This window comes from Eucalyptus grandis, chromosome 6 (genome assembly GCF_016545825.1).
Source record: "Eucalyptus grandis isolate ANBG69807.140 chromosome 6, ASM1654582v1, whole genome shotgun sequence".
In the NCBI taxonomy this organism is placed as follows: Eukaryota; Viridiplantae; Streptophyta; class Magnoliopsida; order Myrtales; family Myrtaceae; genus Eucalyptus; species Eucalyptus grandis.
This window is the reverse complement of record NC_052617.1, coordinates 38,043,619-38,113,478: the sequence shown is the minus strand read 5'-3', so window position 1 is coordinate 38,113,478 and position 69,860 is coordinate 38,043,619. Positions and strand designations below refer to the sequence as shown.

Genomic DNA, 69,860 nt, shown 5'->3' with positions numbered 1-69,860 from the left:
ATCCTACTTTTCTTTTAAGCCAGCGAGATCGTCATTCGCTAGTACCAGATTCTTGGAAGAGGGGAAACCCCGAGATTTTAGAGGATCTCGATGCGGCAGTTACGAATCATGTGCTGGGTCTCAAATGAACATACCGGCCCACATTTCCAATCGGATCGAACCAGCCCACTAGACCGACCACATTTCAAGTGATGAAATCGACTAATCTAGGATAATTTATTTAATCCGCAGATGCCATTCAGTGTTACTCGTGAAAGAAAACAACCGTCCTACACAAGATGTTGCAGCAGATGACAGCAAAAGTTGCTAAACATCAGAGCCATAGTCTATATATCCGTGAATAAAATGAAAGAACGATGGATCGCACATTCAAAAGCAACGTAAGCCAAAACTGTTACAAAGTGGGTGACAAAAGGTGAAAAACTGCCAGAGAAGTCGCGTGCATCTTGACAGATTTACGTGATTATTCTCAGCACTTGGGCGCCGCACAAGGGCACTCACTGTATATGGACTTTGGATTTCTCTCAAAATCACAAACTATATATGCTAAAGGAAAAAATAAATCGAGATGAACAAGGCTCAAGAACCAACACAAGTCGGTTGGATAACAGAGGGACTTCCTCATTGTAGAACGAACTGATGCTGAGCCCTCCCCCTTCCTCCCTCTTCACATAGGGTTCATTGATCAAGCTTTACCTCAAGAGTTCAACGGACTGAACAATATCCACTTCCCAATCCTCGATCAGAAGGGGCACATCGTACAAGCCCCTGATATGGAAAAGGGAGGTTCTCACAAACCCATCAATCTACTGGTCTCATTGTATTTTAAAAAGGTTCTTCAGCTTCACCACCAGCTTCCATTCGTCTATGGATAAGTCATCCTGCCCACAGGAACTAGAAGCTGAGCCACAGCTATCACTTAACATAGCTAATGAAATGTAAATTTAATCCAGATTTACCCTGTAATTCGATTTGAGAATATCAATTGACCTCCTTGTGATGTGACTGACAAGCTCATCTTCCATGTCGAAATGCCTGCCAAACATCTTCTGCTGCTCCTCGGGATTTGAGCCAACAATCTGAAATATAACCGCATGCATGTTTAATACACAGACTAGAATCCATATTCAGAAAGCCCAGATGTGCACAGACACTCAAGGATAATTCCAAAGTTGCAGCCTACAACACGATGCTTAAGTGTATCCTCAGAAGTCCCGTATCAAGATGAGTTAGGTTTGTTTCCAAGGCTCCTTCTCATGGCCCAAATCAGAAAACTGTTGTCTTCTCAAAATTAAACCACTCCTTAATACCACATTCAGTAGAAATAAACCCAGACTAGCAAAGGATTTCAAAATTAACAAGAACCTAAACTTAGAAAACTGTACCTTCATGGCAACCTTCTGGCCTTTCTTCGCAATATCAACAGGTTTATGATTGTTCTCAATTGAGGCAATGCGACCAATATCAATGAACTCTCTCTGTGGAATACAAACTGGAGTACCAACCTGTGGAAAGGAGCAATACCACATCAAAGAATGCTACATAGCAAATTACTTGAGGCTAAGCACTGAAATTTCCCCAAATAATCATCCCATGGTCAAGAGTAGCTAAATTTAGTTAAATGTGGAAAGGGGTTTATCTAAATGCAATCTACAAGCATATGCATAACATAAGGAACGGTATTCTTCTCAAAAACCTGCTCTTTGCAAAGATTAGGTCCAAAAGGGAAAAAAGGAGGTATTATAACATTATGAGTGGTTCACAAACGATTTGACAAACTCAATTGATTGCTTCATCTGTAGAAATTGATATCAACTTATGTCAACGATGCAATTCACAAATCTCAATACAGTCCTTTTTCATGGATCAAATAATGTCAAATCTAAGCTAACTCATGCCTATATGATAAATCAGAAGAGAGGGGAAAGGAGAAACGTTCCTTCCCTTGATCATGTCAAATCCTTGTGTAAATTCATATACTACATTCATGTCTTACACATGATTATTTCCTAATTCTCCAACAGCAATAGCTACTTACATAAACACAGACAGCATTGTTAAGAAGTTCGCAGATATAACTTAACAGTACCTTTGCAATCCCTTCGAGAACATCAACCCCCAAAACAATTGGGTCCTTCTTGTTGAAAACACAGTTGGGTAAAATTCTGAGAACACATGGGAAAACTGCCTCGTCAGCAGCTTCCTTCTTCTTCTCCTCTTTAATGTTGTCAATGTAAGCCTTAAATTGGTCAAAAAGGTGGTAAATGATATCTGCCGTAAAAATCTTCACTCCCAATTCATCTGCCAGTTCACGAGCTTCAGGAGTCACTTTGACATCAAAAGCCAAGATTGCGGCATATTCCTTCTTCTTTTCAAGCATTACGCTGGCTTTCATCACATCCTTTTTATGGACAGGACCGATGCTTATACTGCTGACAGGAATACCCACTGCTGGGGACTTCAAAAATTCCAGCAATGCTTCCAAAGAACCAAGTGTAGATGCTTGTACACATACCCCTTCACCACTTCTATCGGTCCTGCTCATAACAGATTTCATATCTTCCATAGCTAAATCCTTCACATCCTCCAAAAAGTCGTCAGGTCCCTTCACATATAAAGCAGTACCAGCAATAGCATGTTCCAGACCCTGCACCAGTGTAGTTGACAAGTCATTACTGATTGCAAGTTAGGATTATACCAACAAGATTGAAAAGTTTGGTTCAATGAAGGAACAAGAGCACAAATGTGACCCTGCTTGGTATTAGCCTTAATTTCCACAAAATGAGGAAATAATAACCTGAGCACTGATCTTGATACCCTGAGCAGCTCTGATTTCTTTATGGTGCAGATATGTTCCCTGAAATTAGACAAGCACCAGTATCAACCAATGCATAGTTGGACCTGTAACTAGCAGGAAACAGTAACAGTTCCAAAAGGACACGTACGACTGTCATCTTTGGTATATCAAAGCCAGAAAATACTTAGAAATCGCAAAGGATGAAATTAAAATAAAGGACACTAATAACAAAACACCTACTTAAGATATACAGTTGACACGATAAGGGGCACTCAAGCTCATGACTTAACCCAGTTGATCTAAGTCCTTTTTTTTTCCCCGTTCAGTGTTTTTTTTTTTTTTTTTTTGGAAGGGGGGTTTGTTCTGATCTAAATCCAGGTTTATTAAGAGAGTTTCTAGCCAATGGCATGGTTATGATTAGTACATAGCTCTCTTTCTTGGGATTCTTCTAAAAATGACCATCCACGGGATCCACTTCTCACTCCATTTAGTGTGATCTTAATGCATCCTCATCCATTTTGATTGATCGAATTTGCATTTTAAGCAACATCCGAACCGTAGACAGGACATCTATGCCTACTGTCTGCTATTAAATACGAGATCATCTAGCTCAATGGGGAATAGCATATACACAAGAACCTAACGACCAAACATCCCATCTCAGAATCCAAATTATTATTTCAACCTGAATTTCCAAGGTTGTAAAGAATATCTCAGGATTAAAAGAAATTTAGGCACCCCCTTCCCATTATCATTGACAAGCCATGCAAACTCAACATACAGCCAACAGTGAAATGTGACCACATCATCTTTCTGGGTACATGGGGTGAGGCCCATAATTTTGTACCCTTCAAAAGCAGTGCAACTTTACATAGCGAACACTCTTTTTTGCACCTTGACAACAATCTGAACCTGTCACATGTCACTCTAACGGTGGACAATGGACATTTTAAACACACAGGAAATCCCATTAAAAATTTCTTAATTGCACAATAAAATGTCAGCTCATCTATAACTCCAAAAATAGCCTCCATCATCTTTCATTTCATAAATTCCAACTCAAGAGTGCAACTGCCAGAATAAAGTGTTAATCAGACATATCAGTAAGACATTTGTTGAGATTTTCTTATGAGAGATACAAGATAATCACAAACTTATCATTTAGTATATCTTTTTTACTATTCCTATAAAAAAAACTCAACTCATCTTCACAAGTACGAGGCTCTCAGAGGTCCTTATCGCCCCTCCCTTGACTTTAATTAGCATATGAAGTCAAAAGCTAATATTAGCTCAAGAAGATTGACTTTTATCTTTTCACCCAAAACATCAGAGCATAATTATTAGAATTACGCAGTTTCCTACACATTCTATCTTCTTTAGACTCCTTGCCCCCTACTTTCTTAATATCAACCCTACGCTTTAGGGCAACTTTGCTATTTGTGTTTCATTGAGAAAAACTGATTATTATCACTGAGCATTACTCAACCCTGTGCTTTGACTGCACATGGTACACATGCTAAAATGGAGACTAATATTGCACACTCCTTAAAAGAAGAGGCCAAGCAAGAAGTTCACAAATTCATGGTCCTACATGAATTCTTATTGGTTAAATTTAGCAACAATGTTTCATTCTACAGAATTCACCTAAGAAGTTCAATTTAACGTTTTAAGTATGAATTATACTTATGTATAATGCAATGCAATACCTGCTATCCAATAAAGAGTCAAAATAGTAGCTCACCTTAACACGAAGTTCCTTCATCGGATGGGGGGTCAACAAAGCTCTAATATTAGTGACAATGGGCCCCTGGAAGGAGGTAACTTGTTAGAACTTCAAAGCTGTCAGAATCAACAAGAAGTACAACAAGAGGTCAACATATGGATGCATGCCTGCAAGCCGCAAACGACAATATCGTCTCCTTCATGCAGCACGCCATTAACTAGAACAACATCAATAGTTGTTCCGTGGCCTTCAACCACCTTGACCTCCAACACAGTACACTGGAAAGTAATTTGAACACAGGGTCAGGTTCTTCTGCTGAACTTTCCCCAAAAACTGAACAAGAGGATGAGGAAAATGAGACAGACCTGAATTTCATCTCTAAATGTTAATTTTTCAACCATTGTCTTCTGAGTCCAGAGAACCAGTAACAGCAACATATCTGGGACTCCTTCGCCACTGTACCATGTCAAGATGTTAGTCGACATAAAAGAAAGTAAAACATCACAAATGAATAATGGATGATCAGCAACTACGGTGAAAGTATAAAGGAAAATGACATACCTAATAGCACTTGTGGGCACAATACTGTAAACTTCACCCTTTTCTTTATTTTTGTAATACAATTCAGTATTTAGGCCCTGCTCCTTGAACTGAGTTATAATCTAGAATCCAAAGAAAGACATTCATTTAAAAATGTTAAGCATCTAACAGCCCCAGGATGGGAATCTAATTCATACTAACACAAGTAGGAAACAACTATAACCTGCGTGACCCTCATATTGAACTCATTCTGCACATCTCTGTTTTGTTCTTTCATTGCCTTCATAATTGGTGAATTTCGACATGTTTTCCAACCATACAGTCTGTCTACCTGCAGAATTTAAAAAGTAGTTGTATAGTGAATAAGATAAATTGACTTTCTGCATTGCAATTATATCTAGCTCAAAAGCTTTTAGTACAATCTCACCTTATTTAATGCCACGATGAACTCTGTATTTTTATTCCTCAGAAGATTTAACGATTCTATGGTCTGAGGCTCCAAGCCATGCATGATGTCAACCACCAGGATGGCAATGTCACATAAACCGGAACCTCGTGACCTTAAATTCGTGAATGACTCATGTCCTGGGGTATCAATAACCAGTAGTCCAGGCACATGCAGCTTTGCATCTCCCAGTTCCTTAGTTCTCTCTCTTATGTTCTCAGCTGGGAAGAATGTGGCACCAATTTGCTGTGTAATACCCCCAGCTTCACCTTCCTGCACATTAGTGCCTCGGATGCAGTCCAGAAGCTTGGTCTTACCTGTATCAACGTGCCCCATAATACAGCAAATTGGGGAACGGAGATTGTGGCCGCTTGGGTTAAATGTGGCATCAGAAACAGCTACTTCCGGTACAGCAGCAGCCCCTTTTCCCCTGTTCTTCTCCATAACTTCAGCTTCTGGCGGCTTTTCCTCGTTTCAACTACTTGGGACTTTTCAGGCTCAGAAACTATGGCCTTCTTGGGAGCAACAGCTGACTTTGCAGCAGCAGCAGCAGCTACAAAATTGAATTTCAATAGATAAGGTGGCACCAACAGAAGTAATGAAAAAGCGAATCATAACTCAACTCAAACAGCAAAATGAGTAAAATTACCTGCAGTACGAGACACAGGTCCCACACCCTTTAACCCCTTTTTCGTAACCGGTTCGGGGTCAGAGTCGGCCTCTTCATCAGCAAAGGAGCTTTTGACAGAGATATTAATATCATCCCAGCTCTTTGCATCCCATTCCTCATCATCCTCTTCCTCCATTCCATTCTCTTCAGCTGCATCAGTGACTTCTGACTTCTCTTCCACACTCATTGTCTCTACTTCTTCAACATTCTCCGATTCCACTGTATCTGCCACAATCACAGGTGGCTGCACAATTTCCTCTGATTCTACAGTCTGTGCTTCTTTAACAGGGGCAGCACCATTTGCCTGGTGCTGAGCTGGTTTTGATTTCTTGGTCTGATACTTGGGCCGTTTTGTTGGGGCACCGCCAGTTTCTCCAGTAGATATATGCGAACCTGCAGCATTAGCAAGTATCTGATTCCTCATGGCCTCCAACCGCCGAGCCTCCTCCTTCTGCTTTCCTGTTAAAAGCCTACCTTCCTGTTTCTTCTTAAGAAGCTTCTCTTTTTCCCTTTCCTTTTTCCTTCGCTTAGCCTCCTCTGCTTGCCTCTCAAGTTCTTCTTGTCTACGTCGCTCCTCTTCTTCCTTCTTTAGTCTCTCCTCCTCTTCTCTTTTTTTCCTCTCTTCAGCTTCCTTCCTTCTAGCAAGAGCCTCCTGCATCTCCCTAACATGTTTTGGCAATTTCTTGTCAGCAGCTTTACCCTTGGCATCAACCTTTTGGCACCGGCTGTTTCGGTCTTTACTTCTCCAAGTTTTTCTTCTTTAATGTCACCAACAGCAACAGTGGCAGCTGCCGCCGCAGCAGCTGCTTTCTTCTCCTTTTCCTTTTCCTTCTTTTTCTTCTTCTTCTTTGCTGCAGCAGATTCCAAACTTTCTTCTTCAGCTTCTTTTTCGGCGGCAGGTTCGGTAGGGGGAACTGCCTCAGGCTGGACAGAGGCTTTGTCCTCTTCAGGCAGTGGCTCACTAGGTTTTGATACAGAAGACGCTTCACCCAGCTCAGCAAGTATTTTATCCAAATCGTCTTCTTCCTGAGCAGTCCTTCCACTTTTCTTCTTCTTCTTCTTGTTCTTAGAAGTTTCTCGTGCATCTTCAGTTTTCTTACTCACTATAGAGGCAGTATGTACCACAGTCAGAAGTAGATTCTATTTTAAATCAAACTGTCGACACAATTAACTTTTATCCAAGAGAGAATAACATTGCTAAGCAGAACATCAAAAAAACTCCGAAAAAGCTAAAAGTGCCACGCGGTACAGTGGAAGAACAATAACATAACCATTTATGTGAGCAATATCCTATGGAGGCTACGTAAAGGATGTCATTAGGGGCTATACAATTATGCCAATCATAGGAGAAAAAATCTTTCATTATGTTTCCAAAAGCCCATCAAATCTCTGCCAAGGCACATGCCTCCTAGAAACAATCAAGTTTAGGAAGACGATATTCTTTGACTAGAATCAATTAAAACCTGGTAAACATCACATTGGAAATCATGTTCCTCTGTCAATGACAATGAGTAGGGAAAAGTAACCAAACTTCAGTAAATTTAATATAAAAGTACAGCTAACCTTTTCTCTCATGAAGTAGGAAGATTTTATACAACCTTTACCATTATATGCTATTTGATTCACTAAGTAAAACAAGTTGGCAGCAACTTCTTTAATTGACAGAATTTCAGCATATTCTTGTTTTAGTGATTTGTTTTCAAATATCAAAGTCATTGGAGAAAAAGAAAACTAAGTATTACAAGAACCAGTCTCTAAGCTTCAATGGGATATAGCTACACAAGCATATCTACTATGACAAGCGATAAGCAATGTAGATTTTGGAGTTTTTGCACATACCTGCCAAATCATTCGGTGGTACATCAGGTTTCTGTGGTTCTACAACATCAGGGACATTGCTACCCTTCTTCTTCGAAGGTTTCTTCTTCCCTGAAAAAGAGAGAGCTAGACTCTCATCTTCGTCGACAGAGTCATCAATGGCTTTAGGAGCTTCCACTACAGGGGAATCATCCTCATCAGCTTCAAAGGCAGCACTAAATAAATTCGCGCTCTTCTTTGAGGGCTTAGAAGACTTCTTCTTCTTGCCCGAAAAAGTGATAGCAGCAACATCTTCATCTTGATCTTCATCTTTCTTCCCTTCCTCGACTTGCTCACCTTCATCAAGAAAGGCTGTACTAAAAGAATTGCTTTGCATTTTTGAAGGCTTGGAAGACTTCTTCTTTTTACCAGAAAAGGTAATAGAAACAACGTCTTCCTCATCATCCTCATCTTTGTTGTCCTCATTTTCTTGCCCCTCATCCAAAGCCCCAAAAGTCGAGGCAGTAAATGCACTGCCACCTTTCTTGCTCCCTTTAGAGGGCTTCTTTTTCCCAGTAAAAGCAATAACAGGTGCTGCCTCATCATCACTGTGGATCACCTCCCCGTCATCTCCATCCTGATCATTTAAGGCATCGAAAGCTGAAGAAGAATATGAGCTGCCACCTTTACTATTCTTCTTAGAAGGCTTCTTCTTGCCCGAAAAGCTCACGACCGGTTCGTCCTCTGCATCATTACTATCGCCACCACCAGTCACACTAGATGCGACAGAGACATCCTCATTATCTTCACCCTCCTCACCAAGCAACCCGAAATTCGAGGCCAAGAATGCACTCTTTCCTCCCTTCTTCGATTTCGTTTTCTTTCTCCCTCCAAGTGCCATCGCCGGAACATCCTCGTCATCCTCTCCAACCCCCTTCTCTACATCATCCTCCTCCTCCTCCTCCTCCTCCTCCTCCTCCTCTTCGTCGCTCGAGCCGTCCCTCCCCCCTTTACACCCTTCTTTTTGCCAGCAGCAGGTAACTTCTCCTCCTCAACTTGAGCCGCCGGCTCTTCAGACAAATCAGCCCCAACCGAGTACTCGTCATCGTCGATGACGAGAGACTTCTTCTTCGACTTACCAGTGGCCGCAGGAGCCGGATTGTCCTCGTCCCGCGTGGCAGGCTTCTTCCGCCCCATCGAGATTTAGCCTCCAACGTCAATTCGACAAATACGTTCCGATGAACAGAAAAAATCGGTAACCGACTAGAAACGCCGCCTGCCGGGAGCAACCATCAACAACAAAAAATCACAATCGGAAAGAAAAAAAAAAAGAAGAAGAAGAAGAAGAACACCGTCGAGCTAGATCCATTCAATTCGGATCAACAAGCACAGAACCGAAACGCGAAGGGAAAAAGATCGAAAAAATCCAGACGACACAAAACCCCGACGAGGGACCGAAAGAAAGGAAAGGAAAGATTCTCTCGTCCGGTAACATACGAAGGCCCCGCGAATACCTGTACGCGGGCGCCGCGGCGGCGGCGGCGGCGGCGGCGGAAACGCGCGGCGCTCGTCGAGGGGAGAACTGTGCAGCGGAGAGCGCGGCGGCGCAGGAGCGGAGACGCGTAGGCCGTAGAGAGAATGCGCGAACGCCTTCGGAAGGTCGCGGAGAAAAGGAGCTGAGAAAGACAATCGAGAGAGACTGAAGAGAAGAGAGAGAGAGAGAGAGAGAGAGGAGAAATATATAGGGCTGCCGTGTGGGGCTAGGCGTCGCAGTGAATATAAATATTGTTTTTATGGTAAATAAAAAGAGTGGGGACGTATAATTTTGATAATTTATTTATTATGGTCGCAGAAATTAATTTCCGAAAATAATTATCCGTTCAATCTCTTATGGAAATAAATCCCCGAGTCATATGCATTTGCAATTGATACGTTCAAGTCCAAACTGAGGTAAATCAAACTTGAATTCATTTGAAAGATAACCTCCTAATTTTTTTTTCTCGCCATGTAAGAAAGATAAACGTATTATTAAAACTTAGTGTCCAAAATTCATTCCTAAATAAGAATACCCTAAGAAGGTGAAGATGCTATCGTTCTAATTATAATCCCTCACCATTTTTTTTTTTGGGTCTAATAATCCCTCACCAATTCGTATTAGAGTTTTGTTAGAGGAAAGGTATATAAGGCGACAGATTCATGTTTGTAATACTCAAACGTTATTTAAAAGAATTGATCTGTGGAGCGGTGTGTAAAATCTTTGTGAACAATTATATAGTCCACTTGTTTAGATGCTGGCCTTCAATTTATCACATCATTGATTTAAATTTAATAGGTCGATTCTAGTAAACCTAGCAAAATCGAAGAGATCTGCATATGATACATGCTAGAGAAAAAAAAAAGATAGTAAGCAAGAAATAAAAATAGGAAAATTGGTGCAACGTAGAGTGGTTGGCAAAAATTTAAAAGGTCGCCTTAGGTCGTAATGATGGATATTGCCGTAAGTATCCATTCCTCATGTCAATATTTTTTTGCCAATATATTACGCTACCATATTAAAGCATTTGTGTTAGAAACTAGAGCACAACTGCACTGACAATATATACTCAAACAAGTCATGCGAGTCTATTAGGGCCCGTTTGTTTGTATTCTTTTTTTTTGTTTTTAAACACTTTTTCTGTTTTTTTTTTGTTTCTTTTTTCCTTAACAAAAAAAAAACAGAAACAAATAAACAAAAATTTGTGTTTTTCTTTGTTTCAAACACTTTTGAAACACTTATTTTTTTTTCCTTTTTTCTCTTATTTTCTTGTTCTTTTCTCTTTTGGCTTGCCGCTGTCTCGCCATGGCCTGGCGACCGCCGACGAGGGCGGCGGCCTCCGCCCACCACGGCGAGGCTCGCCGGCCTGCGAGGCCGAGGCTCGCTGGTCCCCCTGGCGAGGCCGAGGCTCGCCGTAGCCGGGCGAGGGCTCGCCTCGCTGATCCGGGCGAGCTCGAGCTCGAGCCTCGGCCTCGCCGGGCGGTGGCCGACCGGCCAAAAGAAGAAAAAAAAATGAAAAAGAAAATAAGAAAAAAAAGGAAAAATAAGAAAAAAATAGAAAATAAAAGAAATAAAAAAATTATCCAAATTTATCAAACATGTTTTCGTTTATTTTTATTCCCTAAATGTTTTTACTAAACGCGTTGTTTTGTTCAAAATTATTCCCTGCACGTAAACATTTTTTTCTATTTCTGTTCCCTAACAATTTTTAAACAAAAAACACAACCAAACGCGCCCTTAGAGCCTATTAGGATTCATTTATTTCACGAAAAATGAATAATTTAGAAAATTATTTTTTCAAAAAATTGATCTCTCGCGTCCGTCATGCTCCTCTCGTTCCACGTAATCACTCAAAGCTTTTGAGAAAGGACCTTCGCATTATCATCGGGTGCATGAAAGGTAAATGAACCCTTTTCATGGGGAAATGTCCACATAGGATGTCCACTTTTCGAAACCTAGTTCCGTAATTTTCCCCAGTGTAGGGACACGGTGTGACACGGCAACAGCGTCAAAAGTTTCGGAACTCCGCTGGTGCGCCACGAAAAGTCAAGAAATCCCGCCGTGCTCGAACCTAATGCTTCAGCTGATTCTCTGCTACGGCGGAAAGCACACGGCATACAAAGACTACAGACAAGAATCATAACGATGTCAAAAAAAGATGAACCCATCAGCGCATCCTTAGTAAGTTCGATCTCGTCGACAATGATGGAGCGATCCTGGTTTCAAGAATGAGAAAATCCATTTCTCGCTTTATTCCAACTAGAAACTCAAAAGCGGCTACTCGCTCAAGGTAGAAGACGACTAAGAGCGTTCTTGCAAACATGAGCCCTAGTCCAGAGTTATAAAGACATCCCGGAATATAGATGACGAAAACAAGGGGGCCTCCTGGGTTACTTCAGTTTCGGGAACAACTTAGGAGCAACCTGCAATTTCGTAGTTGAATCAGTCATTGTTTGTCGACCACAAACGATTTTTAGGCGAGTTAACCATGAATTCTCCAAAAGGGTACTTACGCATTTATCCACACAAGACCAATAATCAAAGTACTGCCCGGTGCAGTGCTTGTGCCCTGATTCATCTCCTTGGACCCTCTTCATGCATGCCTATATAAGGTAGCACGATATTCATGTGCCAATGGGAAACAAGAAATGAGGAGAACAAAAGCTTACAACTCCTAATCCTAATTGAATGAGAATTAGCACCACAAGGCTTACAAGAGTCCTCCCGATATTAAGAAATGATAACAATGAAAAACTACGAATTAAGCTTTGTCCCACTGAGTAGAGTCAACCATTTCATTTCATGGAGATTCAGTGGTAGAAACTCAATAAGAAAATAAAACTAATCCTCATCAAGGCAAGGGACTGCAAAGGACTGGGACAGAAATCATAGAGGGGCATTTAGTACCGCTTTCCCTGGCTAAGTGATCAGGGGAAAAAAAATTCAATCATGTAAATCTAAGTGATTGAGGCAAGGGACTGCTAAGGACTGACACAGAAATCATAGAGGGCATTTAGTAACACTTTCCATGGCTAAATGATCAGGGGAAAAAAAAATTCAATCATGTAAATCTTATAGTCTCAGGCACATCTTGCAAAAAATGAATGTGACTGGGATAGATTTAGATCTGTGATCTAGATCATACCTCACGTAAGCATTAATATAACCTTTAGTGCTTCAATAACACATCCAAAGCATCTTACAATTGAAAAGAGTTGAGCCATTGCATTGCACAGGTCTGTGACAACTGACTAAACATCTTTGATGATCTTTGACAAGCATTTTCAATCTTGAAGACCAATTGTCAAATTAAACTGACATCCTACCCAATATTCATTCCATAAGGCATTATCCAAAGAATTAACTATTCAATTGAAAAAATAAAAGAGGCAGTCAGTACTAGATGACAGCAAAATAGCCACTAAAGCAAAGATAATTCAACTTTCATTGCACCCACACTTGGCAGCTAGATAGCAGACATACATCAAACTCTCACAGTGATTACAAAAGGAAAAGCACATAATCTGAAATGAATTAGACCAGCTTTTAGCAATGAATATCATACTCAAATATTTTCAATAAGTGAACATTACGTCCTCACTATATTTTAAGAACATTCAAGGCAGTAAGAATTCACCTCATACTCGAGCAAAGGTTTCACGCATTTCGGCTTGCAAGAGTCCTCAAAGTACTTCTTTTGATCAACAGGCTCCTCGTCCGCCCTAGATGTTGCGCAGATAGAAAAGGCATTAATATATATCTTAGATCAGATTGTTAATGAAATTAAACCCTGCCAAATTATCTGCATGGTGTGATTTCATTTAAGTGATCCCACAGCATCAGATATATGGAGGGAGGGAGGGAGGGAGGGAGGGAGGGAGGGGGGAGAGAGAGAGAGAGAGAGAGAGAGAGAGAGAGAGAGAGAGAGAGAGAGAGAGAGCATAAATGCTAGTTACTGTCTATCATGTATCTGAAAAACTGTTTAATGACTAATTCAATCAGGTATAAACGACTGACTAGCAGTCCCAATGCTAAATAGTTAACAACTCGAAGGAAGGATGACAGAAAAGATGGATGATACAACAGTCATGAAAAATCAGAGCTCCTGACCTATCATTTGAGACTGAGATAACTAAGGAGATATGCATTTGGCAAATTCATGAAGCATACAAACTGGAGAAACCTTGGCCATTTTGGAAGCATTATCCGATATTTGCTTTAGATGCACATTCTCAAGATCAAGAACCAACCTTCTTTCATCTGCTTCTATTGCCGAAATGCATTAGGCAGTTCTTCCCCAAATTAATCTCCACTAGACAAATTAAGTCTTATAAACTGTCTTAAAGTTATCAAAATAGCTAGTTAAAGTAAGAAACAACTAAACACCACTATCAAGTGTTTTAAAAATCATGCTTCTATGTCAAATGAATGTTTGCAAACAAAAAATTCTATACATTTAGTTTCGGACAAGTTTTCCTAGTACCATATAGGGGAATTTCTGTGTATCCATCCATACTCTGAGCACAAGGTCAAACATTCAGTGTGTACAAAGGAATCGGCACCAGGATTCTTTATTTGGGCTGGCAGACTAACACCTTGGTTAATAGAGTAGGCTCCAAATAAGAAAGAGATATATTAGACCTTGTAGTTTAAGATGTATAGCAACTATAATTGGCAGCCTAGTGTTGCAGAAACAAAAGTAGCAGGGAAGTTCCTCAATCAATCTTCAATTTTGCAACATTTATAAGTAGAAGGTCATTAGTGGGTCATTAAACTTGTACCAACCCATATACCTACATTCAGTGATTCCAAACCCCATCCAAAGCCCAAAGCTATTCAGACGAATAAGTAATGCTGTACGTGGCATAGGAACTGAATTTACAGACAATACACGGATTAAACAAGAAATGACTTTTCCAAGTGCAGAAGTAGTCACTGGCTAAAACCATAGAACAGCTTCAATCAAGGCTAATAAAATCCCCAGACGTCTGAAAACAATCTGCAAAAACCGAGTGCTCCATGCCACCATCTCGATAGAAAAAACGTCACAACAATTAACCTCTCGAACACCAACTACTGAACCATTTCCAGCTAACCTTCGAAGCAGGAGTTAAGTCTATCATTGCAATTCACTGAACAGAACCATCCCTCAGTCCTCTGCTGCTTTCTTTTTAACTCAGTCTCACGAGTTGCCTTGCCCACCTCACTCTCAACCAACCTTTACTTTCTACTTCCTGAATCCTGATCATAGCCCCAAGTGCAAGAGTAAATCACACCACCAAAACAAAACCCGAAATCGTCCATGTTTAAGTCTTCCTGCATTCTAAACCCTTTATCATGTACACAATAAATCCCGCTCCACCTCATCAAATTAGTCTAAAAACCATATTAAACTCGCATCATCACCGACTTCCACGAGAATTCTAACGCCCAGCCATCCATTTCAACACCCAAGACGGGGACTAGCAGAAGAACCCATAATAAATAACCAGAAAAATCCGACTTTAGCATGGCAGCGCCGTACCCAAACAAGTCCCAATTCACGACGACTGGAGACCCAATTCAAGAAAAAGCTCAGAGCATCAATGAGCCCTCTCAACGGAAAACGAAAAAAAAAAGAAAATCATACATTGGACAGAGCATCATAAACCAAAAGACAGAAAAAGGGAAAAACCCAACATACAGGAAGACTAATTGATACTCACATGGGGTAAGACCGATCTCGACGATTTCAAAAACCTTCCTGCGAAAACAGCGACGTCAGCGAAAAGGGGGACAAGGGGATGATGAGTTCAGTTCAGATCGAGTGAAGTGCGAGAGCGCGGACGAGATCGCTCGTCGTACGAATCGAAGGTTATCGCGCGAATGCCGAAACAGATGAGACCCGTGTTCGTACCCGTTTCCTTCTTCCTTCTTCGCGCACGCGAATGGGAAGCGACTTCTCTGCAGCGAGCTCCGGATTGTTGCGGTCTTCTCTTGAGTTTTGGAGAACTTTTCACACGGAAGAGAACGACAGGGAGATCTGGGCCTGGCCGATTTTCTTGGGCTGTTGCTGCCCTGTTTGTTGGATCCGAGTGCCCGGATATGCTCTTCGAGGAAATAGTACAAATAATCCATCAACTTTAACTTAATATATAATATGATATTTCAACTTTCAATTTATTCAATTTAATTCATAAACTTTAGCTCAATGTATAATATGGCCTTGAACTTTCAATTTATTCGATGTTATCCCAAATTTTTTTGTACATACTCAACTTAGTTTCTAAATTATATGAAAACATTCGATATTATCATTCCATTAATTCAATTTCAAAGATAACATGGAATATTTTCATATAATTTAGAGACTGAGTTTAACATGTATAAAAATTTAAGGGATCACATTAGAAGTTCAAAGATTATATTTCACATTAGATCAAAATTCATGGACCATTTGTATTATTATCTCATTTATAAATAGGGTTAATACCCTAAAAAACCCCAAACTAGTACACAAATTTACCCCAAACTATTTTTTTGACCACCAAAAATCCCAAACCGGTACATATGTGACAGATCTACCCTCCGTTAGCTTCCGTTCGATTTTTCCGTTAATTTTGCTAACGTGGTTGCTGACGTGGCAAGCCATGTGAAAATTCATAAGTTTAATACCATTAAAAACCCCAAACTAGTATATTTATGGCAAATTTACCCCAAACCGGTATATTTATGACAAATTTACCCCAAGCTAATATATTTACGACAAATTTAATTAATTTTTTTTATTATAAAAAACCTAAATTGGTACACGTGCGGCACATTTACCATCTTTCAATTTTCTCAAATTTGACTGAGTTGTGATGTCTAATCAATTTTATTTTCCAGATTACTCTAACATTGCCTCCATATCATTAATACTTAATTTTTTTCTTTTATTGGAATCATTATTAGAAAATATTCAAAGACTATCAAATGTGCACTTCATTCTTGTGCCGAGAGGATGCCCATTAACTAAAAGATGGACAGATCGCTTGCACACATATACAAAAGAAGTGCACATATTGTGATTGTTTCACTCGTTTTTGGTTTGTGACAAACTTGGCTTTATGTTTATATGTCTTAGCCCCACATGGTTTACTACTTGTCCGCAATCTGTTTGTACGCTTACATATTACTCTTACTTTGCTGGTCCTTATTAGCGTTACGTAGTCTTTCCTACCTTGAATTGTAAGTGTCAAACTTTTAACATTGAACTTGCATGTGAATGGTATGAGTGACTCGTATATCACATGCTCGTTGAAATGCCGGAACCAAAATCACTTATGTTTGTCGCTAATTTCAGGTGTGCTTTGAGTGTGATTCTTTTGTATATGTGCGCAAGCGATCTGTCCATCTTTTAGTTAATGGGCATCTTCCCGGCACAAGAATGAAGTGCACATTTGGTAGCCTTTGAATAGTTTTCTAATAATGATTCCAATAAAAAATCAAGTATTAATGATATGAAGGCAATGTTAGAGTAATTCGGAAAAAAAATTGATTGGACATCACAACTCAGTCAAATTTGGAAAAATTGAAAGATGGTAAATGTGCCGCACGTATACCAATCTAGGTTTTTTATAATCGAAAAAATTAATTAAATATATCAGCTTTGGGTAAATTTGTCATAAATATACCAGTTTTGGTAAATTTGTTATAAATATACCAGTTGGGTTTTTAATGGTATTAAACTTATGAATTTCCACATGTCTTGCCACGCGAACCACGTCAAGAAATTAACGGAAAAATCGAACGGAAGCTAACGGATGGTAGATCCGTCACATATGTATCGGTTTGGGGTTTTGATCAAAAATAGTTTTGGGTAAATTTGTCATGCGGGTTGGAGGTTTGGGGTTTTTTAACCTTATAAATATTGATGTGCTCTTCTTCTTTTTTTATTTAACCTCAAAATATCTCATGACAAAAAAAAAGAAAACTCAAAACACCTAAAATCTGTTCAAAGTATGCTGGTGTATGTACGTAGGTTTCTTTATAGATTTCTGGACACTCTAAAATTTGGAATATAAATCCATTAGCTCCCAGCTTTTAAAAAACCAAAAAAGAAAAGAAAAGAAAAAGCATCGATAAGACAAATAAAAAGATTCCGGCGAATTTTCAAACAGACCCTTTAACGAGGTGTAAAAGATTGACCAACCTCATTGAATATGGTAACATGCTCGTCACGTGGACATTACGCAATTAGCACTCTCGCGTGCGAAGTTGCATACGAAATTTACAAATGGTACCAACTCTAAACCTTTTTTATATTACGTTTGATCGTGCATAATTCTCGATGTTCATTCAGTAGAGTAGCGAGTCGAGGTGTGACGACTACGATGGTGGGCCATGGGCTCCACCGCCACTAAGGTGAATGGAGGATATGACCAATTGACCATGGCAACCCACAAGTTTCGTAATATCTTGTCTCTCACACAAGAAAAAGAACGAGATTGACGGGAGGGGACGTGCCGGCGACTCACGTGCACAGAATAAAGAGGTGAAAAACGAGACTAGCGTAGGTTTATGGCAGCCGGATCCGGAGTATGCACCGACCGTCTTTGCCCGCAACTTCATTGGTTGGGACTGGTGCGGGATCGGATGTCAGACATTTGTGGGATTTGAATCGAGCACAGGGGTGTTCGAGTTGAACGGACATGCATTGCAATTTAGTTAAAAAGACTAGCTCCATTGATTTTGCTATTATATAAAGGCACAAATAATAATTATTTTAATCAGAAATTAATTTATGGAACAAATATGTATTTGATAACGATATAAAATTTTTGTTTCTAGAATAGAAATTTCTCCCTCTTGGATGTTGGCGGACGACTGGCAACAAGTGGGTGAGTGACGAACAATGGGAAGAGGGTAGTGGGCAACTAAGTAATACCGACACGCGACACGACACGACATGACGCGCCGACATGTCATTTTTCAAAAATAAAAAATTTCAACACATTGAGACACATTATATATTAAATTAGTATTTTTATTTTTTGTTAATTTGATTTAAATTCATAAATAAATAAATAAGAACTTACAATGAATTTACACTAATAATATTAATAAATCTATTCATAGGAAATTTGAAAGATATATTCATAATTAATGCGTATCCATATTTGGGAACATGTTTCTAACTTTAACAAAAATTATTGATGAAACTAATAACTAACAAAATATTAGAATTAACTTATTTAAAAAACTATGATATTTTATAATGATCAAAATTTATCATTATTTAACATTCAATTTTTTTATTTTTCGAAACCACTTTTTAGCCCTTTTTATTATTATTTTTCTAACAAAAATAGCCTGGCCGCTCAAAAATTATTTCCTCCCTCATTTTTCCCCTCAAACCCTTATCACCCAAAAAAATTTCCCTCCCTTCCCCACCTTGCCCACCCTAACCCCACTTCCCCATCGGTTTATTTCCCTCGTTTCTCCCCCATCACCCGTCATATCCCTCGTTTTTTCTAACCCACCCCACCCCAACCCCCGCGGCCCCCCTCTTCACCCCCGGTTTCTTTCCTTGTTTCTTTCCCCCATCACCTGTCTTCCTTTCTCGAAAATTAAACTCATCCCCCGTCCCTCTCTCTCTTCTTGCTAAAATCCTAATTACGGCCTCCTCCTCCTTGCATGATCCTTTTTGCTCCTTCTCGGTCACCTCATCGCAATTGCTTGCCACCTTGCCTTCGACCCTTCCTCCTTCGCAGCTGCAACCTTGCTGCCAGCCCTCCATTGTAGCATCGCAATCGTGGCCCTCGGGATTGCCTCGGTCTCTTCTCTTCCTCTAGCCCTCCCTCGTTGTCACTCGCATTCTCACCTCTGCTCCCTTGCCCGCACCTCCACCTTCCATCATCTTATTGAACGATCCTCTCTCTTGAAGATGCATGTTGGAACGTGTCAAAAATAGTTGACCACATGTTGGAAACTTCCATACGTGTTGACCGTGTGTTCGAGCAAATCGGATGCATCAACATGTGTCGGACATGACATAGATGCTCCGGCAACATGTCCGTGCTTCATAGGTGGACGATGGTAAGTGGGTAGCTGGCTAATAGTGAGGGAGAGCGATGAGAATAGTTTTTATTTCTCATTTTTATTTCAAATAGATTTTGACGTCAAACTTATTTATGGAATAGAAAATAGTTTTGGAACATAAATAAAATTACTATCGTGCATGTGTCACGGCCCGAAAGTTAGCATGTCCAAGAGGTTTCCCTGGCACGGGCGTGACACGTGATGACCCTCGACCTATGTTCCCGAGATGTACAGTATTCTCCTAGGGGCGGGTGATACCGTATTTGTACGCATACGTTATAAATGCGAGTAGCTGGTAGTTGACATAAATGCATATAGCTGGTAGTTGGCTATGAATGCAGGTGGTTGGTAGATGGGGAGGTGCAATCTCCACCGTTAGATCTAAGGAAGATCTACGGGTAGGGTTTGCCTTATACTTGTATATAAAGAGGTGTCCTCCCTCATTGTAACTCATTCACAACATATATGAAAATCTAGAGTTCTCTCTCATCAAGTGTTTATCTCTCTAGAAGTTCGTTGTGAGTTGAGTGTAAGAAAGGCTGCTTAGGGGTAAAACCTTAAGGCCGCACGGGTGAATCAAGAGTTGATCGAGAGTTGATCAATCGGCCCGTGACACATGCATCCTAAATGATTTGAAAACACATTTTCCTTAACAAAAAAAAATTATCCACATCATTTGAAAATTAAACAATAAAAACATATTTGTATTATCCATAATGATCTATGTTTAGATATTTCTATAAATGATGAAGATGTTGTTGGTTACTTCATTGCTTTTTAACCGGACAAACAATTTATCTCTTGTGAGATAAGCGCGCCCTAAAATAAGTACCAGCCAATATGAAATCCCATGTCAGCTGCTTAATCGCGAAATAAAAGAGACATCCTTCGATCGGAAGCAGATGCTTCCAAGCCCGAATTGGAAAAAGTAGAAAAGGACAACAGCCCACAAAATTTCATCCGTTGCTGTCCATCGTGGAAAACAACTGTAGAGATGGAACAACTCCTCCACCCCCCACACGCCCCCTCGTCATCATCTTCTTCTTCCTCCCCTCGCCTGTAGCAAGTGAGGCCAATCGGCCTAGCATGGCTGGAGGTCAACCACTGGCAAGAAGAATAAGCAAAAAAGAGTTAAAAGAGAAAAAAATATTAAAATACTATTAAAATTTGTTAATGTGCCGGCAATCCTTCATGGCACAGTTGGCTTCCAAGTTAATGATTTTCACTTAAAATTGGTTGAATAGACTCAATTGGCAAAAATTAAAAGATTTGTGACTCAATTGGCAAAATTGAAAAATTTGAAATTGGATTAGACAATTTTCCCTAGATTTAAGTGCTCATATATGTTTTTTTTATGGATAATGATATAAATGGCCCATCAACTTTAACCCAATATACAATGTGATTTTCGAATTCTTAATTTGTTCAATACGGTCCTTGAACTATAGCCTAATATACTATAACGATTCGGTCCGACGAGGGTGAAGAGTGATGGTTGAGGCTAGAGGACCTGGATAAAGAACGGCTTTGTTAAGCTTGTAGAATGGGAAAGGGGCATGAATGAACCTGACTATGCACCAAATAGGAGAATAAGGATTCCAATATATATATATGAAATCTTGAATTAACTCACGGAGACACCTTTTGATATAATGACAAGTTTTTCTTTGGAAATTCAAAGTTAAGCGAGCATGGGCTAGAGTACTACCGGGATGGATGACTTCCCAAGAAAGTGAAGATAAAACCATGAGCCTCGGAATTGGATAAGCTAAAGCGAATGATATATCGAGCGAGTTAATCTAAAGATGTCACATGTGCAATGGGGTTCTTGAAATTTAAATTTGTTCAATGTGGTCCCTAGGTTTTTTATACATATTCAATTTAGTTTATAAACTATATAAAAATGTTCAATGTTGTCATTCCATTAATTCAAGTTCAAGGGTAACATTAAACATTTTCATATAATTCAATAACTAATTTGAAAGTGTACCTAAAGTCCAGCAATTATATTGAATAAATTAAAAGTTCATGAATTACATTGTATATCATATTAAAGTTCAAGAATCACATTAAATAAATTAAGAGTTTGAGGATCACATTGCACATTGAGTTAAAATTGAAGAACTCTTTGCGCCATTATCCCTTTATAAACGTTGTTGTGAAACGTTAAAATACCATCCGGTCAAAGATAAAATAAATGCTTCAGACACCTAAAATCTTTTCAAAATATGCTGGTGTTCGTATGTAGGTTTATTTATAGATTTTATGACACTATAAAATTTGAAATATAAATCCATTTGTTTCCAGCTTTAAAAAAAAAAAAAATTCATCAATGAGATAAATAAAAAGATTTTAGTTGATTTCGACATGGACTTTTAACGAACTGGAAGAATTATCGACCAACCTCATCGGACATGATAACATTCTCATCTAGTGGACATTATACGATTAGCACTCTCATGTGCCTACCGAACGTGCGAAGTTGCATACTATGTTTAAAGATGATACCAACTATGAACCTTTTTATATCATGTCTGATCATGCCTAATTCTCGGCTTTCATTCAGTAGAGTAGCGAGTCAAGGTGTGACGACTAGTGTGGCAGGCCTGGGCTCCACCATTACTCAGGTGAACGGAGGATTTGACTTTGGCAACCCACAAATTTCGCCACGTCTTTATCTCTCGGGCAAGAAAAAGGATGAGGTCGACACGATGGACCGGCAACTCGGACGCACAAAATAGAGAAATGAAAAACGAGACGATAGTCGGCGATGGCGGCTGGATTTGGAGCATGCACCGACCGCTTTTGCCCGCAACTTCGGTGATAGGTTGGGCTTGGTGCGGGATTGGATGTTAGAGATTCGTGGGATTTGAATCGAGCCGTACAGGTGCTCGAGTTGAATGGGCATGTGCTGACTTTGCAATAAAATAAGAGCGTGAATAATAACTATTATGATTAGAAATTGATTTTTAAAACATAAATAGATCTTTTTATTTATATTCTTAAATGAGTTTTCGAGCAAAAATATGCGTTTGATAATGACATAAAATTTTTATTTCCAAAATTTAACGACACGAAATTTGCCCTCCTAAACATCGGCGAATGTCAAATGGCAGGCGCTAGGCAGCCAATTAGCAGTAAGCGAGCAATAGAAAGAGTTTTTATTTCTCATTTTTATTATAAAAATAGAAAAATATAAAATTTTACTTTTCAATTCTATTTCAAACTTATTTATGGACAAAAAAATCGTTCAAGAAATAGGAAAATGATATTACATTATCAAATGAATTTTCGTTTTAAACTTTTTCTAAAATGAAAAATAGTCCTCAAACAAAAATAGAATAGTTATCATGCGTGTCTTGAACGATTTGAAAATATATTTTCCCAAACAATTACCAGCATCATTTGAAAATTAATCAATGAAACATATTTGTATTATCCATAATAATACATTTAAATATTTTTTATAAATAATTGAAGATATTTTTCGTTATCTCATTTTTTTAAGCGAGTCAAACAATTTATCACTTTGCGAGAGAAGAGCGCCCTAAAACGAGCAAACGGCCAGTATGAAATCCCACGTCAGCAGCGTAATCGCGAAATGGAAGAGAGACATCCTTGGACGGGGAGCAGAGGCTGGCAGCACCGGTAGGCCCTCCTAAGCTCGAATTAGGAAAAGCGGAAGAGGACAGCAGCCCACAAAATCTCGTCCGTCGCTGTTCGCCGAGGAAAACGACGACGGCGATCGAGCAACTGCTCCACCCCCCGCGCCCCCTCCTCGTCGTCGTCTTCTTCCTCCTCGCCTCTTCCTCGATTCTCATTCGTCGCAGAAGCTGGCCCCGTCCGAACCTTCTCCCCTCTCTCTCTCTCTCTAGGAGCTCGGTCAGGACAAGAAGCGTTATCTCGGGGGGACGGCCGGGAACCACGAGCCTTGCCCCCTCGCGGGCGCTGTCGCCACGTGTCGTTGGAAACTTCCGCTGCCACCAGATAGACCCATCCTCTCCCTCTTTCACACAACCAATTCGATTTATCCCCATTAGTATTCTATATTCGTCATCGTTATCATCTCTCCTCGAATAAAGCGCATTCTGAGCTCGGCCTTACCTTGCACGAGGGGTTCTTATATACAGAGAATACGTGTCCCAGTGATTTCACAGAGAGAGAGAGAGAGATGGACCACGCAGGCGATGCGCACCGGACCGATTTGATGACCATAACCCGGTTCGTGCTCAACGAGCAGTCCCGGCACCCGGAGTCCCGCGGCGATTTCACCATCCTCCTCAGTCACATTGTTCTCGGATGCAAGTTCGTCTGCTCTTGCGTTAACAAGGTCTCCCCTCTCTCCCTATCTGCCCCTGATGATCTGTACGTTCGTTTTGGGATATCATTCGGATTGGCTTCCGTCGAATCTCAATCTATTCCTCGCGAGATTTTCCTTCACTGATTCATTCAAATTGAATCGAGCGCAATGAAGGGAATTGGGTTCTTGGAAGAACATATTCCTGGGGGAAAAGTGGAGCTTAAGTCGTTCGAGGGAATTAAATGATTTATGAGCCCACTGTGGTCGGACTAATTCATGGTTTTTGTCGCTTCTTCATAGTTCCTCGTTAAAAAAAATTGTGCTTGCTGTGTTGTCGGAAAGTAAGAGGCCTCTCATTATCGATGATGCCTGTTTCGAAAGCATCTCCTGTAATTGAAACTCGTTTGTCTAGCGAAAGGTCTGATTATAAAAGCTCAATATTCGGGGCGCTCTAGATCTTTCTTTTCTTTTGGTGGGTAGTATTGCGACATGTCCAACTTTTGTAAAAGGCGAATCCCATTTTCCCTTTGTGGGTACTTCTCGGAAGTTGTTCTTCAATTTCATTACATCACCTTACACGCGAGTGAACCTGGTGAGATACACTTGTGCAGGCAGGCCTTGCCAAATTGATCGGGCTTGCTGGAGAGACCAATGTCCAGGTAACTCCCCTCTATATTCGCTTAATCGATTCATAATAAATCTGGGTTGGTCTTTCTGGCAAGTTGGGTAGTTATGTAAGGTGCTCCTAGTTCTTTACTATGAAGACTCTTTTCTTTCTTTAAAAAGGGTGAAGAGCAGAAGAAGCTGGATGTGCTTTCGAATGAAGTATTTGTAAAGGCATTAGTCAGCAGTGGCCGCACAGTGAGTTAGTCCTAATGTGTTTCGAGCATGGTCCCATACAGAATATTTTCTTCATCAAATCTGTTGGTTTCTGCAGAGCATTCTTGTGTCAGAGGAGGATGAAGAGGCCACGTTTGTGGAGTCAGCCAAGCGTGGAAAGTAAGCGCTGACTCTCTTTGATATGCCATTTGTTTCTCCGAGAAACATGTAGTCTTCCAAAGTTGTGGTTTCTTTTTTCAGTAAATGATGAATCCATTCTCAAAGTGCAGGTATTGTGTTGTTTTTGATCCGCTGGATGGATCCTCTAACATCGACTGTGGTGTTTCCATTGGAACCGTAATTCTTCTTTCTCTTAATCGTACTGTTTTCATTAAATTCAGTTCTTGAAGTTGTTCAGCTGCGACATTTATTATCTGGTGACCTTTTTTCGTTGATAGCTTGATATGTAGTAATCAATTGAACATCTATATTTTCATGTAGATCTTTGGGATCTATATGATCAAGCATGCCAATGATCCAACTTTAGAGGATGTGTTGCAACCTGGGAAAAACATGCTGGCAGCTGGCTATTGCATGTATGGCAGCTCTTGCACGGTAATTACCTATTGATTATGCACTATCTCTATAAAGTTTATCGGTTGGTTGTACAGATGTTATTCTCTTCCAGAATAACTAGTTACATCTAGACATACAAAGTGCTGCTAGCATTGTTATGCTGATTATGATGTATGGAACTAAACTTTAATCGAGGACTAGTTCTTCTACGAAGTATATACTTCACGAATTGTTTGAAGTTTGAAGTATGAATCTGCTTCGAGTTATCTTATGGAGCTGGGCCTGGTACAACTTGGCAGCTTGTGCTAAGCACTGGATGTGGTGTTAATGGTTTTACCCTGGACCCATCATTGGGCGAATTCATCCTCACCCATCCAGACATCAAGGTAAGATTTTACTGCATAATATTAATTCAGGAACCTCCACATGTGCATAAATTGTCGTTGCTTCTTTTTTTTTCTTTTTTTTTTTGTTGGGGCTACTTCAGCATGATCAGTTGTGACCCTTCTGGTTGTGGCTGAATAGAGCCTGCTGATTACAAAACAAACCTTGTGATTTAATCCAAATAGCATGTAACTGCACTACACATCTTTTTCCAGCAATTGTTGCTTTGCATTATTTTCCTTTTGTTCTGTTTACAGATTCCAAAGAAAGGGAAGATCTACTCAGTGAATGAGGGAAATGCTAAAAACTGGGATGGTCCAACTGCTAAGTGAGTTCAATTGGAGTTGGAATAAGAATATCCATTCTAGGTTAAATGCATGTTGCTTGATAGTGATGTCATATTTGAATTTGTTTTTTCAGTGAAAATATCATATTTAAAGTTCACGAATCAGGTTTTCTTCCTTGACTTCAGGTATGTTGAGAAATGCAAGTTCCCAAAAGATGGGTCATCCTCAAAATCTTTAAGATATATTGGAAGGTATCAAAACTGTTCAGAATACCTATTTCATGTGTTTTGATCTGATATCTTGCTTTGCCCTTCACTAATAATCTGATTTTCTAATTGTTGGATTTAGTAACTGGTTGTCTGTTAGAAACAGTCTCTCGTGACAGTCAGATATCTGTCATGCTACTATCATGTTACATGACTAGGGTCTAAATTTGTACTAAGTTGTAGGTTGGGTTGAACTAATAGCTGACTTTATCAATGTTCTGTATAATCAGAAATTACTAGATGCAGCAATCCGTAGTCTGCAACCTACCATTCAGTGAAGCTCGTTCAAGCAGGATTTTTCAGTCTCTTCTAAATTAAACTTGAAATCATATTCTCAGCTACATCCCATTGGCTGAGCAATTGTGCCTGCATGTTGTGAGTCCATTCATAGATCATATTTTGATAACCCTTATCTGATATGTCAAGCTTTAATGACTGAAACTTTATCCAAATAGTAGATATATGGATTCGTCGAACATAAAGTGTGACATCTTTAGGATAGCTTTTACCTTTCAAATGTCAATCTTTTTGGCTTTTAATTTCTCGTACTCAGATAACCAGTATATGTCTACACGTATTGACATCATTCTGTTTGACAGCATGGTAGCTGATGTTCATCGTACCTTACTATATGGAGGTGTCTTTTTGTACCCTGCTGATAAGAAGAGTCCCAGTGGAAAACTGCGGTATGATTAATGCTCTCTTTTTGCCTGAATCAACTTGGCTAGAGTTTATTGTCACTTCCGCTTGCAATTGAATTGATAAAAATAGGGAATCTCGTGACAACTTTTTTCTTCCTTTGCTTTAAATAGCGTTCTTTATGAAGTCTTCCCGATGTCCTTCTTGATGGAACAAGCAGGAGGTCAGGCCTTTACTGGAAAGCAACGGGTATGAACTCTCGACCTTTCTCTGGTTGTTTTTCTGTTATTAAGCTAACTCAGCTTAGTAATTAGCTCTGTTTTTCTTTTCTTTGTTTGCCCCAAGCCATAGTCTTCCTGCATCACTTTTCCTTTTTGCGACCTTTGAGCTTTTAAACTCTTTTTTGATAAACGAACCAGCTGACCCCAATTCTGGGTCATATTGATCTATCTTTGCTGCTTCCCTTTCCCTTCTTTTCCGCATTTTGGAATCAAACCTGGCGAACTACAGAGACAGCACTAGATTAAGAGAGTCCGGCCCCATTTAAATATTTGATGATTCTGCAGGCACTTGACTTGATCCCAACCAAGATACATGAGCGGTCTCCCATATTCCTCGGCAGCTACGACGACGTGGAGGAAATCAAGGCACTCTACGCTGCTGAAGAGGACAAAAAATAAAGCTGTAGTTTGCTCTTTTCTTGTGTTCGCATCAGACAAGACCTTGTCCAACTACCAGGCTTGATTGATCGTGGGTTCACAAGATTAGAACCCTCTATATTGTTTACTTTTAACCAGATATTGGAATAAATACTTTGTCAGCAACCTTTGTTGATCTTTGATAGGTAGAAAGTCTAAATTACAGTGATTTTCAAGCATAAGCATATACTCTAATATGTGCTCACCGGTTACTAGGATACCTTTCTGGTAAGAGGATAACGGCTAAGTCGTAACTTCAAACTACCAGAATTGATGAAGCGGACATACGCAATTTGCATGAAGCATGAGTTTTCTGGTCTGCCTTCTTCACGTTGATGCCAATGAAACCTGTAGTTTGTCTTGGGAGATGACCTGTGATGTCGACTTTGTCTCCACATACATAAAGTTCTGCTTGCTTTTGGCAAATTTCCTATGCACACGGCATACGAGGATGCTGAACTTGATGATTTAGGCATAGATGGCACAACATGTGCTCATCTCTTTCGTTATGTATCAAGAAGCTTAGGGTATGCAGCTGTCCAACAAAAGAAGGAATAAAACACGTGCCTTGAAACCCCAACTTCATTTTTTTCCTCTTTCATTATTCCACCATCGTTATTTACTTCATTTTGTTCGTCTATGCTACGTGAGTAATTCTCTCGTGAATTACGAAATGATTGAGAAATAGAAAAATCAATAAAAAAGAGCTAGGATGGCGACATATCGCTCAAACTGTTTAGGCTCGGCACCATACATGATCATGAAACTTCACTCGCACCATCACGAGAAAACTACATTGAGAGCGATGTGAATCGGATATACCTTTGAAAGCTTTTGTAGAAAGTTAAGCTCTTTTATTGGCCAAACAAAGAACTGTTTAGCGTTGACATGAACGGCATCAATCGATGACAGATGACGAGTAGTTGGACCCACGCAAATTGTGAATGAATGGTTGAAATGCATATATAAACTTCATGGCATGATCTCAATAGAGGTTTATCTCTGTTACCTTGAAAGATCAAACATAGGAAATAACATGATAATTTCGAATAGACCAAAAGTGTCGAAATCTTGTCGTTTGCAATTTTGAATAGACCAAAAGTGTCACTTATTAACTCCCACTGCTGTTTTCATTAACTCTCACTGCTGTTTTCCCCAACCGCAAAGATGCAGGTGGTTATTGCATAGACGCTTTAAATTTCAAACATTACGGTAGACATTTTTGTTCAATATAAATTCAACCGTCATGTGTTCGCATTGCACACTTCAAATGCTTAATGTTACCGAACTATGCATGAAAACAACCCTCCAAAACTGTAAAACTAAAAGTTGCAACAATGCCAAAAACAATCATCAATCGTTAGATGGCGGATCAAATTAAGTATCAAATCATGTCATTATATTGACCACCGTTCTGCCATAGCATGATCAGTTTAAAACCAAAACAATAACCACGAAGGCCATCTAAGGACTACAATAGAGAAACATAAAGACGAACCATCACAGTTGGGTTGCCGCTTAAAAAGGTGCCCGAGATTTTCCCTTCAGAATCATGCCGTCCTTAGAGGAGGAGATACCAAAATGACACCATCTCCTCTAACAAAGAGAAATGGAACCGTGCGTTTTGTAGTCTGAGAGTCAAGCATAGACAAAGAACAAATTAAACAGTATCTTAAAACAGGGAAACAACTAGTGTATAGATGGTTAAACAATATCTGGAAACAGAGAAGATGTTCTCATTGACTTCTACTTTGTAATCACTATTCCTTGAAGTGTACCCGAAGATTCAACTGATTGCCCACCTTTGAAATAAATTGTTTGCCGTTTATTGCAGAGAATTAAGTAATGATCTCTGACTTTCCAATTACTGCAAACGAAACTATGAAAATGTTCAGAGCTATTGGAGACTCGTCATATTTTACACATCGTCGGCAGACTCCAGTTTGTACCACATTTATATCAATCCTAAACTTTCCAACTGTGTGGAGAAATCAAATCCTATACACTTTCTTCTTCCTTTTTTTTTTTAACATAAAGATTCACACTGGCCTAACAATCATCAGGAAAGGATATGGTGAAATTAGAGGACAATAACATACCCGTACAATCTCTTCATAAGTTTCATCATCAATTTCTACAGTTGTAACAACTTCCTCAACATCCCCAAGTATCATGTTCAAATGCTGATCATATGCCTGAAACAGTTGAAATTTTCACCCGCAAAGATTAGTATGGGAGAATACTAGAGATGCTAAATTCCAGGACTCCGCACAGTCAGTTCAAAGTTACAAAGGAAAAAGACAGAATTCAGCTGTGCAAGATTTTTGCGCACATCTATCCACCACACATAAGGTGTAATTCAAAAATCTGACATTTCATCACGGTGATGCCGACAGTCGCTTCAAAAATGACGATGTTGACCTGATTTGTACTATTAAGCGGACAGACTCTACTTCCAGATAACATCTTATCAGCAGCTCTTCTACCAGGTAATTTCTCGAAACACCCCATCTTGGCGACGAAAGATCAACAGAATACCCATTTCACTTCAGCATGCCAAGAACTCAAATCTATAAAAAATTGACTACTCATCGTCGCCCCGAAAAGACGCGCTTCCCGCTCACCTTAATACGATGAGCAAACACCCATGTCGTGAAATTTCCCCCTTAAAAATCGGTCCATCTACGATCACCCTCCCAAAAATCCTACACCCGAATTCCAGCAAATTCATCAAAAAGCAAAAAGAGGGGGGCAAAAAGGGCAAAAAAAGCCAAAGCAATCAGACCCCCGATAAACCCTAGTCCTCGATAACTCGATTATCCCCAAAACCCCAAATTTACAAACACGCCTAGGGAAGAACCCCATTACGAAGCGAACCCAGAAGAGGAGGTCAAGAACGAGCGCGCGCGAAAGGGAAGCAATCAGAGAGTGAGGTCGGACGTGCACGTACATGGAGCTTGCCGCGGAGCTCGCGGTCGGAGCGGAGCTTGACGTAGATGCGCTCGTCGAGGCTGAGCCTGATCAGATCCAGGGGCTCCTTCACCGCGCTCTCTTCCTCGCTCGCCATCTCCTCTCCTCTCCTCTCCTTCCTTCCCTTCCTTCCCTTCCTTCTTCGCGCCTCTCTGTCCTCTGCAACTTGAGAGCGGCTACGACCGGGACCGTACAAAAAAAAATTTCAGCTTTGGAAAATACAAAGAAGTTTCGCTTCGATTTATAGGGTCGGTTTAAACGAACAAACCCGAAGAAAAGAAAGAGGAGCTTTTTGAATTTCGTGATTCGTAGCACCAAATAATTTTTTTCCCCACCTAATTCATACTTTCATAAAATCGGAAATTTGAATATTTTGCTAGTTGCGCCGATTTTCTTTTCTTTTAACTAAATAAATAGAGAAATGAGAATTGCAATTGCCAATATACTTTTCAATAATTTTCTCACTTTTTCGATTTGCCAAATTTGTTTTTTAGATGAGGCAATTTTGGAGTTATCTATGACTAAATTCCAGCATTTTTAATGGGAAAATTTCAAATAAAAACCCAAAGTGGCCTCATTTTCTTAAAAAATGATTTGAAGTGGAGTATGTTTTAAATAAAAATAAAAAATAATTACTTAGTCTCAAATAAGGACCCGAAGTGGGTGAACTGATGCATCTCTAATGCGTATTTCAATGACTTGGTCAAGGAGATTTTCGTCAAAAAAACATTCTCTTTTGGTTTTCCTTTCCTCCTGTTTATCTTCTTCTCGATCCGCCCATAGTTATCCTTGTTCTTTGTCTTCTTCATCAATGTTGAAGATAGACATTGACCAGGTCAAGAAGACCGAAATTGGGGAAGGGTCAACAAGGTTGCGAGGCTAGGAACGCCACCAACGAGGCTCAACGCCCATTGCCGACAATGGGCGAGGGCCATTGAGCCTTTGTTGGCCACGGGCAAGGCCTCTCGCCCGCCCTTACCAATGGCTAGCAAGGTTGGCAAGCCCTTATTGGTCATGGGCAAGGCCACCCTCGCTAGATTTAGGAGGGTAGCCTCGTCAACCTTGTCGAAGACGAAACGCGCTACAATGGTGTCTTCTTCTTCTTCCTCCTCTTTGTCTTGGCTTCCCTCACACGGAGCGACTTGGACGTGCTCCTAAAGCTCAAAACTGCCATCGTTGGGCCTCCCTCCACTGCCCTCAACAAATGGGTCGACTCCTCCTCCTCCTCATTGCCGCTATCCTTTCCACATTGCTGCTTCACTAGAGTCACGTACAACGCTAACTTGCGGGTCGTCTCTCTCAACATCACCTCCGTCGACCTCTTGGGCTACATCCCACTTGAAATTGGCCTTCTCCGTGTCATCGTCAACCTCACACTCACTACCGACAACCTCACCGAGACCCTCCCTTTGAAGCTTGGCAACCTCACCTCCTCTCCAAGGTCTTCCCCGGCGGAGTCCGGCGGGCGATGACCCAGCTCGAGGAATTTAACTTGGGCAACAACACCTTCACAGGACTGTTGTTGTCGGAGGTGGCGAGTTTGAAGAAGCTTAAGAAACTCAACCTTGCCGACAATTACTTCACCGCGCGAGATATTGGACATTTACTTAGAGATGGAGAAGATGAACAAGAGAAAAAGGAAAACAAAAAGAGAATATTTTTTGGACAAAAATATCCCTCACCAGGCCACTAGTTCAAGACTCAAGTAGACTAAGGGCCTATTTGTTTGTGTTCATTTTTTTTCCCCATATCATAATTTCTATTCTTTTGTTATGGGGAATAAAAAAAGAATAATAGACTTTTTGTTCCCCATAACAAAATAATAGAAATACGTTTGTTTACATTTTTGTTCCTGGAATAAAATAATAGACTTTTTGTTCTCGGGAACAAAAACAAAAAACAAAAAAATTTGTTTCTTATTCCCGAACACTTTTGAGAAACAAATTTTCTTTTCCTACTTCTTCCTTCTCTTTCTTTTCTTCTTCTTTTTTCTTTGGCCGATTGCTGGCCTCGGCCATGGTTGGCGACCGGTCGTCGAGGGTCGCGACCTCGTCGGAGCGTCGCCGACCCCAACGAGGCTCGACCTTGCCTTGGCCGGGCGAGCTCGACGACCCGCGGAGGCCGGGCGAGGCCAAGCTTGGTCGATGGTCAGGTGAGGCCGTCGGCCCTTGTCGGCCGATCGCCAACCATGGCCGAGGTCAACAACCTACCAAAAGGAAAAAAAAAAAAAGGAAAAAGGAAAAAAAAAAGAAAATAAAAATAAAAATATTAAAAAATTAAAAGAAAAAAATTATACAAGTTTACCAAACGCGTTTTTTGTTCTTTTTCTATTCTAGGAATAGAAATTATACAAGTTTACCAAACGCGTTATTCTATTAAAAAATTATTCCCCGAGACAGAAATAGTTTTTTCTATTTATGTTCCCTAGAACAATCTTTTAATAGAAACGTTACCAAACGTACGATAAATGACTACTTTTAATCTTTATTTGAAAAAAACACCACTTCAAATCATTTTAACAAGGCCACTTCGGGTCTCTATTTGATATTTACTCTTTTTTAGTAAATAGATGAAGTGGGCCTTAATTCTTTTGACTTCAATTTTTGTCAAATCTAAACTTGTCTTTTAGAAAATGAAATCTATTATCTTCTTCATTTATGCTCCAATGATAATTTATCTATTTTTCGTCCTTCCTATTTCAAAGCTCTCTTTAATCGAAAAATTTGTTTACTATATGAAAGATTTTGTTTTTTCTGTTACTATTGAGAAACGCTTCTATTTGAAATTTGTGAGATGTTATAGTAATATTTACAAATACATTAAAGACATCGACATGAAAAAAGTTATACAAATTAATGAATGTAATTTGACCGACATAGTAAGCAACTTATTTAATGCGAAAAGGTTATACCCATTAACATAAATATGAACGTTGATTTCAATTATTGAACTATGATTTTGTTTGATTTGACTGTTGTATTTTTTGAGTCCAATTAGTTCAATCAGTCCCATGTTTTTTTTTTTTGTCAGTCCTACTCTATGCTTATTCTTAGACTTTTGCCCTGCCTCTTGTAAGGCATGAGAGTCGAAACCCACTCCTAAAACTTACGCGTCCTCACCCCATCCCATTCGAGGGGATTTGAACCCCTCACCCCATTCCATGTTGAAAGGATGGCGACTGGGGCGAATCCTAGTGGTTTAGTCCCATGTTAACATTCGACGATTTAACTTGGTCGTGAACCTATAGTTGCTGGCGTTGCTATCAGTGGAGATGACATGTCAGCAAAATCGAGAGAGAGAGAGGAAGGGGGTGCTGCCCCTATTTCACCGGCTCTTAGCAAAGGTGACCGGCCCTCCTTAGTGGCCTCGAGAGGTCGACCACCCTCGCGAGCGGCCCTCGCCGACCAAGGAGTGGCAGTGGCGCCCCCTCCAATCTCTCTCTCCTGTTTTTTTGGTTATTTTTTCAAAAATCCCGGGCTCCCTTGAGAGCTCGAGCCTCTTCATTTCCCCGTACTCGGCCGAGATGGTTGCAGGAAAGGCATCGCGGGGATCTAAGGGGGTTACCCACCTCCCGATTGGGAGGTGTGGCAGGAATATTTTTCGAGCTCCGATTCCTGGGTTCTACCCGTTCTTCACTCCCAAGAGTTTCCTCCCGGTCCCGTCTCATGGGCTTGATGGGAGCCTTTTAAAGACCTGCTCATATCTTTCCAACATGGATGTACATAATAGCGAGCACCCATGGTTTCTCATGTGGACTATCGTGCCGGATGCCAACTATTAAACTAGCTAGAAGTTGGTTCCCAACCCCCCCCAACCCAAAAAAAGAGAAAAGACTACCTAGAAGGGACAAATCGTTAGATAGAAAAAAGTAAGGACTAATTTGAACAAAATTTCGATTAAAGGGACTACTTTTGCGATCTCCCGAAAATATAGTGACCCACGTACGCTCGTTCGTCGTACCGTTATTGCAGAGCTTTCTCTGGTGTGGTGTAGTTGCCGCTCCCGTCTTGCTCTCGGCGACGCCCTCTCGACATTTCAGGAGCTCGGCGGCAGTCCGGTCGGGTCGGGTCGGGTCGCGAAGGCTCCGTCTCTGCATCCACCACCGCCACCGCCTTACAATCGCTCGGGCGAAGTGCGGAAATCGAGGTGCATCCGCTATCCTCCGCTTGTCGATCGCTGCAATCGGTGCGCGATAGGAAGTGATCGAGATTGCCCCGTCGAGTCGAGCGAACGCGAACGCCGCCGGGCATGGGCTCCGACAAGCAGCCCCTCGGGCTGCTGGACACGCTGAAGATGGAGCGGATGCGGACCATCCTGACGCACCGGTACCCGTATCCTCACCAGCACTCGCGCCACGCCGTGATCGCCGTCGCCGTCGGGTGCCTGTTCTTCATATCCTCCGACAACATGCACACGCTCGTCGAGAAGCTGGAGGGCAACATCAAGTGGTGGTCCATGTACGCCTGCTTGCTGGGGTTCTTCTATTTCTTCTCGTCCCCGTTCATCGGCAAGACCATCAAGCCCAGTTATTCGAATTTCAGCAGATGGTGAGCGCCCGGTTCCGTCGCGAGGTTAAAAATGAGTGTTTTTGTGCAATTGGGGAGAGGGGGGTTGGGGAGCTTGCTTTCATGATGTCGAATGCGTATGAGATTGACAATGGCTGTGAGTGGTTCTTGAGGACGTCGCTTGCTTGCGCAGGTACATAGCGTGGATTTTAGTGGCAGCACTGTATCATCTTCCCAGTTTTCAGTCAATGGGAGTGGATTTGAGGATGAACTTGTCTTTATTTTTCACGATTTATGTCTCCTCTGTTTTGTTCCTTTTCGTCTTCCATATTTTGTTTCTTGGCCTTTGGTATATCGGGCTCGTATCTCGTGTGGCTGGAAGAAGGCCCGTGATTTCGACCATTCTCCAGAATTGTACAGTGAGTTATGAGGATCCATTACTGTTGGCTTCGAGATTCCATAATGTTTTCCTTTTCTCGGTCATTTGTAATATGATGCATTCTGTGCTTGCTATCTACAGGTGCTAAGCATTGCCTGCTGTGTATTTTATAGTCACTGTGGCAATCGTGCCATTTTCGAGGAGAGGCCACTAGAGCAAAAATGTTGCGGTTGGCTCTCTCTTTGGAAGAAAGACGAGAGGAACACATTGATCTCAAAATTCCTGCGTATGAATGAGCTAAAGGACCAGTTCTGTTCATCTTGGTTGGCTCCTGTTGGATCTGCTAGGGATTATCCACTCTTGTCGAAGTGGGTTATATACGGGGAGGTATGTAAGCGAACTGTTAAAGATTATTCGTTTTTTGTCTGCATCAACTATCACTTCATCCTTGCTGTGTCTCTTTGTTGTGTTGAAGGGTGCAGGCTCGTCTGATGAAATTTCTCCTATATATTCACTATGGGCAACTTTTATAGGCCTTTATATTGCCAATTACGTTGTGGAAAGGTCAACAGGGTGAGTGGCATTGTGCTCGTTTTTCTTTTTCTCTCACCACAGGATTTGATCCCATGATCTAATCCTAAGTGCCCTCAGCCCCCTCCCCCTTTACCACCTGGAGGAACAGCTGGTGGCGACATTGGTAATGAACAAAAGTACAACCTTTCCCCCCGCGTGGAGACGGTTGCGATGGATGCTATTCAAACTTCTTAACATATTTCGTGGTTTTTGCTGATGTGTTTGAATAGCCAGTCAAGGCCTTACTAGGAAATAATGTAGCCTGGTTATGATGGACGATGCTGACCATCTGTTAGATTTTATCTCTGCGATAATCAAAGTGAACAGTAGGGAAGTTGAAAATTACAGTGGTTTCATACTCATACTAGCCTTTCTACCTGTATATCCAAAAAAAGGCCTATCCTGATAGTCATCTTTAGTATTGTTGATGTTGCTGTAGCCTGTACTTGTTATTGTTTAACAAACTTTTTCATTCTAAAAATGAGCAGGTGGGCTCTTACTCACCCTTTGTCAGTTGAAGAATATGAAAGGTTGAAGAAGAAGCAAATGAAACCTAACTTTCTGGACATGGTTCCTTGGTATTCAGGGTACACAGTTGCACTTCTTCTTTTTATTTTTCAACGTGTCTTGTTCTTTGTCGCTGAATAGACGGGTTTCAAGAGGATCTCCTAGTGATTTTGTCCTCACACTGTCGATAGTTGTATACTGCAGAACTTCAGCTGATTTATTTAAGACAGCGTTTGACCTCCTAGTTTCAGTAACTGTCTTTGTTGGCCGCTTTGACATGCGCATGATGCAGGTAAATGTCCATTTTCCAACTTATAGGGTCTAATTCATAGCGCATATATCTTCTTGAAAATCCCTAGTCGATAGCCTCTTCAATCTCTTTCATCACTCTCTCACAAGATAGATGGCCTGTTAAATAGTATCACAAGATTTTTCTTTATTCTCTTGTATTTCTAAATTACAAAAGGAAAATTATTCAACTCGTGTATTCTCCCGTTCTTAAGACCATCAAAACGGGCTTGAGTTGTCAAAACAGTTTTCATTCTAATCCTGCTTAGGGGGACTATTGAAGAAGATTTAGGAGCATCAGATATATACGGCCAGTCAATATGTTAGGTTTTTGAATAATGCCATTAAGGACTTAGATCCTAAGTAGAGTATCTCTTTGCTCTATTTATAAATTGAGCATCTATATAATCTTTTAACTCAAGTCAAGATATAGCATTTTATGTTTTCTCTATTCCTCTTTTTTGTGATACTGAAAATCTAATTCGATCGATCTTTTTTTTATCTCGTCTGGGTACCAAAGCATCTGTATCTGGCTAATGCGGTGGCTGCACCATTTCATCTTCTTCTTTCTAAATTTATCAGGCAGCAATGAACAAGGTTGAAGATGGAGTCGAGCAGGATCTTCTGTATGATCACTTCAGCCAAAGAGATGATTTTTGGTTTGATTTCATGGCTGATACTGGTGATGGTGGGAACTCTTCTTACAGCGTTGCTCGCTTACTGGCTCAGCCTTCTCTTTGCGTGCCTACGAGCGAATCCGTGCTTTCGTTACCACGAGGGAATTTGCTTCTTATTGGAGGTGATCTTGCGTAAGTGAATCATATGTTTTTTCTGTTCCACAACATGGCACTTTTATATCAGATTAGGTTACTTTGTTGCCTGCATTACATCCTATATCCTGCATCAATCATTGCATCTTTCTTTCAAAAGTATATCATAATTGATAGACTCGACGGTTCTTAAATACTATAAGGCATCAAAAATAAAATTTTTAGCTTTTTAAACCACTCTGATAGATTCAAATTTGTGCCTTATTCTCAGAGTAAGTAGCATATTCTTCTCAGTATTCATGCAGATGTGGTTGACAGTTATAATGATGCAGGTAATTTAACTGAGCAAATTCTAAAATACAGGTTCTCACAAAATTTAGATTTTTATGCTCTGTTGATCACTAATTTAAGGATCTACCTTGAATTTGATTTGTTTGTGTTGTGAGTTTGAACCAGCCCTGCTTTTGCTTTTGTCCTCAACTCTCAACCATTAATCGAGTTGGACAAGAATATTGTTTCTTCAGTCATAATAAATCAGAAACCTTTTCCAACTTTTTCATCAACCAAATGTGGCATATAAACTTTTCTGTGTCGCTTTTATTTGTCATTACATTGAGACTGACCTCTCTCATTTGCTTTTCTTTTGGTGGATCTTAGTGATGCTCAAATTGCATATACTGTTACTTTTTTGAGTATAGGATCGTGCAACTTTCAAGTAGAGATCAGATCAACATTTTCAGTCACATGCTAATTTAGTTTTTGATGAAGTTACTGAGGACCAAAGTTTTTTTTTTTGGTAATATACTGAGGACCAAAGTTGACGCCTGAAATAATTGTAAAACTGAACCTGGACGTGGAGAACCTTAAAATTTACCTATATTCTTGAATTTTATCCTGTTTTCTTATAATCTTGATAACCTTATTCATTGCTTCTTGCCGTTGTGAGATGATATTGTGTGATGTGTGAGGAAACTTGTTAATAAATTTGGTAATCTTATTCTTGCAGCCCCCATAAGTAGAGTTGAATGGCACAATTTTAGTGATAGTGGATCTTGAGGACCTTGTATCACCTTCATTAATGCGTTGAGTCGTTGACTATTTGCTTTCTGGGCTGTGGTGCTGATCATGCCTCTATTAGCTGCTGTTAAATTAAAGTTCAGCTAATCTTTGAGCTATTTTACTTCTAGTCTTTGGGTTTTTATTGTTTGGGGAGAAACTCTGCATCTTTATTTGCATAGCAGTTGCTGAAAATGAAACAAAAGGCTAGATTTTTAACATCATGCATGATGTAGAAGTAGGTAAATATGGGCACCAACTGTATGTCTATGCTCATGCTTTCTACAGATTTAATTTTTTAGACTTAAAGCAAAACTTATGGTTCTTTTTTAGATATCCAAATCCATCCGCGTTCAATTATGAAAGGCGATTCTTTTGTCCTTTTGAGTATGCTCTTCAGCCTCCTCCTTGGTACAAACCTGAGCAGATAGCTGTGAACAAGCCTGAACTTCCATTTGGGTTGTTGGAACTAAAGCGATATGATGGGCCCCAGGCTTTTATTATTCCTGGAAATCATGGTCAGTTTTAGAATCCTCAACCTCACCTAAGTTATTAGTTTGGATACAGAATAGCTCCTTGCATCCTTTTCTAATGTTGAAACTAATATCACTAGCTGTGTTTGCCCTCAGTTGTTGTTGCTCTTCAGAAGTTTCTTATATGCAGTGCTATGAGAATGAAACTATTGTTTCATAATTTCATGTTTATGTGGTTTACAGATTGGTTCGACGGACTTCATACTTTCATGAGGTATATATGTCATAAGAGCTGGTTAGGTGGGTGGTTTATGCCTCAAAGAAAGAGTTATTTTGCTTTGCAACTTCCCAAAGGATGGTGGATATTTGGCCTTGATATGGCGCTGCATTGTGATATTGATGTATACCAATTCAATTTCTTCTCAGAGCTGGTAAAGAATAAGGTACTTCCCTAAAATTTTTTCAGTGTTTGGACATTTTATGCTAAATGAGCAGATATGGTGAAAGCTTCTTGAATTGACTTATCCTGCATAAATATTAGAAAGCTCTCATTAGGTATATTTCTGCTACCTGTCAGCATTCTGGTTACCATTCTATAAGATGTCTCAGCAGTTTATTATTCGCTAATTGCCTGCAGTGTGATACCTTTAGCTCTTCTATACTTTTTCAGCAGACTCTGTGTGAAGATCTGTTGTATTTTTGGTCTTGGTGCAAGTGTTAAGCACCCGTTTTGCTGCAGCAGCTGATTTAGGAATGAGAAGTCCTTGATCAACATTTTAATTCGGCATTTTTCTTCCTCAGTAACATATATGTGCTACTACTTAATTTAAGCAGTTCATTTGCAATAGAATAATGCACACTTGTATTCTGTAATGTGGTTATTATTTAGGTGCTCTGATGGTTGCTCTGCATTTGTAGCTATTCCATGCAAACATGAACAACAGTGTGCATTGAACCACGAAAATGATTTTCTTTTCCATCATCTCATCGAATCAACTTAATCTGAGCTTATATACTACAGAATTTGTTTCCAGCATTTTGTATTATGGGATTGCTTATTTATGGTGTTTACATAATCATTTCTGGTAAGTCTATTCACAGCCTTTAGTGATGGGATTATAACTGCAACTTTCAATGAGGGACTAGAACCAGTCTATGACTCCTACATTATGCACGAATGTTACCAGCTCTCAGTGCCATTCTGTCTCTTGATACAATTATTATCTTATTCCACCTTGATTGCAGGTGGCAGATGATGACTCTGTAATCATAATGACGCATGAACCTAACTGGCTTCTTGATTGGCACTGCAATGAAGTTTCTGGAAAGAATGTCTCTCACTTGATATGTGACTATTTGAAGGGAAGGTGTAAACTTCGAATTGCTGGGGATTTGCACTATTATATGCGTCATTCGTATGTACCTTCAGGTAGTCCAGTTTATGTGCAACATCTACTTGTCAATGGATGTGGTGGGGCATTTTTACATCCAACACATGCATTTGGCGACTTTAAGCAATTTTGTGGAGCTAGATATGAGACCAAGGCGGCTTATCCTTCTTTTGAAGATTCAAGCAGGGTAATGCGGTGAAGTATCTAGCCCCACTTTCCAATTTGTCTCAAAGTTACAAGGCAATGTCTTGTTTTTACTTGGTTACTTTGCAGATTGCCTTAGGGAACATTTTGAAATTCAGAAAGAAAAACTGGCAGTTCGATATTATCGGTGGTATCATCTACTTCGTACTGACTTTTTCAATGTTTCCACAAGTGAGCATTCCTTTAGTTCAGTGAAATATTTTCCATTCAAATTTTGCTAGACTGCCAGTATGATATAATTTCTGGTATGCTTTGTATATTCATCCAGCACCTCGGAAGTAGACCTTTTAGACTTATCTAGCTTCTCTTTATTTTGAACCACTTTTAACTAATCGAAGTTCTATGAAAAGAAAATTTCCAGTTCCTTTGCCTGTGCTAGGTTGTTGCTCAATCAAATAGCGTTGAGCTGCAGTGCTCATTCAGCTAGCCACAATTTTTTATATGACGTTGAGTTATTCACTTATTCTTTCATTTTCTCTGCAGTGTAAGCTCAATCACATTTTTAAAGATGACTCGTTTTCTGGTCATTTGAGGAGCTTCTTTTTTACTGTATGGGCTGCTTTCAAGTACATGCTAGTACACTCTTATGTGTCCCTAGCAGGTGCTTTGCTATTGCTAATTGCAGCAATCACGTTTGTGCCGTCGAAAGTCTCCCGAAAGAAACGAATAGTGATTGGTGTACTTCATGTATCTGTGCACTTGACTGCTGCACTAATTCTTATGCTGCTGATGGAAGTAAGTGTAGAGACATGCATCAGGCATAAGCTACTGGCAACTTCAGGTCAGCCCTCTTATTTTCTGCTGTCTGTGTGTTTCTTTGACTTTCTTGCTGCTATACACACCTCCAAAGTGGAATGGCTCAGACATAGACTCGGATCAGCGTGTGCTTTTAAATATGGAAGTTTGTTGACTATGATGGAAATTTTTATTCCTTTGATAAATTTACATCAATTAAGCCTCTTTAAGCACATATCATACATTGCCTTTAATTCTTGTGGAGCTTGGCTATCTTATCTATGGGACAGCAAGATACGTACTCAAGTGTTTAAGATGCTGATATTGATTTGCGTCTTAGGTTATCATACACTGTACCAGTGGTACCGGGAAGTAGAGAGTGAGCACTTTCCAGATCCGACAGGCCTCCGAGCTCGTTTAGAACGATGGACATTGGGACTTTATCCGGCTTGCATCAAGTATCTTATGTCTGCCTTTGATGTCTTGGAGGTTCAATTCTCGATCTAGTCTTCAAGCTGGTGTTTTTCAAATGCTAATATATCATCTCTAATTGTTCTTCCACAACATGCACTTTCTTTGGATTGACTTGCTAGGTTATGGCTGTTACCCGGACGAACATCTGCAAGATGGGATTGGCATCCTTATCTCGTGGTGGTGCTGCAATATATTATGCTTCCGTTTTCCTCTATTTCTGGGTCTTGTCCACTCCTGTTGTCTCTCTAATTTTTGGAAGCTATTTATACATATGCATCAACTGGCTTCATATACACTTTGATGAGGCCTTTTCCTCACTTCGAATTGCGAATTACAAGGCATTTACACGATTCCACATAAACTCTGATGGTGATCTTGAAGTCTATACCCTTGCAGTGGATAAGGTAACTGGTTAGAACTCTCTGCTGCTTTATTTATGTAGATGGTAAGCTCTTCGGTTGATTATGAAGAATGACAAGTATTTGTCTTTTTCTTTATGAATTGTTTCCATCTAAAGGGGAGGGTCATGTCACTGTGTTCCATCAAAACAAATGTAAAAAAGTGAAACAGAACAGTTTACGGGGGCTTGCGTTACATCATAATTGGGTTGAAAACAATTCTCGACTTTATTCTACCTAATGACTTTCCTACATGGCACTCTTATATTGAACACTTTTGAAGTGCCTGAGTAGGGAGAATTGGAAGCTGTTTTCTTTGCTTAACAACAGTGAGAAAGAACAGGGTTCAAGAATTTTTAGGTAAGTGCATTGTCTTGCGAATTGGTCAATTGTTGTATTGGGATGGTCATGTCTGCACTTTGATGTGGATTCAGTGCTATGATCTATCAAATATTACAAGCTAAATTATGGAATTTTTGGAAATTAAGATGTGATTAGATGCGCTGGATACCTCTTTATCCAATTAAAGGCGGGACTCTAAGAAATGTGGAGTTTTCTGTTCATTTCGACAACTGGCAATTTTTATTATACTTTGGAATATCATGATATGACCAGAAATTTGTTGCAAGTGTTGGTAATATAATTCCTTTGGATGATTATCTCTCAGTGACTCATGTTTGATGGTTGTTGGTGTATCCTGTTACTTATTGCAACTAAGACATAGCACTGATCATTGTGAGACCATGTTACTAGCTTTAAGGAGACTTTAGAAATTCTATGTTGCGTCAAGTTAAGCTTTCTGATAGGTAACAAAAGTTAAAGGAGAGTTTTGTGTTTCATTCTCTGTTACTTTGATTGGCATTGCGGTTGGTTTTTTCATGCTTCAATGCAAATTTTTCGTAGACTGTTCTCGGTTGGTTTTTTTAATGCTTCAATGCAAATTTGTTGTAGACTGTTCTCTCTCTCTCTCTCCCTCCCTGGATGTTGACAACCACTTGACATGTACGATAGTTCTGATCCAACTATCACTTTTGCCTGTTGAGTGTATCCTCTGTTTCAAAGTCTCACGATGCTTTTGCACTCATTGTGGAACTATGAACCACCAAAGAGCACAGCATGTGTCAGAAGTTAAGTGTAGTACTTCATTTTCCCTTGTAATGCAGGTTCCAAAGGAATGGAAGCTGGATCCTGATTGGGATGGTGAGCCAAAACAACCGCAGCAATTAAGCCACCTCAAGAAGTTCCCTAGTAAATGGAGTTCAGCTGCTCCCTTACAGGATCCTGTAAATACAGTAAGAATTGTTGACCACTTTGTCATAAAGCAAGCAGAAAAACCACATTTGGAATGTGCGGTGGGTCAGTAATTCACTGAGCATTATCACTCAGGTGGGTAGTCATCGCAATGTCATCAGGGATGGGCAAAGAAAAGGGTTTATGAGGGGTCATTCATAGACGTGTATTTGTCTCATTGCTTACCTGTATGTCCTGAGCATTTTTCAGCTATAGATCTGTACGACGTCTCTGAAAGCTGGGCTGTGTTCTCCACATTTTTTGTCTGCCTTTTATGAGCCAAGAATATGAGTAAGGCACCACATCCTGAAAGCTCCTACTTTTCTTGTTGGACCTAATGGATCTAATTGTTCAAAACACTTGGACGATGTTCTGCCGCTTCGCTTCTGTCATCTCGTCAGACTATGAGCTGGTAATTCAGGAACCGAATGGACAACATACTGGTGATTTAACGTGGGTGTTATTTAGCTCTCACTATGAGTACAATTCAGTAAAATCGTAGATATATGAACCATCAAAATCGTGAGTATGTGGCTAGAGAGGAGCTTTGCTAATCTTTTACTTCTTGTTATATTGCTGTCTAAATTTGTGTAAAGTACGAGGAATGATGCCTTATTAACTCTTTGCCGAAAACGGAGCTGTGATGCACTTTATTGGATGGAGGAATAATATCAATGTACCATTGGATTCAAGCTTAAACTGAAGTTGGCTTTTTCTTTGTTGGTTCCGCAAGTGAAAAGGGCCAAGGGTGAAGCTATTGAATCTTATTGCCATAAGAGGAAAATACGGTAGGAGAGAGTAATTTATGTCTTTTCATGGCTCATCAGGTGTCGGCAAGTCAAGTCACTTCCTATCACAAACTCGAAAGGTCATATCTAGCGACAAGCACATGGAGCAAAACGCGAAACGAACAAAACAATACCCATCAATATACCAATTACCGATTGAGGTAAGGCCGTGAATGCCTAACGTGGGAGATTATGAAAAGATTTGAACCGAATGATGCAGATGGACTCATCATTCTAAGCGCCAACACTCTCTATAGAATGCTATTCTAAAGGAATTGCTGGGCACTTTCGACAAAATCCTGTTCATGCTCTAAGGCTACTCTTTCTATGTATTCCTTCAAGGGATTGTGATTTACCGAGGGTAAATTATGGCTACGACATCCGACATTCACTTTGCTCAAGACGTGAAGAACACATGCTGTTTCTGCAACTAAGTGTCGAAACTTGAAGAAATGTGCGGAACGCTACGGTCCTTTGCCAGGATCGTCGTTTCAAGAGTCACATGAACACGAAAATCTCTTGTTCTCCTAACCGAGGCTCCATCAGAGAAAAAGAAGCACCGAAACTAAAATGCGAAGGGACACAGAGGAATAGTTCTGCTGCCCACTTGCGAGGCGCTGCAGACAAAGTGCAAAGGAGCAACGACAACTTTAAAAAGCCAAAAGGCTTATCCTGTTATCTAATTCTGGTCTCTCCCCATCACCAGATGCGGACACATGACAAGTAACGGGAGTGACGAAAGTTGAGACATTGACGTTAGAGGATGCAGTTCTTCAGCTTATAAATTTTCAGTAGGGACCTCTTTCTCTCTCTCTCTCTCTCTCTCTCTCTCTCTCTCTCTTCATATATATGCCTTGGCCTTTTTTGTGTTCTTTGCTTTATGAGGGAGTTACTGCTTTTCTTGGGCCACGGTTGGGTCCATCCTTAGAAAGAGATGCATAAACCAATCCTAACAGATCAATTACACGTTGGAAAGATCTGCTCAAGTGGCGTCTCGTGTTTAATCTTCCATGTCAATGTTGCACTGCCCCTTATCGGGATCAACATTGGGAACTCGACCGGTGCGCCACGCGCTTTCCATATTGTTGTTCACTGCATCCAGACGGTTCAGCTTGCGCCCATGGCGGTTTGAATCTACTGATGCGAGGTGGTTCATCATTGTGTCATGAAAGGAGCCGTCAAAGTAGAATGTCATCCACAAAATTTTCAGCTGCTCATAGTGTTTGATGATGTTGACTAGGTCGCTATATTGCTTTTTCTCCTGTTCAGTACTTGGCAATGTACATTGCAGCATGAAATATTTCTCACTCATTCCGATGCACTCGAGAAAGTTCTTTAATGATTTTAACTTGACATAACTTATCAATTTCAATTTTCATAACTTGCTAACATTTTGAATTACTGCCTCTTATATGGAAATACCGACCCTAAATCAAAGTGGCTTATCAACTTTTATCTTATCAAAGTACTAACTAGTTTGGTTTATCAACTGCCGTTCAAGTTACTTATAAACATTTAATTTTTATTTTTCTTTTGAAACTTACCACCTTTTCTATTGAGTGACCAACTTTTATTTGTCTTGAATAGCTACCCCTTTAATTACTTTTCTAAAAAATTAGCAACATTAACTAGCATGACTCGCCAACCTTTATCCCATTAAATTACCAAATAATATGAGACTGCGATTACCAACTCTCTTTTTAGTTACTTACCGATATTTATTTATTTGTTTTAATTTGCCAACTTTCTTATCACCTCCGAAATTTTATTTGATTTTCTTCGCAACACTTTATTTTACCAACTCTTTTCAGAAATAATTCAGTAAAATTCTTTTTATAAATTTCCAACTTTGGTGATAATTTGTAGAAAGAGTAGCCACATTTAAAGATTTGGTAAGTAAGCAAAGTTGGTAACTTACAAAAAAAATTGGAAATTAAAAAATAAAATAAAAAAAATATTTTAAAACGAGAGTTTGTAAGCTAAGAGTAGTTGGTAGGTCAATCGTAAAAAGTTAATAAGTCACTAGAAAATAGTTGGTAATTTTCTATGAGAGTTGTTAGCCTATTAGAAACATTGTAAGTAAGACATAAAAGTTGATAACTTCAGATAAAATTTTGTACTTTAAAATAATCATATAAAAATTGATAAGTAACTTCAAGAAAAAAATGACTATTAGCTAGTAAGTCCATCATAGAGATATTGGTAAGTGGCTCAAAAAAAACGGTCGTCAAATTTTCTAGGATAGTTGATAACTTATTAAAAGTGCTGGTAAGTGAAACAAATAAAATTTGATAACTACGAGAAAATTTGGTAATTTAATAATAATAATAATAATAAAAGGTTACAATTGATAAAAGTTTGTAACCTAAAAGTAGTTGGCTTGTTGATCATAGAAAAGTCACCGGTAAGTCATTATAAAAAGTCAGCAATATTCTATAAGAGTTGATAATTTATTAGAAAAGCCGTTAAGTAAGGCAAATAGAGGTTGGCAATTTAAAGTAAAATTTGATATTTTAAAATAATCAAATGAAAATTGGTAAGTAAGTGAAAGGTGATTTGGTAACTTAAAAAAAGTCAATAAGTTAAATATGGAAAAGTTGATGAGGCACTGAAATAAAAATTGGTATATTGTTTTGAAAGTATGTAACATATTAAGACATTGATAAGAAAAGTGAATGAAAGTTGGTAACTTATAAGAGAAGTTAAAATTTTTAAAAATCACATGGAAGTTTGCAAGCGGCCCAAATGAAAGTTGGGAACTTAGAAGTAATGGCAAATCAACTAGAGAAAGGTTGCGAGACACTTAAATAAAAAGTTGGTAAATTTAATTTAATTTTTTTTTTATATCCAGGATCCGGTCGGCACATCTTACGGGTGCTCATGGTTGCCGCTGGCCCGTTCGGTTCAATGGAGCCATGGCCACCCACTTAAGATGGGTTAGCAACACGGAGGTTTAAACCTACGACCTCGGCGATGAGAAGCAAGGCCCTTACCAGCGCAGCTGCCCGCCGATGGGTGGTAAATTTAAAATATTGATAAGCTATATAAATAATAATTGGAAATTTTCTAACAAATAAAAAAGTTGGTAAATCCTGCAAGTGTGAGTAACATAGCATTAGCTTATTAGAAAAAGTCAACCATCATTCTTTTTACCAACAATTTTTTGTGCTTACCAACATTTCGTAAATCTCACCAGCATGGAAAAAATTCTTTTTTTGAGCACAAAATAGGAGAATTGTTCAGAGTTGGTTTTTAAAATAAATAAATAAACATCAGTAGTTAAATAGAGTTGCTACCGCAAATCACCTTGTAACTTAATAAGAGAAAAAATTGTAATCACTTTAATTAAGTTTGGTAATTGCTAAAAATAGTTGGTAAATTTAATAATTTAGTGAGCAAGAGAAATAAAAGTTAGTTACTCAAAAGAAAAAAATGCTAACTTTTTTATTAAAAAAATGAAAGTAACTAAAATTAGAGTTAGTAAACCAAAACTAGTTAGTTACCTAATGGAAGACAAGCTGGTAATAAGTCACACAAACAAATATTGGTAAAGCTAAGGTGTTGATGAAAATTTTAATAAAAGTTCATAAATGATAGTAAAAAATAAAAAAAAAGAGCAAATAGACGTTGGTAAATAACCTAAATAAGAATTGATAATCCAAAATTAGTTGGTAATTTAATGAAAGAAAGTAGGTAAGTCACCAAAATATAAATCTGTAAAATCACATGAGAGGCCGACAAAGACCGGTGAGGAGCGACTGATGCACCGGCCCTCGTAAGACCATGGGGCGGCGATTGCAAACCCTACATTGCAGCAAAAAAAAGAAGAAAAAAAGAAGCACAAGAAACACAAGAATAAAAAAAAAGAAAAAAGAAGGCCAGAAAAGAATATCAATCATTGAACTTCAAAACCCTACCTTGCTTCTACTTTACACCGCGCCGTTTTCTTTGGCCGATGTAAACCGGTTTGACGAAGCTTCACGTAACCTTCACTTCAGTTTCACGTGGCGCACAGTGATTTTTTGGGGGACAAAGTACTAGATTTCAGGTTAATTCAGTCAAATCGTCAATAATAATGGCATTATGCTCCATTATTAGGCACGGAAATTGTTGGCAAAAACATAATATATAAAACACGGCCACCATAATTTCCATCAATTTCATTAACTGCTTGACCATTATTGCCTTCCCCGAAAGTGAAGAATCTTCTTGAACTCAACTTTGATCCGTGGAGATGGCATGACCAGACGTGAAGCATAAGGCATCGAACTATACACACTTTAACATAATCCATTATAAGGGTCCTCTTTTTATATGTGGTTTCTATGTCTAAATTGACGTTTCATCTCTTGTTTTCTTGCTTAGGATAAGTTTAGTAGTGCATACACTTTACCTTTTTTTTTTTTTTTTTTTTTTTAATTTAACTTGAAACGCCTTGGATTTTGATGACATATAAGTAGATTCGAACATTGTATTTCGATATTCGTATAATATGTTAGGTTTGGTGGGAAAGTAAAAAGTTACATTTTTCTTTATTATAAGTCCGAATAAATGCGTCCTCCTCCGTCTTTCGAGTTGGACTTTCTTTTTTCAAAACTATTTTTCGTATATCTTTTTGGGTGTCGATTGTTTTCGAGAGCACAGATGAGGGAAAATACAATAAGAATAAGGGAAATGCAAAATGGAGGGAGCAGGGGGAAACGTTTGGTGGTGGTGGTGGTGGTGTTGGTGGGTGCTTAGCTGTGGACAGATGGTGGGTATTAAAGATGATGATAATGTAAAAAGCCAACATTCACAACGCCACATGCCCACCATGTGAAAAAATAAAAAAAAAGGAGACTAGCCCTTTTGTCCATTCTCACCTCCCTAGAGTCAGTTGGCAATATAATAAATATATGTATACGTATACGTATAAGTAAATGCCTCTCTCTGTCTCTCTCTTTTCTTCACCAACTTTTGAGAAGCTTTTTTTTTTTTTTTTTTTTGGGGTTTTTCGATGTATGCTTGTGGAGTTGGCTTTTGCTCTTTTGCTTGCTTTAAGATCACACCCGTCGCCATCACTTATTGCGCCGACAAATCTTGGTGCCCTGGCATTAGGCATTCGCGGTCAGACTCCCCCCAAAAATTAGGTTCTCCGCTCGAGTTTTCTTTTTTTCCTTTTTTTTTTTCTTTTCATATGAAATAATTACGGAAATGATCCTTCAAATGGTGACATGACTTGCGATGTTGTCCATCCAACATGTGATAATTTATTCAACGTGATTCCTGAACTTTTAATAAATATTTAATTTAATCCCTAAATTATATGAAAATATCTTTTATTAATATAAGTTTAAGGACAATTTTAAACTTCTTCATATAATTCAGAGACTAAATGAAATATGTACCAAAAGTTCATGAATCATATTAAATAAATTAAAAGTTCATAAATGATATTGCATATCAAACTAAAGTTTAAAGATGATATTGCATATCAAGTCAAAATTCAGAGATTATTTATGTCATTTTTTTTTTTAAAGAACAATGTATATCTCCAATTTGTTTGAGTAGGTACTGCTGACGAGTGATTCACATGGTTTCCTTCTTATTTACATTTTGCAATTTTAACAAACCTTCACTAAATCTTTGTAACAATGGTTGTTGTCACTGGCCAACAAATATTCTGTGGTGTGATCGTGCATTTGACTCTCGTTGGTCGATTGTGCCTCATGTCAAGTGTCATGCGGTGTACTATCACAAAAAATAACTTCCGATTGCATTTAGTTTTTTTTTTTTTCAATTTATCAACTTTTCTATTAAGTTACAACTTTTTATTTGCCTTGGTTAGTAACATCTTACCTTTACTGACTTATTCTAATGATTGCCAACCTAAATTAGCGTGACTTTTTAACTTTTCTCTCATTAAATTATCATCTAATATAAGGCAATCAAATTTTATTTGAGTTACTCACCAGTGTTTAATTGTTTTCTTTTTAAATTTGCCAACTTCTCTTATCACATACAAACTTCCATTCATGTTTTTTTTTTTTTAATGTCTTAAATTTACCAAACTTAGGTAGAATGACTCATCAAATTTTCTCCTATCAAGTGATTGACTAATTATTGTTGTCCAACTCTCATTTAAATTACTTACCAAATTTGTTATCCTTTTAACTATCCATTTTTCTTATTTCCGACCAACTTCATTTACTTTCATTAGTAAAACCTTAAAATCTACCAACTTTTTTCCTATTAAGTTATCAAGTATTTCTACGTTACCAACTTGGATTTAAGTAAGATAGCAACTTCTATTTGTCATTTTAGCTTACCAAATTTCTATTGGGCAACATAATAAGAAGAAAAAAAAATTGTAGGTAAATAGCTTAATGAATATTTGTAAAAGACAAGAGAAAGGACCAAATCAAATGAACATTATATGCTAAAGGGCTTGAAAGAATGCTCAATCCAAGAGTCCATTTCGGACTGCTTTCAGCTGTAAATCCCAAAATACATTATCATTTCCTGTGGCACGCAGAGATTCGACCTAGTTAGGCTTAGTTTTAGCTCAGCTTCTGCACTAATGACCCACCCTAAGCCAGTTTCATAATACCTTCCCTTTTCCATCGCGTCCTTCACAGCATAAAAAACTAATGTCGACAATCATGTTCTTTCGAAAAAGCATCGGTCGAGAGCCTTCAGTTTTAGCAAAAGCCCGCGTCGAGAATCAATGGCATCTTTCGGGAGCTGGGGTTTTATGAAGAGATTAATAATAATGCAGTACGATATTCTGATCCTGAATTTTTATAACGACAGCCTGCGAGCATGCACTTGCCGCGTACGAGGTAATGAGTAACGAGAGAAAGCAGCCTATAGGAATTATAATGGCTCTGGACCGCTTCGGAGCAAAATTCTCAAGTCGGCATCCCAGCCAGGTGGAGTTCCAACTCTTTTTACACACCCCGTTTCGCCATTTCGAGCACACGGCGACCCTAAGAAAGCCGTTTGCGTGCCGCTTGATCTCGACATGCACAGCACGAGAAATATAGACAGTGACCATATCAAGACGATAAGACGCAAAACATCAAACCGAACAGCAGATGACCGGCAAATGAAGAGCCGCAAAACAAAAAGCAAAAGGAACGCGTCGGCCTTTCGAGTCGACATCGAAGGAGAGTGTCCACATGTTCGGACAATCGAGATGGGGCGAACAAACATGCACGAGGCCCGTTTGTAAAGTCTCTTAGGTTGTCACTGCAAGCGTCGCGAATTGCTGGATTTTTAGGCGTTGAAACTGTGTCATTTCGATTCGCGTCGGGGTGGCCCCCCTCCCCAATAACTTCTTTCGCACTATTACATGGTGGGCAGGCCACTTCGTCGGTCCTTAGTATTTTTTGGCCAATAATTGAGGTTTACCGAATTGATTGCCCACTGTAAAAATTCGACGAACCTATCTTTGTCGCCTTTTCGGCCCGAGCCGCAAAGGTCGCTCTCCCTTTCCCCCCCCTCCCCTTTGACTGCTTTTAAGGAACAAGCTACTTGCGTTTTTCTTCTTGTGTCTGAACGCTTAATTGGACCGCCATTAGAAGTCCACGACAGTGAATGTTGTGATCGGGAGGGTGTCGTGTGGAGATGAATGTAAGAAGTGAATGATTCCTTTACTTTACTTAGGGTTTTTTTTTTTTTAGTTGGGGTAGGGGAATTCGTGGATCCGATGCCTTGCGAGAATTGAAGTGCTTTGACGTGATGGGATGGGACGGGGGTGTAGAATATGATAATATGTCCTCGGACAATCTCCCTTGCGTGAGCATTTTGATGCTTATCTTGATCTTCTCCACAAGGGTGATTAGCACTCCGACGTGACAATTTTGCGTCGTCCCACTCCCTATGATGGGATCGGAGTCCCGTTTGTTTCTCAAAAAGCGAATGGTCTGGAAAACGTTTTCATTATAAACGATCGCTTTGTATGGTTTGGAATAAGTAGTTGAAGGACATTAGTTTCATTATCGATGGCAATTTACATCCATTTTGCTTTTATGAGGACCAGGGACGATTGTTTTTTAAGAAATGTTTTTCAAATCATTTGCTCAAACGCAACTCAAAAATTACCCAAATATGTAGGAAAAAACACAAATCATAAGTATCGTATTCTCTGTAATCGAGTGATTAATTTTGGATTTGATTGATTTAATTACCATATGGATTCGAACTTTGTAGTTGTTAGACAAGTAAGTGCTATTGAAACATGTACATAGATACAAGATGTATTGGGAAAAAAAAAATTAGTATTTTCTATCTCACCCGCTGCGATTTACTTAGTGTTGTCGAGCCTACTCCCAGCTGATTTAATGTCCCCTAAATATATGCCCAAACCGAACATTTTGTCACGGATGAATTACTCTCATAATAGCACTCAACAGGAGTCCTGGATCGCTCATTTTCCATCTAATTGTAAAATATCTGCAAGAGATTAATCAAGAGGGTTTCCTCTCTCCCTCATCCTCATTCTCCACCACACAAAAAAGAAAGAAGAAAGAAAAAGAAGACGCAAAGCTTGTTACATTAAGAAAATGAAAAGTGGGGATGATTAGCAATGAAAAAGGGCAGGCGTGTACGTCGCTTAATTGTATCTTTCTTCGCAACTTGACATCCAAAGTGGGGTCAGCACAGTCAAACGCTAATGGCGAAAAGCAACTTCACATGCCTCCCCAAAAGTCAAAAGGGCCAAAAATCCTTCTCCCCACGACCGCCACCACCTTATCACTTACCAACAGTAACTTTCACCGTTTACCCCCCCCAAAAAAAAAAAAAAAACTACCTTCAAGTTTTGAAAATCAAAACAACCACTTAAATTCCCTTGATCGAAATTATCACGTGCCAGATAATAGAAATAAGTCAATCAATTAGTTATTCGAATAAAATGGTGAGCATGACTTTTCGAGTGCATTTAAATATCTCTTCGAGAGCATTTAGATTTGGTCCCCGAGATTTATCAATGATGTCGCAAATTTGATAAATAAGATGGTGAAAAAAGAGAGAGGAAAGAGTGGGGAAAGACATTGGTATTTTTTTTTTAAAAAGAATAACCCGATAATTAAATAGGGTAGGTCGCAACCTAAAGAAAACCGGCCCCTCCCTCCTTCCCTCCCTCCCTCCATTTGCAAATCCGACCGAGGGGCGTCATTCAACGGGGTGGCGGGGCGGGTCCCGCCGCCAAAGAACGGTCTCCACATGATCGCGAAATTACGGTGGTCACGTTCACGGTAGGCCCCTCCTGCGCCACCGGTAGACTGCCACAGTCCCACCCAACAAGCCTAAAAAAAAATATCGGGCCGGGCAATTATTATTATCTCGGTATTTTTTAAAATAAGTTTTGTGGGGGGGATTTTGTTTCTTAATTGACAAAAAATTCTAACCACCACTTATTGAAAGCTGTACATTTTGTTGTTGTTGATATTCATGGAATAATCCAAGATAACATGTGGGCTGCGGATCCAATAATTTTTTTTTTTCAATTTAGCCTCAATGATTAAAGGGTCAATGGGTTTAGGGACATATAATATGAGGTAATTTTTTATTTTTTATTTTTCCTTCATTTGAGAATAAGATTACTAGACTCTAGGGAAAAATAATCTGTACATCCAATATGTGACTTATTATTAATTAGAATGCTTATAGCATGAAATGACGTTGTTAAAAAGTAATTACCTCAATTCATCACTCCACTAAATAAATGGCTAATGCAATCATATTCAATATCCCATCTTCTATTTGCCTTGCTTATATCTCGCTAGCGTCATTGTGACTAGTCTTTAAGTGATACGGCAATACTACCGCCCCATGTAATTGGCGGGTGTGTGGTAATCATGATAAGATATAAGGAATCGAACGGCTTAAAAAATTAACGATTCCGACAACACTCGAAGTCAGAATGCACCCTTCCGCAATTTCGGACTTCATCACATCAAAGTGGAAACACATAGGAGCAAAAGGCAAGTTAACTAAAGTGTGCTCACCGTGTCAATTCTCTACCAATTCTAAACATCAACCCGATGGTCCATACATGTACCTTCGGGCCTTTTTCAATTCCCTCATTCCCATCAATCCCTATGCAACAAAAGAAAGGCAGCAGGAGAATACCTTTCCCATTATCAAATCCGATTTTTTCCCTGCATCTCTATTCCGATTCACCAAAAGTTAACGAGAAAAGGGACAGCGAGCCGAAACATACCCCCCCCAGCAAACAAAAAATAAAGCCTTAGAGAACGCCAGGACCGGCTTGCAAAGCCAAGGTGCAGCGCGACGTGCGAAGCCACAGGAGAGCCTCTGACGGCCGTCGTGTTACTTAGTAAGATTAATCTTTGAATAATTATCTCCATAGTCAATCGGGCATACCAAATTTGAATTGACTCTACAGCAAGCACTATTCATGAATCGAGGCTAGACTCGGGAATAGTTTTCGGGGCGGGGAAATAGCCAAAAGGGGTCGTGTAATTAAGAAAGGGCTTAATGAGCTGTTGGCTCATATCTTTCCGTGCCGCTTTCTTTTATTTAATGAGGGGGGGCACTACGACCTCCTCCTTGCCGCATCCTTTCAATTTCCTTTTCTATTTTCTTAACCCATTTCGCTTGGATCTGTGCTTTTTTGATTGACACGATGTGGAGAAATCATTAGATTAAGACCGAAGATTCCTCCCCTCCTAATTTAGAAAAAAGAAAAATTGAAAAGTAATTTTTATTTATAATCCCTAAAATTTAACCCTATATGCAATGTTATCTACGAATATTTTATTTATTCAACGCGATTCGTGAAATTTAATCCAGTGTAATGTCATCCGTGAAATTTCGATTTGTTTAAACTAGTTCCAATGACATCTTTTATTAATTTAGATTTATCGATAATATCAAATATTTTTATATAATTTAATGAGTATTTGAACATATGTCAAAAGTTCATAGATCACACCACACAAATTGAAAATTCATGAACGGCAATATATATTAAGTTAAAGTTCAAGAATTACGTTACACTCTCATTTTTATATCAAACAAGTTTACTTATGAGATTGAGAAGCAAGACCTCTACCCCTAATTTTATCAAGTGGATGCAAGACGGGGGGGCAATATAAGCTGGGAAATTGTCAAAGTGGGTAATAGGGAGTAAATGAAAAGTGGCCCTATTGCTCAGTTAATCTTCGATTAATCAGATCTTAGTGAATCTAATTATTTTGGAAAACAAAAAGCGGAATAAAAAGGCAGGGCAATTTAATTAACTTCACCGTACGCCCTCCCTCCCTCGCCCCCATAAAATCCACCAAAGCATTCAGATTTCACCCTCTCTCTCTCTCTCTCTCTCTCTCTCTCTCTCTCTCTCTCTCTCTCTGTGTCGACATATAAAATAATTTTTCCCCTTCTTTTTCTCGGCTGTAATTGCTGCGTCAGAAAGAGAGAGAGAGAGAGAGAGAGAGAGAGAAGGGAGGGGAAGAGAGATAGAAAGAGAGCGCGACCCGCGAGAGCTGTTGCACATGGCGAGCTCCGGCGACGCCCCGGCGGCGGCGCGTGAGGGCGCGGAGGGCGGCGGCGGGGACAACAACTCCTCGGCGGAGCTGTGCGAGTCGGAGAGGGGGGGCGAGCGGAGCGTCTTGGGCGGGGCCGGCGGCGGCGGCGGCGGCGGAGGAGGTGGCGGGGGGAGCCGGTGGCCGAGGCAGGAGACGCTGGCCCTCCTGAAGATTCGTTCGGACATGGATGGCGAGTTCCGCGACGCGAGCGTGAAGGGCCCCCTATGGGACGATGTCTCCAGGTGAATTTGATCACAACTCTCGCACTGAATTCTTCGCTTCGTTTCGATCGATTTTTTTTTTCTCATCTCTCTCCGCGCGTGTGCGAAAGTGGAGTGTGAAGTGCGCTTTTCCGAGCGAGAACAACGAACCCGATTTCTTCTCTCATTTGGGTCTTTCGGGCCGGAGATTTCTTCGCCCTCCACTGTTTTTCTTCCCTCCTCCGACTCGATAATTCCTTGCCGAGTTCGCAGTTCATGAACTCCCGATTCACAGCCTCGACGACCCAAGAACTCCACCCCGCTTCGATTTCTCGTTCTTCTTTCAGAAAAAGTCGGGCGGGCGATTTTTTATTCTGATTCTTTTTCGAAGGGGGGTTGGGAATTGAGTTGCAAGATGGGGAATTTTTTTACGGCATCTGGAAAAAAAAATCCGGAGCATTGAGATGTCCACTTTCTCTTCTGGCGATTTTTCCTTTTTCTTGGAAGGGAATGGAATTGAGCTGGACATTGTCCTTCCCACTTGCCGAGAATTCCATGCGAGACATGGACCGAATCTCTGATGCATTGATGAGACCGACCTTCGCTCGTTCTTCCTCTAAAAACTTCCTCCACGCGGATGCGCTCTTGTTTTCTCTGGTCCGCGGTCTGCAAATTACGAAACTTTCATCGTTTTTCATGCCCGTTGTCTCAAACGGTTTTCTCGGGTACTTAGCATTTGTCGCAGGTAGAGCGAGTTAGAGAGACCGAGAGAGAGAGAGAGAGAGAGAGAGAGATAGAGACAGAAGCTAACGACTAGAGTTGAATGTCTTGAAACGGTTGTTGCCATCGTAAAAGAGAGAAATTTGATTCGTGTGTGCTTGGATCAGGAAGCTAGGAGAGCTTGGGTATAATCGAAGCGCCAAGAAATGCAAGGAGAAATTTGAGAACGTGTACAAGTACCACAAGCGCACCAAGGACGGTCGCACCGGCAAGCACGAGAAGAAGACCTACCGCTTCTTTGACCAGCTGGAGGCTCTCGAGAACCAGTCCCCTTCTCCTTCCGTCCCTCCTCCTCAGCCGCCGCCTCAGATGGCTGCCGCCGCCACCGCCGCTGCCGCCGCAGTGAGCACCGCTGGCCCGCCCTTCACTGTTACATCGGTCACGACCCATCATCACATCGCCACGTCGCAATTCAGTGTGGCGCCGCCCACTGGGACAGTTCCTCCTGCGGGCTTTCCTTCTTCAGCCGGGAATGTGGCTGTGAACCTGGCACGGGGCAGCGGGGTCGCATCATCCGCGCTCCCTAGCATGCCTGGGGATTTGGCCATCTCGGATGCTTCCGTGCCCTCATCTTCCTCCACTTCGTCGGATGAGGAATTGGGGCCCCCGACACGGCGAGGAATGAAGCGGAAGTGGAGGGGCTTCTTCGAGCGGCTGACGAAGGAGGTGATGGACAAGCAGGAGGCGATGCACAGGAAGTTCCTGGAGATGATCGAGAAGCGAGAGCAGGAGAGGATGGCCAGGGAGGAGGCCTGGAGGGTGCAAGAGATAACCAGGATCAGCCGGGAGCGCGAGATCCTCGCACAGGAGCGGTCTGTGGTGGCAGCTAAGGATGCGGCCGTGTTGTCGTTCTTGCAGAAGATTGCCGAGCAACAATTCCCGGGCCAGGCACAAGCTAATCCGTCGCCACCTCCACTGCAGCCGCAGCCACAGCCACCAGTGCGGCATGTGCCAAACCTGTCGTCGCCGCAGCCCATATCAGCCCTGGCCACGACACCAGGAGAAATTATCAGGTACTCCCAGGCACAGTCACAGGTGGTGAACATGGAGATCCATCGGAGCGCAAATAACGGCGACAAACAAGCCCCACGGAGCTCCTCGAGGTGGCCAAAACTGGAGGTCGAGGCACTGATCAAGCTGCGGACCGACCTCGAGTCCAAGTACCAGGAGAACGGGCCGAAGGGGCCCTTGTGGGAGGAGATCTCGGCGGCCATGAGGAAGGCCGGGTACAACCGGAGCGCTAAGCGGTGCAAGGAGAAGTGGGAGAACATCAACAAGTACTTCAAGAAGGTGAAGGAGTCCAACAAACAAAGGCCTGAGGACTCCAAGACCTGTCCCTACTTCCACCAGCTGGACGCCATCTACAAGGAGAAGAGCCACAAGTTCGAGGCCTTGGCGGGCCAACTACCGAAGCCGGAGAGCTCAGCAATGGCGCCACTGATGGTGACGCCAGAGCAGCAATGGCCGCCTCCCCCGGCGGAGCGGCGGATGGTGGACTCGACGGCGGAGGACATGGACAGCGACCACAACCCCGATGAGGAAGAGGGCGATGAGGAGGAGGATGGCAACGAGGGCGACTATGAGGTTGTGGCAAACAAGCCACCCTCAGCGGGTGCTAATAGCGAGGACACACATGATTGTTAGCAAAACCATTGTTCAGGTCATTTCACAGGTCGGGCCGGAGAATTAGGCTGGGCGGGCGGGTCAGACCGCCCTCCGGCGGCGGCGAATCAAGGTGAAGGGATGAATTTATACGTCAAATCACATGGGGGTTGCGAGGATGGGGGATTGTAGCATATGGTGAAGTGGGGTTTACATCTTTTTAATTTGTTTGATTTTATAATGATTAATTTATTTTGTACCCAGGTAATAAAAATGAAAAATCGTGGGAGAGAGTGAGGCGTTCAGGTTCTTCACAAGGGATTTAATAAATAAACATTAGAAAGAGGGAGAGAGAGGGAGAGATGTTTTTCAGTTGATGTTCCAAATATTCATGTTGACTGGTATATCTAAACGAATACAACGGTTCGCTTTGGTTTCTGCTGTTTCTCCTCCTATGTTGTTGGAATGTCTTAAGAACACTACCACAGTTGGAAAAGAGAGGAAACCCATTTGAGTAATAACGTAAAATTATGAAAAAGGAAGCTGAACTTGCACATTATCAGCTTAAATTAGAGATTCAGGAGATTTATCTTATATGAATCGGTATAGGCTCGACACCAACAATAACATGGGTTTCATATTATATGGTTATTTGGTTACATTATCGTGAATTTGAAATTTCATTAGCATGTACTTTTCTCCGGCTGTGTGAATGTTGAACTTGCACAAGCTTCGCGCACGAGTATATGGAAGAATGATATTTCGCAATTCACTAAATGCTCGTTTTATCACCCTATATTAGTGGATATTGTGGAATAAAGGTACAAGAAACAAAGCTTTCGCCTCTTCTCCCCGCGATTATAGTTGGACGTTTTGTTTGATTAATGTTGATGCTGGATTGAATTGGACTATTTATTGAGGTTGGAGAGTTTGATAATGTCTCGTTATTGAAGTCAGATCAAGCGAGTAATTTGATGAACAAATTTCTTGTTCTAATTTGGACTTCTTGGGTAAAATTTTATTGTTACTTTTTTTTTTTTTTTTTTTTTTGGCAAAACGGAGGTGAAAGTCAAACGTAGATCTAGTCGTGTGTTAGAAAACCCTTTTTTATCAAGTATGAATACACACGGTTGTCATTTAAGATGAGCATTTGATTCCTTGGATTTTAGATTGGTAAAGGATTTTAAGGGAACTTTTTAATTTTTAGAGGTCATCCGATTGGATAATTAAGATTCAGAAAGATGGAATTTTCTATCTTAGTAAGTTCTTTTATTTTCTAATGCAGCTTGGGAATTCTTTAGAGTTATTTAAAGGTAATTGTTTTGGCTCTTTTTTCAGAAAATGTCACTGATGGCAGTACTTTCACCATGCATGCCAAGAGTGTGTTAGATTGAAAGCCATTTCAATTTCGTCCATTGCGCATTTATTTATATTCAATGTGAATTTTGGAATCTTTATCTAGTCAAATCATATCGATGTGATAACACCAGAAAAGTATCCCAAGCATCAGACCATCCGGTCGGTGAAATGAATTTGGTCTACAAGAGCCTCGATGTTAGTTGGAGGGTGTCGACAAGAGCATCGTATGCCATTTCGGTCGACCGGAATACACGAAAGCTGATGCAGAGTGTAATTGTCTATTAGTAGAGTCAATTATTTCGTGATTTCAAACTATTTATAGATAATTGTTGTTAAATAAAAATCACGTATAATTAAGGGTGATTGGTTCCCACCCTCGAACTTGGAATTAGACTGAGCAACCTCAGTTACTAGTTTGTGGAATGGGGAATTGGCCCACTTGGCCCATTCTGGTTTTAGGGTTAGTTCAGGAATTGGTGATTTCTTCTTCTTCTCATTCATTTTTTTTTTTTTTTGTTTCTTCTATTCTCTACAAGTGAGAGTTTCTCAACATATAAAGAAAAAAACAACAATTTATTAATTAGGATTTTTATCATAATAAAATATAAAAAAGTAAAAATTTTTGATTGGTTCGTCGGTTTGGTTTGATTCCTTAATTAGAACGGAAAATCAGTCCCTTAAGAATTACCCACAACCAATCGGTTCAGTTCGGTCTGAGCTGGCTTTCGTGTTAGATTGGGATAGATGCACACCCCTACATATGATATATGTTCATAGATGACCGTTGGTTGTGGACCGTAAATATCTCAAATGTGTTCCTTGCAAAGGTTGGTCCAATCAATCAAGAAACAAATGTGGCTCCTCTCTATTTCCACCACAAATTACGTTTTCAGTGCAATTTTATTGCCGGCAACGACAAAACTGAGTGTTCCTACTTTTAAATTCTCTCGACACGAATTTTCAATAATCAACCAAAGACTTTTCACACCTTCTAATTTTCACGCGCGAAGTTACATCGCTCTTCCGACGGAACCCGATGAAATGACAAGATGAATATAGGCAGAGGCCCTTTTCCCATCGGCGCTTGACATCGTCCTTCTCATTTCATTAGGGTTAAATGCCAAAAGTCTCAAGAGTTGGGTTTTCGTCGCAGAAACTGTCGGACGCCGTGGCTGACAGGACAGCGAAATCAAAGCATAACGGACTTTTTGCAGCCGCAGACGAGCAGGGAGGGAGGGAGAGAGAGAGAGAGAGAGAGCATCGACGCATGTGGACATCGGGGGGGAGAAGGCCCCGAGGGAGGAATCTATTCTTTCCCCAGGTGCTTCGATCTATCCAGCTTCTCCATCATCTTTTCCTTTCGAGTGGAAAAGATACTCGCGTCGATCTACGCGCACACGTCACTTCAATTCCTCGGTGTATTCGCAGTGATGTTGCGTTCGCATTGATGTCAGTGCAGCGCTCATGTTCTGCCCGAACAGCGCTGATTCCAGGGACCCTTCGTTTCCACCGACCGTTTTTCTTTGACAGATCCGACGTGAGCTTTAGGCGCGAGCTCCTCACATGAACATGTCGTCAGTAGGGATTGCGAGTTTTGTCCGCACCGAACTGTGAAACAATCTGAGGAGTCGATCGGTAGCAATCTACGGCTCTTGTACGGCCTCGAAGTTAAACGATTTAGGAAGTAATATGTTTCCTTTGAGATGGGATAAAAATAAATCCTTTTGACTTGAATGATATCTGTGAATTGAGTTCCAAGAATTCGACCATTTTCAATGAACTTAGCTTGCTTGAATCAATGGTCATGTGTTGCTTTAAAGTATTGCATATTGGACACTAGATGACTTCAGCATCATTCATTTTTGGGTGGCCCTAGAAAATAGTATTCTATGAGATCTCAAACTGAAGCACCCTCGCAGCTTCTTCTCTACAAATGCTTCCTTTGTCATGGATTAGTTCTTGAGAGTTCATTTCAGAATAAAATTCAGATGGTTGGTAATATTTTACCTCCTATTTTTGGACCCTTCTTCAGCAATTACATCTTTACACACTTCAACATCTCTAAGCCTTCTAGTTTTTGTCCATTCTGCTCGGGATTTTTTGTATTGGGGTTTGGCATGCCAATTATGTGTGATTTAACTCCAACCTACAGGTTAGGTTTAGATTTCATTTAAAAAGCACGTGCCCGTTTTATTTATTTATTTATTTTGGTCATGAAGACCTTCCCTCTACCTTTCTTGCCATCTTATTTAATTTCCCTTTCCCTTCTTTTCACAATGCGAAACACTTTTGCTCCAAACTCTTGGTCGCCATCCAATAGGTACACTTAGAAGCCATCATGAAACACCCTGTAGGCCCAATAATCCGATCAAGCCCCTGCCTTTGGCTACATAAGTAGCCTTATCCCAGAGCAGTTTATATGTAGCGGTTGAAATTTGAATATATGCACTCCGGTTGCCAAACAAACGCCCCAACCTTGAGAAGTTCAGATCTATCCGTCGTTAAATAGTGGTATCCTTCGAACCAAGATTAATGCACACAGGACTGATAAGAGAAAAGATACATAGAGAGGACATATGGGTACTGACTCTACATCTTGGCTAATGAATCCACTTAGTCAGCCGTGTGTATCAACATCTTTAGGACTTCGAGACTGGGAAGGGCTTTTATTACAAGGTGGGTTATGGGCATGCCCTACCATTCTGGTTCGCTTTGATGAGAATTATTTACAATGCTGTTGTCCACTCAAGAGAAAGTGGCCCCCCCTCCCCAAAAGAAACACGCAGAACGAAGGTAAGGCTCACTTTCTGTGGTTAAGGAACTTGCTCTCGTATACATGGCCACAACCAGACACACACCCCCCCAAAATATCTCCTTTCATCACCTATTGACCGAGCAAAACGGGTCTCTCTCTTTTCTTAAACTTACACGGCTTCTTTCGTCGTAAAAGCAGGATTACAAACAATCGAAAAGATTGAGTTATCAAGCCGTCAAAACCGGCCGTGCTATAGAGTCGAACGTGGTGTCTTTGGAAGTCTCGCGCTATTCATAAAATGGCTTGAGAACTCCTTTTGTGGGTTCTACGCAATTCGAACTCAGTAGAAAAAGCATGTCGACCTAAGTTCGCACGAAATGGTTGACATCTTTGGGTTAAGTTCATACGGGGAAACCCTAGATTAATTGCTGCGGTCAAAAGGTCATTGATTTCGCTGGTAGTTTGGTGCGCGTGCACATATGACTTTTACGAGTTGACAATGCAATAAATTGTTTTTTTTTTATATATCTTTTTTCTTTCATTTGGATTCTTGCTTCTTGGTGTCTTGGTACTCGTGTTCTTACCTCAGCCACAAATGGTCTACGAATTTTGGTTCAATTTGCAATGTTGTTCCTAAACTTTTAATTTTTCAATGCAGCCCTTTAACTTTGGTCCAATATTTTAATGATATCTCCAAATAAATCAAGAGTTTTGGGACAACATAAGTTCATAGATCACGTTACATAAGTTAAAAGTTCGAAGACATCACTGCACATTAAATCAAAATTCAGAAATCAATTATGCTTACTATTCCAAAGTTATAATAGCGTGTTAGTGATTAAAGTGAGTGCATTTGTCTATGTTGGCAAAATAAAGGTTGGTGGGTAGTCTTGGGAAGTGCCCGAAGCGAAATTTGGGAATGGGATTTTTACCATAAACGATTCGTGATGATCAGCACTCCCACGTAACGCTCCTTGCTACGGACACATGTTGCGGTTCATTCATTTATTTCAATAATTGATGAGATGCGAGTACTACCTGAAGTCAAGACACGTCGCGGGGAGAGTGGCCCTGGAGATGCCAACAAACGTGGGCTTTTTACACGCTCTCATGTGGATTCAAACGTAGTTGCGTCTGCCTACGACTTTTAAGGGATGTTTCGAGCGGGAAGTAAATGTGTTGGACGCACGGATGGACCACCCGTGCCCCAGTCGAGACGAAAGAAAATTACTACTGCAGGGCAGGTGAATGAATACGTCGGTTTATGGGAGTCGATACTATAATTATTGAGTCAGGAAACCGTAGAGAAATCGCTTTTCCTGGTGGGCACAACCTTGTGATGCTTCCAATGTGGACCATTCAATTGAGCGATATACTAAATGCGTGGATCATCATGAGGAGCAAAAGGTACTGCCATCATTGTGGTTGCAGTCGATTTAGTTATGAGTAATTGGAAAGAAAGAAAACGGGAGGACAACATCGTGTGGAATGTGGAAGTGACTTGACCGACGGAACTATTCATGAATGTGGTAGGTAAACCGGGAGAAATTATCGGGGGAGCGCGTCGTGATGTGGCAAACTTCACTCGAACCGTTGAATTTAATGAGTTTACGTGAAACACGCATGGACCCATCAAGTCAGACGATGCAGATGTAATTTGGTATGTACGGCGCATATTTAGTGATTGGAAGAAGGTTATAAAGATCAGGACAAATGGAAAAGATGTGTTTTGGATGTGAGCATGACGGGTTAATTGGATCTGAACAATTATTTCAAATGCACATTCTTGGTGAGTACAATAGTATGATATAATTTAACAATCATGAATTATGGGTTTGATTTCTGTGACATAACTTGGTATAGGCAAGTCATGAGAATATTAGGGCGTGCATGGTAATACTCCAAAAAAGTGTTTCTGGAACACTTCTGTACGGATTTTGTTCGCTGGAACAAAAAAAAACAACAGAAATGCGTTTGGTTGCGTTTCTTTTTTTTTTTTTTGTTCCTAGAACGAAATAGGAACAAAAAAAAAAAAGAAAAACAATAAATTGTTGTTTCTTGTTAGAAAACAAAAATGAAGAAACACTTATGTACGGATTTTTCTGTTCTCTTCTCTCTTCTTCTTCTCTTCTTCTTTTTTTTTTTTTTTCTTCTTTTTCTTTCGCGCGCCGGCCTCGGCCATGGCCGGCGACCGCCGTCGAGGGCCGGCGACGCCGTCGAGGGTCGGCGACCTCGCCGGAGCCTCGCCGGATCACGGCGAGCTCGAGCTCGCCCGACCATGGCGAGGCTCGGCCTCGCCGAATCTGGGTGAGCCCGAGCTCGCCCGGCCAAGGCAAGGCTCGGGCGTCGCCGGCGAGCCTCGCCCGGCCAAGGCAAGGCTCGGCGTCGCGCGAGCCTCGCCGTGGCTAGGCGAGGCGCCGGCCCCGTCAGTCCGGTTCTTGGGAGGCGGAGATCGGCCGAAATAAGAAAAATAAAAAATAAAGGAAAAAATGAAAAATAAAATAAAAATATTAAAGAATTAAAAGAAACAAAAAAAGAATACAATTTAACCAAACGTGTTTCTACTCATTTTTTATTCTCGGAACAAACGTTACCAAACGCGTTCTTTTGTTCAAAACTGTTAGGAATGTAAACACTTTTTTTTTTTCGTTCCTGGAACAAAAAAAGAACAGAAGTGTTACCATTCGCACCCTTACTTATTGTGAATCTTCTCACGGCAACTAGGGATGTGCAGTTGAACCGGGTCTACCCAAAAATTGGACCAGCTCACTTGGAAAACAGATCCGAAAATCGATTCCCATTAAAATTGGTTTGAGAACCAATTCCCAAAATTTGGAATTGGTTTGAGAATCGATCCTGATATATACCCATCTGAGAACTGGATCAATTAGACCAGTTTGGGAACTGTTTGTAAGCCCAAAGACCCAAAACCCTATCTTTTTTTCCCTTGAATTTTAATCCTAGAATTGAGTTTTTCCTCTCGCATAGCGCTTCTCCTTCATCGTTCCTCTTCCTCACTAACTCATGGTCATGCCATCCATCACCACGAGCACCATCCATTGCATAAGATTTTTGCTTTGCCTTATGATGTTTATTTATGATTATTAACCTTGTGTATCCTTAGTTTCATTTAGTCAAAAAGTTCATATACTTATTGATTATACGTGCTTAATGTTTCAATATAAATTATGAGGATTACATTGTTTCCTCAAATATTAATGTAAAATTCGAAGTCATATAGGATATTCGGCGATTGCAAAATAGGTTCCAGTGGAAACGGAGTTGACTTTGGAACTGGACCAAAAGAAAAAGGGTGGTTCTAAAACTAGGTCGAGTCCAAGTAGGGTTGAGTTCGGTGTCCAAAAAAAAGGAATCGGTTATAATAGGGTTGGAAACAAGGTATAGGTCTGGAATCTACTCACCCTAGACCCGATCATCCCTAATAGTAACATGGACAATTTGCCTTGAGTCATGACATGGACTGTAATACCGATTCGATTGATAGTAAATACACAACATGCATAACTTTATTCTAACATCCTCAGCCATTACATTGATACGAGAAATTATACTTTTAACAAGTAATTAACTATTCACGTCAAAGTTAATAGATGCGGGATGTGTATAAAAAAGGTTTCATAATCTGTGCATTTAATATTTATCTTTTCAGTTTATGGGATTAAGAGAAATTGCATGCAAGAAGCAATCTAGAAAGGGTGATGTTTGTATAGATGCATACAAATAGGCACATTTAGATCAATCCATACACTCCACAAAAATTCATGATTAGTTGTGATAAATTTCACTGAAGTATCAAACGCAATCCTCCGACTCTCCAGTCTTTACTGAGGAACCGTATTCAAACGGAGAAAATAAAAAGAAGAGCTTTTACCTTCTCTATCTGTCATGGGCAACATTTTCTTTTTTGTGTTGTATTTATATATATATATATACACACTAGTGTATAAAGCAAAAGAACCTCCTACCTTAAAGGGTTTTCCATCCTTTTTTCTTTTCCCAGAGTAACTTCAATTACTTATTCCATTAATATTATATCATTGGACAAATGTGTAAGTTAATAAATTAATTTATCTTTCACGTGCTTCAATATTGAAAATTATATCTCTCAGGTCTGATAAAGTCTCACAAAAAAGAAATTAAATCTTGGAGTAATTCATCTATGTGTAAATTCTCACCATATTGTATCAAAATTTTTATTTCCAATCAATTGATAATTCAAATGTTTCGTATTGAGGCAATTTTGTAGAAGATGCTGCAAGTCAATAATTTCCATCCGCTCAATGTGGTTGCATCTCATACTAGTTACAAATGAGCTAAATGTGCAAGACCTTTTTAACTTTTGGATTTTTACTAAGTTCACTGCCAATTTGAAAAATAACATACCATTCATCGTCGGATGGTTGATAAGCGAAAGAATTGGATCATGAAACTATCTCTAAATGCATGTGCCACTCATCTAGGAGCGTGTGTAAAGATTTCTTTATGCCGACAATGAAATGAACCTACTAAGAATCCTCAAACTCTTCCCCTCCCTCTCTATGTCCTCCTCCATCGAAGCCCAGCTCATTAGGATGAACTTTTGGATTCCGAGGGCTTAGCCCAACCTCTTCAATTCAGCTAGGTTTTTCCTCATACCTGGACTCACTGATTTCCAAAGCTTAGCCAGGAATTATCCAGCCCAACCCAACCAACCGTTCCAATTTCTGTGCATAGGACTTTCAGAGATATGGAGTTATTCCGCATTGCTTGATTTACAAAGGCTCGTCATACCATGTGGTCTCATGTAGGCTGTCAACAGTCCGATTCGGCTTTCCATGAAACAGGAATCGAACCGAACCGTGTGGGATATTTGCATGTTTTGACCCGAAATGAATATGACCTGAACTGAAAACACGGTTGGATTAGATTCGGGCCGGATTTTGGGTTTTTTCTTTTTCCTTTTGCACCTGTCAGGGCAGCAACTCTAGAAAATAGAACGCCATGGACGGATCTTGGGATTGCTTGCGACAAGTATGGATCTTGAGAACCCCCTGACCGCACAAGCTCTGCATAGTCATTAACGTTCACCGGCGACACGGCTCCTCCAAATCTAGAGATGATGAGGCTCCATGGCTGTCTAGATCTCGACGCGCGGAACCGAGAATAAATTAGTAATACAACACCCTCTATTTCTGGCTTTGTTCTTGCTTATATTAAGTTGTATTCCGTGGCATCCATCATAAAATTTGAGTGTCTGTGAGCATTTTGGGCTTCTTTGCTTGGGCCTCTCTCTCTCCCGCTTTTCTGCTTTACTCTCTCACTTCCTCTCCCCTCACGCTATCTATCTTCATCTGCGTCTCTCATGGACCCTCGACGAAACCCTTAATTCTGTCAATGACCCAAAGGTTCGCCAGGTCACTTTCTTCGCCCCTCCACCTTACCGCTCCCAATTGGGCCCTCTCGACCTGGTCTCCTCCGCCGCCTCCTCCCCGCCCGTTGCATCCGTCTCCCCCTCCCACTACTCCCTCTCCGCAGTCATGATCCCTCCCTCCCCACCACCACTCCTACAGCCTTAAACTCCTCTCCCGCCGCGTCCCCTTCCCCGCCGTCCCATCAAGCTACACCACCACATCAGACTTCTCACCACTGCCGTCCTTGTACGCATGGAAGCTCACGGCTGCGGTGGGGGACAACGGGTAGCTCGGCTACTACGTGGCCACGTCGCTGAGCTGGGCCAAGAAGGGGAGGGCGATGGCAAGCAGTTTACTGTTGAGTGGGCTACCCACCGTGTCTATCGTCATGATGCTTTCTAGCATTAGGGAAGATCGGTTCTAGAGTGGTTGTTTTGAATAAATAAAAGATGGGCAAAATTTGCAACAGTTCAAAAATCATAATATGATCTTACATCCACACACACAGAGCAACGGTGACATTTCAATCTCTTACATCCATAAATTTTGCAGCAGTTCAAAGTGTCTCTCTAACACACGCTATTGCCTTTCTCCGAGAGAAGCCAAATCGTCAGTGACGTTACATCCACGCACACTCAGAAATGCTGCAGAATTTGCAGTAGTTCAAAATGTCGTTCTCTAACCTCTTCACTAGATAACACGATATAGTAGTCATCTCACCAGCATTTTCAAAACTTTTTAGTGAACCTTCTGTAACAATTGCTTTTTTCCAAATCTTGATAGTAAAGCAACAAGATCTCAAATTGTTTCTTCCAAATGACAATTAGGCTACGTTTGATCGTTCGGATTTCTAATCGGGATAGGATTAGATAAAATAGGATAAGATATGAAATTCTGAGATTTTTAAATATCCTGTTAATTATTTGGTAAATTACAGTATTAAAGTCATATATATTTACATCATATCATGTACATTTTTTTTTTTTTATATAAACGGCATATCACTATAAATGAACCTAAATGTTCATAAACAAAGATGTTGAAAATCTCTTGTAACACTATTCCTTAATTTAATTTAATTTAATTTATTATATTATTTTCTTTATTATTTCTTTTTTCCCCTTTCATCATTCTTTAATAAAAAAATTTCAAATAGTAAACTGTACTAACATACCTAAAATACAAAGATACCTAAAATATATAATAAATATAAATATTTAATTTATAGATCGAATGTTTATTATAAGATAGAATTAAAGTTAAATATATAAATTAAAATAAGATTAATTAAAAATAAGTTTTAATTTTTTTAATTTTTAATTTCTTAAATTAGAATTCAAATATTATTTATATTAAAATATAATTTCAATTTTGTTAATTTAATAAGTTTGTTATTCGAGAAAAATAACTTTCTTATTATGGACATTAGAAATCTTATCCACTTTTATCCCACCTCCTCAATGAGATAATTTTATCATGTTTATATCCTCTTAAATTCGACTTTATCCTATCCTAAGTGAGCACGAAACATAGAATATGACAAATCATATTTTATCTTGAATTTTATCATGATTGTCAAATGCAGCCTTAGGGTTTTGAGCTTACAAGAGAGAGTGACGAGGTCGGAAGCAACCGAGAGTGAGAGTGACAGAGGAAGGCAAGGCTGTGACACAAGAGGTGGCTAGAGGTGCGATTGACTTGAGATTAGAGTGAGAGTGAAAGAGGGAGGCGAGGACGTGATTGCGAGGGATGGCTGAAAGCGAGGCAAACTAGGGACTGAAAGCGATAGAGTTGAGAGGAAGAGTGAGATGAGAGACGACAGTGTCATAGAGTTGATAGCCTTGAGAGTCTTGAGAGTTGAGACCCAAAGAGAGAATGAGT

General features: G+C 40.2%; 6 protein-coding genes across 10 annotated transcripts; 3 read left to right on the top strand and 3 right to left on the bottom strand.

Annotated features, from left to right (window-relative positions):
• Window positions 1-303: 303 nt before the first annotated feature.
• LOC104449604 (eukaryotic translation initiation factor 5B) lies at window positions 304-9,689 on the bottom strand. The gene is given in 16 exon segments (XM_018876140.2): window positions 304-881; window positions 960-1,079; window positions 1,386-1,505; window positions 2,090-2,647; window positions 2,798-2,857; window positions 4,539-4,604; window positions 4,688-4,798; window positions 4,886-4,976; window positions 5,082-5,182; window positions 5,284-5,391; window positions 5,488-5,963; window positions 5,966-6,058; window positions 6,155-6,895; window positions 6,898-7,278; window positions 8,015-9,248; window positions 9,487-9,689. Coding segments are annotated over 15 exon segments (3,951 nt in total). The 5' UTR covers window positions 8,874-9,248; window positions 9,487-9,689; the 3' UTR covers window positions 304-815.
• A 1,954-nt stretch (window positions 9,690-11,643) lies between these two features.
• On the bottom strand, window positions 11,644-15,549 carry LOC120294939 (cytochrome b-c1 complex subunit 6-like). The gene is made up of 5 exons (XM_039316049.1): window positions 15,403-15,549; window positions 15,212-15,249; window positions 13,144-13,228; window positions 12,020-12,109; window positions 11,644-11,929 (listed from the first exon to the last, which is right to left on the bottom strand). Coding segments are annotated over exons 2-5 (210 nt in total). The 5' UTR covers window positions 15,214-15,249; window positions 15,403-15,549; the 3' UTR covers window positions 11,644-11,896.
• Window positions 15,550-23,284: 7,735 nt separating this feature from the next.
• Window positions 23,285-27,714, top strand: LOC104449602 (fructose-1,6-bisphosphatase, cytosolic). Of its 2 annotated transcripts, XM_010063821.3 has the most exons (12): window positions 23,285-23,898; window positions 24,480-24,527; window positions 24,655-24,729; window positions 24,806-24,867; window positions 24,978-25,044; window positions 25,189-25,302; window positions 25,563-25,649; window positions 25,905-25,975; window positions 26,120-26,185; window positions 26,800-26,886; window positions 27,013-27,088; window positions 27,406-27,714. In XM_010063821.3, exons 1-12 carry the CDS (start codon window positions 23,740-23,742, stop codon window positions 27,517-27,519), a joined length of 1,026 nt encoding a protein of 341 aa, XP_010062123.1. In that variant the 5' UTR covers window positions 23,285-23,739; the 3' UTR covers window positions 27,520-27,714. The 2 variants fall into 2 exon arrangements, with proteins under 2 accessions (XP_010062123.1, XP_039171525.1); XM_039315591.1 differs by lacking the exon at window positions 24,655-24,729.
• Window positions 27,715-28,875: 1,161 nt separating this feature from the next.
• LOC104449601 (sm-like protein LSM3B) lies at window positions 28,876-30,757 on the bottom strand. The gene is made up of 3 exons (XM_010063820.3): window positions 30,488-30,757; window positions 29,637-29,732; window positions 28,876-29,168 (listed from the first exon to the last, which is right to left on the bottom strand). The coding sequence occupies exons 1-3, from the start codon at window positions 30,602-30,604 to the stop codon at window positions 29,088-29,090; spliced, it is 294 nt and encodes a 97-aa protein (XP_010062122.1). The 5' UTR covers window positions 30,605-30,757; the 3' UTR covers window positions 28,876-29,087.
• A 3,713-nt stretch (window positions 30,758-34,470) lies between these two features.
• On the top strand, window positions 34,471-44,249 carry LOC104449600. Of its 3 annotated transcripts, XM_018876420.2 has the most exons (16): window positions 34,471-35,054; window positions 35,206-35,431; window positions 35,533-35,778; window positions 35,867-35,964; window positions 36,453-36,551; window positions 36,676-36,763; window positions 37,342-37,568; window positions 38,919-39,103; window positions 39,302-39,501; window positions 40,304-40,636; window positions 40,723-40,824; window positions 41,137-41,434; window positions 41,729-41,877; window positions 41,982-42,266; window positions 43,212-43,262; window positions 43,424-43,565. In XM_018876420.2, the coding sequence occupies exons 1-15, from the start codon at window positions 34,756-34,758 to the stop codon at window positions 43,257-43,259; spliced, it is 2,883 nt and encodes a 960-aa protein (XP_018731965.1). In that variant the 5' UTR covers window positions 34,471-34,755; the 3' UTR covers window positions 43,260-43,262; window positions 43,424-43,565. The 3 variants fall into 3 exon arrangements, with proteins under 3 accessions (XP_018731965.1, XP_039171243.1, XP_010062121.2); XM_010063819.3 differs by lacking the exon at window positions 43,212-43,262 and having other exon boundaries at window positions 34,473-35,054; window positions 43,424-44,249; XM_039315309.1 differs by lacking the exons at window positions 40,723-40,824; window positions 43,212-43,262 and having other exon boundaries at window positions 34,472-35,054; window positions 43,424-44,249.
• An 11,484-nt stretch (window positions 44,250-55,733) lies between these two features.
• Window positions 55,734-58,892, top strand: LOC104449599 (trihelix transcription factor GT-2). Of its 2 annotated transcripts, none has more exons than XM_010063812.3 (2): window positions 55,734-56,114; window positions 56,960-58,892. In XM_010063812.3, exons 1-2 carry the CDS (start codon window positions 55,840-55,842, stop codon window positions 58,494-58,496), a joined length of 1,812 nt encoding a protein of 603 aa, XP_010062114.2. In that variant the 5' UTR covers window positions 55,734-55,839; the 3' UTR covers window positions 58,497-58,892. The 2 variants fall into 2 exon arrangements, with proteins under 2 accessions (XP_010062114.2, XP_010062115.2); XM_010063813.3 differs by having other exon boundaries at window positions 55,960-56,114; window positions 56,964-58,892.
• The last annotated feature ends 10,968 nt before the right edge of the window (window positions 58,893-69,860 follow it).

Bases quoted from the DNA above. Each gene is read 5' to 3' on its own strand.
- LOC104449601 (XM_010063820.3), bottom strand. From the start codon at position 30,604: ATGGCGAGCGAGGAAGAGAGCGCGGTGAAGGAGCCCCTGGATCTGATC. The intron at 29,733-30,487 runs GTACGTGCACGT...CAACTGTTTCAG, and splicing joins AGCTCCGCGGCAAGCTCCAT to GCATATGATCAGCATTTGAA. The intron at 29,169-29,636 runs GTATGTTATTGT...CTTGACTCTCAG, and splicing joins CTTATGAAGAGATTGTACGG to ACTACAAAACGCACGGTTCC.
- LOC120294939 (XM_039316049.1), bottom strand. The intron at 12,110-13,143 runs GTGAATTCTTAC...TACCTTATATAG, and splicing joins AACCTTTGCTCGAGTATGAG to GCATGCATGAAGAGGGTCCA. The intron at 11,930-12,019 runs GTAAGTACCCTT...ACGAAATTGCAG, and splicing joins GGTCTTGTGTGGATAAATGC to GTTGCTCCTAAGTTGTTCCC.
- LOC104449600 (XM_010063819.3), top strand. From the start codon at position 34,756: ATGGGCTCCGACAAGCAGCCCCTCGGGCTGCTGGACACGCTGAAGATG. The intron at 35,432-35,532 runs GTGAGTTATGAG...TGCTATCTACAG, and splicing joins CCATTCTCCAGAATTGTACA to GTGCTAAGCATTGCCTGCTG. The intron at 39,104-39,301 runs GTCAGTTTTAGA...TGTGGTTTACAG, and splicing joins TATTATTCCTGGAAATCATG to ATTGGTTCGACGGACTTCAT.
- LOC104449599 (XM_010063812.3), top strand. From the start codon at position 55,840: ATGGCGAGCTCCGGCGACGCCCCGGCGGCGGCGCGTGAGGGCGCGGAG. The intron at 56,115-56,959 runs GTGAATTTGATC...TGCTTGGATCAG, and splicing joins CTATGGGACGATGTCTCCAG to GAAGCTAGGAGAGCTTGGGT.
- LOC104449602 (XM_010063821.3), top strand. From the start codon at position 23,740: ATGGACCACGCAGGCGATGCGCACCGGACCGATTTGATGACCATAACC. The intron at 24,868-24,977 runs GTAAGCGCTGAC...CTCAAAGTGCAG, and splicing joins GAGTCAGCCAAGCGTGGAAA to GTATTGTGTTGTTTTTGATC. The intron at 25,976-26,119 runs GTGAGTTCAATT...CCTTGACTTCAG, and splicing joins TGGGATGGTCCAACTGCTAA to GTATGTTGAGAAATGCAAGT.